The sequence below is a fragment of the Adiantum capillus-veneris genome, chromosome 4 (genome assembly GCF_014529385.1).
Source record: "Adiantum capillus-veneris isolate H3 chromosome 4, ASM1452938v2, whole genome shotgun sequence".
Lineage (NCBI taxonomy): Eukaryota > Viridiplantae > Streptophyta > Polypodiopsida > Polypodiales > Pteridaceae > Adiantum > Adiantum capillus-veneris.
In genome coordinates, this window is record NC_140934.1 from 58,209,725 (window position 1) to 58,281,813 (window position 72,089).

The 72,089-nt window shown below is 41.4% G+C and overlaps 2 protein-coding genes across 2 annotated transcripts; one reads left to right on the forward strand and one right to left on the reverse strand.

Annotated features, from left to right (window-relative positions):
- The first annotated feature begins 5,477 nt into the window (after positions 1-5,477).
- On the forward strand, positions 5,478-18,938 carry LOC147459232 (plant cysteine oxidase 4-like). Its single transcript, XM_086510536.1, has 6 exons — positions 5,478-5,799; positions 17,626-17,744; positions 17,832-18,009; positions 18,166-18,357; positions 18,563-18,645; positions 18,751-18,938. Exons 1-6 carry the CDS (start codon positions 5,694-5,696, stop codon positions 18,913-18,915), a joined length of 843 nt encoding a protein of 280 aa, XP_086366662.1. The 5' UTR covers positions 5,478-5,693; the 3' UTR covers positions 18,916-18,938.
- A 3,301-nt stretch (positions 18,939-22,239) lies between these two features.
- LOC147459233 (pentatricopeptide repeat-containing protein At3g09040, mitochondrial-like) lies at positions 22,240-26,199 on the reverse strand. Its single transcript, XM_086510534.1, has one exon. It carries the CDS (start codon positions 25,985-25,987, stop codon positions 23,444-23,446), a length of 2,544 nt encoding a protein of 847 aa, XP_086366660.1. The 5' UTR covers positions 25,988-26,199; the 3' UTR covers positions 22,240-23,443.
- Between the last annotated feature and the right edge of the window lie 45,890 nt (positions 26,200-72,089).

A 72,089-nucleotide genomic window follows, 5' to 3' on the forward strand; every position in this document is an offset into this window, starting at 1 on the left:
TGTGTAGACTATTCTTGATGCCTTACCAGATTCTTACCGGACTTTTGCTAGTACTTGGAGACTTATGACCCAAGGAAATTTTGAAGTTCTTAAGTTTGATGCATTATGCACATTGCTATTGCAAGAGTCGCTTTCTAAAAAAACAGGTCTGGACAGCGAGCAATTGAACATGCCTTTATTACTGCTCAAAGAAAAGGTGGTAACAGTAATGCAACCACTTCTCATGATTCTTCTTCGAGTGGAAAATCACCTATTCCTAATGCTTCTATTGGTAGCAATTCATCTGGAAATTTTGGTGATTAGGGCAAAAAGAAGATGCATTGACATTATTGTAAAGATAATGATCACTTGATCAAGCAGTGTCCTAAGTTGAAGGCCAAAGAGGTAAAGAAGAAAGAGGGTGGTTCCACTACAAATGCAGCTATTGTTGAGTCTTCTGTGAAAGGAGACTGTGATGCTGATGTTGATGCAAAATGGGCTTTTAGTACAGACTGTACCTATAATCCTGCTGTCCATGATGCATGCATGTCAGTTGCTACAGATTCACATGTGTGGTATTTTGACAGTGGTGCTACAAAGCACATTACCTCACATCGTGATTTGTTCACCTCTCTTGAGTCTGTCCCTCACAGGAATTTAGTTACTTGTGCCAACAATGCCTCTTATCTGGTTCAGGGAGCTGGAAAGATTGTGCTTACTACTGCAAATGGCAGTTCTTTCACACTTGTTGATGCACTTTATGTACTTGGGATCAAGAAGAATCTTTTGTCTGTATGTGCACTTGCTAGACTTGGTCTTGTAGTCAAGTTTGTGGATGACAGATGTACAATACATGATCTCAATTTTGATGATGAAATTGTTGCATCAGGTATTTTATGCCGTGGGTTGTATAAGCTCACTTTATATGACAATTGTGGGCAGAATTTTGCAAATGCAATTGTGGATCTCGAGGCTATTTCAGATGCAAAACTTTGGCATGCACGTTTTGGACATCTGAATTTTGCCAGTTTGTTGCATTTGCAAAACTCTGATATGGTTGCTTCTTTGACACCTCTTGAAGCACCCGTCAAACATGTTTGTGAAGGCTGTATTTTGGGTAAGATGCAGCGCTCGAAGTTTTCAAAGGATGGTTCAGTTAGGGCCACATGCAGGTTGCAGCTTGTGCATAGTGATGTTTGTGGGCCCATGCAAACTCTGTCCTTGTGCAATTACCTTTACTTCATGACTTTCATTGATGATTACTCTAGGCATGCATGGGTATTTCCGCTTAAAGAAAATTCCAAAGTATTTATGTGCTTCAAACAATTTTTGGCTATGGCTGAAAATGTCTCGAAATGTACTATGGGCACCCTCTGTTTCGATCGAGGGGGGGAGTATATGTCTCGTGAATTTAATGCATTTCTGGCTAGTCGTGGGATAAAACACCAATGTACAGTGCCTTATACACCTTATCAAAATGGTGTTGCTGAGAGGAAAAATAGGTCACTTACGAAAATGGCACAACGTATGGTCAAAAGTCAAGCTTTGCTGCATTCTTTTTGGCTTGAGGTCATCATGAGTGCCACTTATGTACTTAACAGGTGTCCTACAAAAGCTTTACATTCTATTACTCCATATGAAGCATGGCATGATAGAAAGCCATCTATTGAGCACATGCATGTTTTTGGTTGTTTGGCATATGCTTTGGTGCCACAAACACAACGTGGAAAATTGGATGATAAGGCTGTCAAATGTATTTTTGTTGGCTAAAGTGCTGAAAGCAAAGGTTACATGCAAACAAAGCTTATTCTGGTTTCATAGGATGTAGCGTTTGTGGAAGATTCTGTTCAGCCCTTACTGTCATGTACTAGAGACAATAATCTAAGCTCACGAGACATCTATGACACTTTGTTGCCTCTCTTTCAGTGGTGGAAGTACGGATGTAAATTCCAATGAGGCAAATGTACAACCTATAAGGTTTCTAAAAATGTTACAGATCAGCCTATCACTAATGTAGATGTACATGATGTACTTGATGAGGAAAGGGTTGAGAATGAGCAAGCTAGAGGTACGCCTAAATGGCTGGTGCATACTTTATGTGACAGTAAATTGGATGCACCTTTGTCTAGCCGTACTTGTTCAGGTTCTCGCCATGCATCTTATGCATCAGATTGTTGTGCTTTGGCTGTGTCTAGCTTACATGATGTTGAGGAACCTCTGTCTTTTGATGAAGCACAAAATTCAAAAAATTGGATGGCTGCCATGCAATCAGAATATGATGCACTTGTAGAAAATGACACATGGACTTTATGTGATTTGCCTCCTGGCAAAATGGCCATTGGTACAAAGTGAGTTTACAAGTTGAAACGCAAGCCAGATGGTGAGATTGATCGTTATAAGGCTCGACTTGTTGCAAAGGGTGTTATGCACAACATAAAGGCATATATTATGAAGAGACTTTTGCTCCCACTTGTCATATGACTACTGTGCATTTTCTATGTGCATTGGCATCTCATTTTGGTTGGGATGTACATCAATCAGACATTGTTACTGCTTTCTTGAATGGTGACATATTTGAGGAAGTTTATGTAACGCAGCCTCGCGGTTTTGTCAAGAAAGGACAAGAGGATAAGGTGTGCAAATGTAACAAAGCTTTGTATGGGTTGAAGCAATCTCCTCATGCTTGGTATGAGAAGGCTGACACTCATTTGGTCAAACAAGGCTTTCGTAATAGTCCAACAAAAAGCACATTGTATGTAAAGCGTGAGGGTGATGTACTTCTCATTGTGGTGCTTTATGTAAATGATTTGCTGATCACTGGACCAAATGAGAGCCATATTGCTGAATTTAAGGCTGATTTGAATGCTACTTTCAAGATGAAAGATTTGGGGCTGTTGCATCATTACTTGGGTATACAGTTTAAGCAGTGTGATGGTGGTATTTCCTTGTGTCAGAAAAGCTACATAGAGACATTGCTATGTAAGCTTGGACATGAGGATTGCAAACCTATTGCCACCCCCAATGGAAATAGGTTTGAAATTGAGTCTTCATGATGCTGGTAATCCTCCAGATGTCACTCTTTACCAAACTGCTATTGGATGCCTCATTTGTGTATGCAACATGAGGCCAGATATTAAATTTGCAGTCTCACACGTCAATAGATTTATGCATAGCCCAGGGTCTAAGCATTGGTAGGATGTCAAGAGGATTTTCTACTACTTGACTAGCACTTTACATCTTGGCTTGTTTTATCCCAAGGGGGGATCATTGCCGCCAGACTTACATACTTTTTTCAGACTCAAATTGGGCTAGTTGTTTTGACACGAGTGTCCATAAGTGGTTTTTGTTTCATGCTTGGCAGTTCATGTATATCATGGTTGAGCAAGAAGCAACCTACTATGGCCACTTCTAGTTGTGAGGCTGAGTACAAGGCAATCTTCACAGCTACTATTGAGTGTGTATGGCTCAAACGTCTTATGGCTGATTTGGGTGTTGGACAGGACACTGCCAACACTATCTACACTAACAGTTAGAGCGCATTGGCAGCTGCGAGGAACCCAGTTTTTCATGCTCGCACAAAGCACATTGAGTTGCATTACCACTATGTCAGGGAGAGGCTCTCAATAGAAGAGATCAGCTTGGCTTATGTGCCAACACATGACAACCTTGCAGATCTTTTCACAAAGGCATTGTCTCGTGAGAAGTTCTAAGCTTTCTGCAAAGCTTTGGGCTTACTCCCCTTTGTGAACTGATCATGTCCTCAGGGCATGGCACTTCCCTTTACTCATGTGCCAGCTCTCGTTCACTGCATCACTCCAAGGGGATTTGTTACCATATACGTGGTAATGATGTGTGTAAACACACTTAGGACCGTCGGGGCATTTTTTCGCTCACTAGGAGGTTTTTTCCCCCGTGCATTCTATATATGCCCATCATTCTAAAGATATCTATCTTTCCATTGCACACTAAGTAATACACTCTCTATTGTGTGCCTTGAGCTTCCTTCATCTTCTCCAACCTGTATGCATTTCCCTGCAACCCTAATTCCAACAGCCCCCAATGCAGGAAATAGGAAACCCTCAAGCATCTCTTTTGGAACTGTGCTCAAGTTAATCAATGGTGGGAAGATGCAATGGCACATTGGAGAAATGCCTAGGATGTCAAGCTTACTAAATTCATACTCACCTTTGGCCATGCCTTCTCCCAGGACACCCATTTTCACTTATGCATACAGTCATTCAGGACATGGCTTCTGTCTTTCATATGGATCACTCAGAATGCTGTAACCATGGATCATGTTAGTGCCTTCCCATATAGATTACCTTGGACCTTGTTGAAAACTAGCATAATTGAGGATGTCATAGCAACTGGCAAACGGGCAGGACCCTACCTACCAACGTATCTTGTAGAGATTATAACATTGTAACATAAAGTAAATATGACATTTTCCGAGAGAGAGAGAGAGAGAGAGAGAGAGAGAGAGAGAGAGAGAGAGAGAGAGAGAGAGAGAGAGAGAGAGAGAGAGAGAGAGAGATGAGAGTAATGCCATCCTGTAAATACTTGTGTAGCATAAAATCTTCATGACAGTTAGTCTCTTTCATTAGTTCATGGTCTTTAGTGTACATGAGATGTACTTTTTAGAAGGAATAGTATTGTGCTCAGAAATTCTTGTTGTTCCTTGTTATTGTTTGATACACTGACATTGGCTATATGAAAGACAATGATTGAAATATTAGTCCACAAAAAGGGTTCTTCGTCCATGTTTTGTATAAAAAGTTTTGCTGGTAATGTAGGGAGGGAGGGGAACCCCAAAAAGAGAGAGATACAAAAATAGACCCCAAAGGGAGAATCTTAATCTTGTGATTTACTCACCATTAACGTGGGGGAAAAAGAGTGTGTGTGTGCGCGCACGTGTGAGAGAGAGTGCAATGGCTCATCTTGCTATTTATCCTCATCGTGCAGATCGCTATTTGTCACTTTACATACTCCCTTGCTTTAAAATTGGGAGCCCCTACTCCCATGCTTTGGAATTGGGAGTTCCTACTCCTGAGAGTGTTGCTATTTGTCACTTTACATACTCCCTTGCTTTAAAATTGGGAGCCCCTACTCCCATGCTTTGGAATTGGGAGTTCCTACTCCTGAGAGTGTTGCTATTTGTCACTTTACATACTTCCATGCTTTAAACTTGGGAGCCCCTACTCCTCCCATGCTTTGGAGTGAGTGCCCCTTTGTCAATTTCAATATCCAATTCAAATGTCTTAGGTCCTCCCCTAGTCTTCTTAACTTTTTGAGGTGGCATTAGGTCATCTAAAGGGGGTTCATGACCTCCCAAGATAATAAGTGGGGAAGTTTACTCAAATGACTGAATTTTTTTTGTCCTCTTCTCTATTCAATTATGGACGCTTTCTTCCTTCATGCCCCAATGTCTTCTTGGTGGGCATAAAGTTACTGCATAACTTGGTCAAGCTGAACCTTACTTTCAAAAGGCTCTAGAAGAATTGATTCTTGCGTCACGTTTCTTCTTCCTCGCGTGAATATGATGCCCAAGTCAATCCACTACCATTCCTTAGTCTGGTAAATGCAAGAACAGTTCAAGTTTGAAGAAGGGAGCATGACCGCCCTTGCCCTGGGGATGGCGACCTCTCAGGTGGTCGCCTATATCTGCATATCCATGCATTGGTTTCCGTGAACGTGCAGAGCCGACAGCGCCCACCATGGTGCATCTTCTGCAGCAGCTCTACGACGCTTGCAAGGAGGCCTTCGCCTTGCCTGGGCTCGCCCCCTCTCCTCAACTCTTGCAGCAGGTGCAATCTCTCATTGGTACGTCTGCGCAGTTGCCTACCCCTTAACATATGCTTATTAACACTATCTCTATGAAATTATTTTGCATGTGTGCATCATTGTTCACATTTCTTCATGACCTTACACATATGTGTCCAGACAGCGAACTCATACAGATGTTTCGTATGTAAAAGTATGCCGTGTATCGTGATATGTCCCTGTACTAAATGGCTATCTATTTCTAGTTTCAGCTGCTGAAGTGGTAATAAAAGTGACGCTTATTCTCAGAAATAAAATTAAAGCCCAAGGATTCGGATTGTAGGGTCTGCTAGAGCAGTGAAGCCTACTTTGGTCTCATAATAGTAGCTTTTTGGGAATGATCAGGAATGTGGCGATCGTATTTGGTGTTAATGCATGCTATGTGTCCATGCGAGCTTGCTCTCCATAGAGGCTTCCTCCAGAGCATGTCTGCCACAATTAACACCGATGAACCCTTTTTGTGTGCGTGTCACGCGCAACAGACAATTAGACAATTAGTACAACACAGAGTGGATTTCACTAACACAAACAGCCCTTCTTCTTTGCATGTATGATGGGCCCTTTGCATTAATGATGATTCCTTCCACGGATACGTTACGTATAAAGTAGTTCCCATATGCATATGACTCCAATCACCAACGCCTCGACTAGAGTTGCGTAAACTTCTAAATTATGAGTTTCAATGTGAGGTGCACCTCACTTTTGACCCAGAAGTGGGCTCGTATCTCTCCCACGCTTGCTCGGTTGGCATGAGATGCGGGATGTGACTTGGTCCTACCCTAATCTACATACTAGTATTATTGAATGCCCACTGGAGTAATAAGGCCTTTACCTTCTTTTATAGATAATTGTCGGCCACACTCGTTTGGACTATGTCTACTCGGACATTCGTCTCAACAATGTCCTAGACTAAGTTCCCTCTTCTCGAGTAGCGAATCTTTTAGGTTGATTATATGTTGTGCGATTATAATGGGTGTAGCCCACCTTAGGTTCATGAGGAGCATACTCAGTTTGGACATCTTCCCAAACCTATTATCCATATTGGTATTAACTTTATTTAATTTCTCTCTAGGCGTTTTAGATGAAAAATTTGATCGTCATTAACGTTCGAAGGAGGATGTAGCTTGAGGCTTGAACTTTGAAGCCTTGAGGGAAAGGGAGAGAGAGCCTTGACGGAGAGGGTGAGGTAGAGAGCTCGAGAGAGAGGGTTTAAAGCCCTTCTTTATATAGAAGAGGATGGAAATAACACCCCCCTAAAAGTTCAAAAGACCTGTCCCAAACAACCATATTTTCAAACTTTGACGTTCCGGTTTTTCCTGGGAAGGGAAAGGAGTTCCGTTCGCATTTCCGTTTCGAGGAGGCACTGGACTTGGGAACGCGTTTTAGGAACGGGAGGGCCTTGTCCGCCCGTTACCTATTACTCTGGAGAGGAGTCGACACGAAGCAGCGGAGTTCCGCTTCAAGACGAACTCGTGTCACGGGGACAGGCACCACGTGCCAACGGGAAAGAACAGACTGAATAACTTTAAGCGCTTCAAATAACAACTGAACAGAAAGAAAGGCACAACATGAGACGGGAGTAGTGGAGTTCCACCCTAAGAGAGCCGTGGTCCCAAACACTAGCGCCCCTTTCGGTATTTCTTTACATTGCTTGAACTTAGTACAGTGTCGGTACTTGCGCTCTGCACCTTCATCATGAAGAGTGCCATAGATTGAGCCCTCTGCACATTTAAAAGCCCTTGGCCTATGAAAAGTAGTTACATAAAAAGCTTCAAACTCAAAAGCATTTGGTCCCAAAAGCTGTTGCCCAAAGCTGCCCACCGTAAATTACGAAAATCCGTACACCTGCCATGTCAGCGTGAATTGCGAAAATCCGTACAGGCTGCCAGGTGGCATTGCCAACGCAAATCATGGGCGTCTGTACAGTTGCCATGTCATCATCTTCTACGCAAAGAGTGTGGTCCTTCTTTATTTTAATCTCTATAGGTCACTTGGGTCCCATAACTTGGTGGGAACTCCTATAAAAATAGGCCACTCGGCAAGACTTTGTAACTTCTTTTGCGGCTTGTTCTTAGGGTTTAAGCCTCTCGGCCGGGATCTGCAAGTCGGCTCCGTTCTTTGGTGGCTTGACAGGTCAGCAGTTTGTGACATCCCCCCTTCTTGAAAGAAAGTAATCGTCCGTGATTATAGCGTATCTGCAAAACAACTCAAGTTAGCTCAAACATTTCCAAGGGACATTCTGAGGGGACAATCAGTGTTCTCATTCCAGATTGGAGCTCTCGATATCCTGGGTCGTTGGCTTTCGAGAAAATCTCATCCAATAAGGAGTCTCATTCCAGATCGGAACTCTTGATATCATGGGTTGTTGACTTTCGAGAAGTATCTCATCCAATAAGGACAATGCAACACAAATACTCACATATGCATGTCAAGACACAACGAACGCCGCCGCTGAGCACTCCCCTGAGACAGACGGTCGGCGGTATGAACATTCCCCGCAAATAACCTAAAAAGGTCTGAGCCATGAGTTCAGAGGACTAGCACAACGAAACGCTCCCCAGCCGTAGCCTGCGTCGCTTGGAGGTTCAAGCATACAACCAAACGCTCCCCAGACATCTCGTCTGCGTCGTTCAAAGGTTTTCTAGCATACAACAAAACGCTCCCCAGACATCCCGTCTGCGTCGTTCCGAGGTTTTGAAACATACAATGAAACGCTCCCCAGACATCCCGTCTGCGTCGTTCTGAGGTTTTCAAGCATACAACGAAACACTCCTAGACATCCTGTCTGCATCGTTCCAAGTTCAAACAATACCAAAACAACATTTCTCACTACTCCACTCGGGAGTAAAATCACCAATAAGAAGCCAGTATTAAAAAACTAGAGTCAAACAATTCAAATCGGCACCAAGGCAGGTTTAAAATAGATACAATCCATTTTAAACAAACTTCAAACAATAGTTTCTCATATAGAGTTCAAAAGTATCTAACTACAAAACAACTAGAGAATTCATTCAGGTTTTTGTTCGAATAGCCCATCTTAGGCTTGCATAGTCTTCTTTGGCCCTTGCAAATTTCGGTTTTCATAAGCTACTACCTGTCCATCTTGCATTAGCACCGTTCTGATGCTACTGCTACACGCGTCACACTGGACCACAAATGACTTCCTGAGATCTGGCAAAACAATAACTAGATCTGAAGTCAACTTTTACTTTAAGAGACTAAAAGCTGAAATCTCTTTTTGGGTCCATCTGAAAGTGACCTCTTTCTTTTGCAAAGCGTGAAGAGGTGATGGTATCTCTGCAGAATTTCTGATAAACCTTCTATAGTCGGAACACAATCCCAAGAAGCTTTTGACGTCGTGCACAGTCTTCAAGTCTGGCCATGTCTTAATAGCTTCGACCTTTGCGGGATCCATTCTGACACCATCCTTTGAGACTATGTGGCCAAGAAAGTGGATCTCTTACAAGAAGAATTCACTTTTCTTAGGATTGACAAGTAGCCTGTGACTGTGCAGCTCTTCGAACACAATGGTCAAGTGACGCCTATGCTCCTCTTCATTCTTCGAATAGACTATCATGTCATCGAAGAACATCCCAACAAACTGCTGATGCGAGCGGAAAATCCGGTCCATCGTTCTGTTGAACGTGCCAGGAGCATTTGTTAGACCAAACGGCATCACTAGAAACTCATAAAGACCAAATGTCGTTCTAAACGCAGTCTTGTCACATCCTCTGGCCTTATACGAATCTGATGGTACCCACTCTTAAGGTCTATCTTGCTGAAAATTGCAGCACCCTCTAAACGATCGAGAATATCATCAATTCTAGGATTAGGGAACCTATTCTTGATGGTATTCTTATTCAACGCATGGTAATCAATACACATGCGCTATGAACCATCCTTCTTTTGCACTAGGAGCACTGGGGAGCAAAAGGGTGAAGAACTAGGCTGAATCAGCCCCTTCTCTAATAACTCCTCAATCTGGCCCATGATCTCTTTCTGCTGCGCCGCACTAACCCTGTATGGAGGTCTATTTGGTGGGCTACACCCTGGCACCAAATCTATCCGATGGTCCTCAGGTCTCTCTGGCGGCAATTGCGACGGTAATGAATGAGAAAAACAGTCACTAAACTTTTGCAAAAATGCTGACCTTTCTTATCTAACACAGATAAATTTGACTGATCATTATCCGAGACATCACGTGCAAAAATCAAGTACACAGAAAGATGATTCTTTATTACAGAAGTGATAGTAGAAGTAGATACAATAGGGACAGACTCCCCTTTGAGCTTTACATCCAACACATGAGTTTTGCCCCTATGCTGAAGGGTGATCGTCTTGCCGAAGAAATCTAGCACGCCATGTACTTTGAACATCCAGGGAATCCCAAGTAGCGCATTGCACCCTTCCAATGGCATGCTATAGAACTCTTCTGTGTCCACATACGACTGAATATGCAGACGCAACTTTCCAATAATGGGAGTAACACACTCTGAGTAGCCAGGACATGCCAACCCTGCCTGTGCTGTGTACCCATCTCTTCAACTTTGATGCCTAGCTTCATAGCTAATTCTGGTGAGATAAAGTTGGCTTTGGCACCTGGATCAAAGAAGATGAGTGCCGTCTGATCCCTAACTTTACCCCATGCCTTGCATAACTCACTGGAATCTGTACTAGGCCTATCACCACCATGTTCGGCACCAAACCTGCCGTGGGTTTACGCATCTTGCCTTTTTGGTCCTCTTTATCATCTGAGTCAGCTGGTCTTTTCCTTTGTGGACAATTGGTAGCAAAGTGACCAAGCTGCTCGCATATAAAGCATTTATTTTCAGCCATTAGGACCTTCTTTTCCTCGAGTGACTTGTGCACAAAAGGCTTCCTTTTCTGTTTCTTTGCCTGTGCTCCAGAAGTCCCTGTTGAATCCTTGTCCTTGGTGGCCTTTTCTGACCCTTGTGACGCTTCAGGAGCCCTTTTCACAAAGGGCTTCTTCGCTGAATTTTTCTTTTGTTGCCCTCCTTTCTCGTTGCTCGGAAACCCACTGTCCTCTCCTTTCAACAAGGCAAGACCAGTGTTAGCAACTTCCATAAGCTGAGTGAGGGTAGCCACTTTGTTCTTGGTACAATAGTCCTGAAGCCCTTTAGGCAGCCCACAACAATACTTCTCTATCTGCTGTGTCAGTGGCACAAATCTGTAGGAGGTCACTAAAAGTAATGCTTCACAAAACCTCCGATTGTACTCCATCAAGCTCTTGCATGTAGCCGAAGTAAGCTGGTGCCAATCTGTCATGACGTTGGCTTCAAATTCATTTGATAGCCAAGCAGATGCAAACGTTTGCTTGAAGTAGACCCAAGTGGCGGGTGCCTGCCCTTGCATTAACAATGTCGTCCACCATGTAAGCGCATTGTCCTTTCAGAAAGTGGTAGCTTTCTTGACCTTAGAGGCCTCTGTAAAATTCCCTCTTGCATAAACTGTATCAAACTGTTGGAGGAAAGTGAGAGCCTTGGCTTTATCCTCAAAGCCACTGAAAGTACTGAACTTTATAGCTGCACCACCTTCTTTATAAGCTTTCGGCTTCTCCAGTGCCCCCAAGTTGTCATAAGGAATGGTCTGCAACATGGGCACTGTAGTAGGCATGATCGGTATATCTTTGCCATTCACATTTTGCGTCAGAGGTGCGATATCTGGCTGCTGTCCAGAAAAACCAACCATGCCAAAATGACCCAGTGGCACCTCAAACTGGCCCTGGTTGCAGTGAAAACCCTGCTGCATGCTGATACTACCATACATGGGGTTTGGCATCATGCCTTGCATTCCTTGAAACACTGTTCTTGGCATGTACGGCTGACTTCCAAGCGCATAACCAGCCGTACTTTGGAACATTGATCCACCCCCGAAATACCCAGGATGTACTGTGGGTGGTGGAAAAACTGGGTGCATAGCCTGGTATCCAGTTCCCTGTCCATTCAAGACAGCATGTGGGCTTTGAAAGGTGGCAGGCTGAACTGGCATAACCTGTGGAATAGGCGTTCTAGCCACTTGTTCAAGCACGGGAGGAACCTGTTTTGGAGCCCCCGACTCCGCAACATGCGATTGTTCCCTATCTTGCTGAGTCGCATGAAGTACCTGGGCTTGAGCCTCAACAAGCTCTGTACGCGGTGTAGGTTGCCTATTTTGCTGCTGCACTGGTGGCGCTTGCAAGAACTCCATAAACCTTGGATTCTGCACTAGTTGCGAAAAGACATTCACCGTGGCAACTAACCGAGTCCTGAACGCATCATCCTCAAGTTGCCCAGTCATAAAGCCCTGTACTACTGGAGGGACATTCACATCGACAGGAGGTAGAGACTGACGTGGCCGTGAGCTCTCGCCAATCTCGAAGGAACCCTCTTCCATAATGCCCTTCCCTTTGTCGGCCATGATGTAATCCTGCGTTCTTGTACTCTGTGTCTTTACCCAAAACAACCGAGGCTCACTTTTTGAGGAAAAAGTGATTGATGTCCCGGCAATGGAACCTTGAAACCGGCCCGTGGGGCGGTAGGCTTTGGCTTTCACCCGAAATTTTTTACTTTAGACACACACAGAGAGAACGTGCAAAGGAAACCTGTGAGACGGGAATCAACACTTAAACACACACACGGCTCGAAAGCTAGAATGCCCCGAGCATACGCCGACAACCTGTAGGTCCCAAAATTGGCGCCCCTTTCGGTATTTCTTTATTCTTTAGGAGGGTAAATTACAAAGAAGAGTCCTGGGAATTCTTTATCTGTATTGAGCTAGATACCACCTGTTTTGGCCAAATTTCGGTAGCATAACAGCCCCAAAACTTGCGCGAAACCAATTCCCCTGTTGGAACTCACTTCCATTGGCATAAACCCTCTAATTCCTGCCCAAAAACAGTAAATTCAGCACGTTGTATTTACTGGGTTTTGCTGTGTTTAGTCCCAAACAGTACCCTAACTGTCCTCTGCCAGTGGGGCACTATTCCCAATGGTTATGGCGTTCGTATGGCTGGAAAACAATCAATTTACAGCGCATACACAATGCTGAAAACGCACCTGTACGGTGAGGTTATGACCCTCACCGGTGCCTTCTTTGGAGTTGTCACAAGGCGGGCACCACGTGCCAATAGAAAAGAACAGACTGAACAGACTTTTAACACTTCAATAACAACTGAACTGAAAGAGAGAGAGAGACAACATGCGACAGAGAGTGGCGGAATTCCACCCCAGAGAGTATTGGCCCCAAACCTTGGCGCCCCTTTCGGTATTTCTTTATATTGCATCAACACAGTACAAGCCGGTACTCCAGACTCTGCACCTTCTCCAGGAAGCATGCCGGAGAATGAGCCCTAGTCTCATATTTAAAGGCCCTTGGCCTAAAAAGCAATTACAGTAAAAAGCCTTCAAAACGCCAAAGCTTCTGGTCCAAAAGCAAAGCCAAAAAGCTGTCAGCGTAAATCACGGAAATCGCAATTTTCGAAAATCTCTCTGCTGCGCTTAGGATTAGGGTTAGGGTTTTTGCAGTTTTAGGCTTTCTGACAGCAGAATGAGGATTTGCAGGTTTTAGGGTTAGGGTTTCCAGAATTAGGGTTTCAACAGTTAGGGTTTTTGGTAGAAATTAGGGTTAGGGTTTCTGCTCTTGGGCAACCACGTCAGCACTTTGTGACAGTTTAGGCCCCTCGGTCACATCTGTAAGTTGGCTCCATTCTTTAGGGTTTTGCCACGTCAGCAGTTTGTTACATCTCCCCTTCTTAAAAGAGAGAACATATCTGCAAAACAACTCAAGTTCGCTCAAGAAAAAAATTCCGAGGGACATTCCGAGGGACAATCAATTTGCTCTTTTTATTAAGGAGTTAGCTTCTCCTTTCTGCTCTTTTGATCAAGGAGTTAGCTTCTCCTTTCGTCCAGATCGGAACTCTTGATATTCCGGCGTAGTAAAATTAGCCATCACACCCAAACCGTACTGATCTTCCACGGGTGTCTTGATGCACTAAAAAATTACATACCCAAGCAATCTCATCCAATTAGGAATATTCAGTAATTAGCACATCACAATGCAACACAAATGCTCACATATGCATGTTACAAGACATTGAAACATAAAGCCGCCGATGAACACCCCCCCCGCAAATAACCATCAAGGTCCGGGCCATGAGCTGTTCAACGACTCCCTCATCACTCCTCCCGCAAATAGCCTAAAAAGGTCCGGGCCATGAGATATAGAGGCCTTTTACAACCAAACGCCCCCTAGACCGAAGCCTGCGTCGTTTGGAGGTGCTGAGAGTAACTACTGCTCAGACTTCTTAATACTCCTCCCGCATAACCATCTAGGTCTGGGTCGGGAGTCACAACAACAATACTCCCCTCGTAAATAACCACAAGGGTACAGGCCATGAGTAAAAAAACAACACTTTTCAATCTTTCAATACTCCCCCAGCAAATAACCACAAGGGTCCGGGCCATGAGTATGAACAAGCATTCTCAAAAATAATTTCTCACTACTCCTGGGAGTAAAATCACCAATCATTGAAACCCGTATCAAAACCAGAATCAAACAATTCAAATCGGCACCAAGACAGGTTCAAAACAGATACCATCCATTTCAAACAGATTCCAAACAAGATCACCAAACAAGATCAAACAAAACTCAAACTTAAAAAGCAATCTCGACATCAATCGAGCTCGAAAAGTCGACTGACTTCCCATCTTGAAACCTGCATCAAAAATTAGGGTTAGGTTCTTTCCATGAGGTCGTAGCCGAGCACAGCATGGTCCATCAGCTCTTGGACAAACAGTGTTTCTTTGGCGGCGATGGTAGTCCCAAGAGATAGCAATCACACTAGACCTCCAAGGTCATCTGCTTGTGAAGAGACATCTACGGAGAGATGTCGAGAAATTTCAAGTTATAATCTGCTAGGGTTTCCATGGCAAGCATCTCAGGATACCCCACTCTGCCAGAAGTTGCACTCCGAAGGAAGATGTCAGAAACCATATAACTTCGGGCAAATTTTTATTTTTATTTTCTTTTCTTGCAAGCTTGCCAACTACTTGGAGTATGCTGCTTGGTAGTTGTAGACATCAACATGTGCATGGCATTGCTTCTGAGAAAAACAATGACTTGAAACAAATCTGGATCCTTCTCTTGCAAGTGATCTTAATTGGCTTATGCCCTGTAAGACATGAGTGCGCCCGATGCGCGATGAAGTAAGGGTGGAAGTGGCTAATAAGCCCGGTTTGGATGGCGAAGATACCTCGAAATAAATCTGTCTGCTGGTATGCTTTCAGTAAAGCACACGACTGATGCTCTGATACCACTGTCACAAGGCGGGCACCACGTGCCAATAGAAAAGAACAGACTGAACAGACCTTTAGCACTTCAATAACAACTGAACTGAAAGAGAGAGAGAGACGACACACGACACGGAGTGGCGGAATTCCACCCTAGAGAGTATTGGCCCCAAACCTTGGCGCCCCTTTCGGTATTTCTTTATATTGCATCAACACAATACAAGTCGGTACTCCAGACTCTGCACCTTCTCCAGGAAGCATGCCAGAGAATGAGCCCTAGCCTCATATTTAAAGGCCCTTGGCCTGAAAAGCAGTTACAGTAAAAAGCCTTTAAAACTCAAAAGCTTTTGGTCTAAAAGCAAAGCCAAAAAGCTGCCAGCGTAAATCACGGAAATCCGTACAGCCTGCCACGTCATCAGCCAACGCAATTTTCGAAAATCTCCTTGCTGCCCTTAGGGTTAGGGTTAGGGTTTTTGCAGTTTTAGGCTTTCTGGCAGCAGAATTAGGGTTTGCAGGTTTTAGGGTTAGGGTTTCCAAAATTAGGGTTTCAGCAGTTAGGGTTTCTGGCAGAAATTAGGGTTAAGGTTTTTGCTCTCGGGCAGCCACGTCATCACTTTGTGACAGTTTAGGCCCCTCGGCCACATTTGTAAGTTGGCTCCATTCTTTAGGGTTTTGCCTCGTCAGCAGTTTTGTTACAGGAGTAGCAGTTAGCTACCCCTGTTCTTGCTCAAGGAGGCTCTTGCCTCAACACAAAAGCATGAACCCACACAGCTATACATCAATCAAATGAGGAACCCTCTTGTGGGGCATCACATAACTGCACGTAGGGGAGAGAGAGAGCAGTGTGTAGTGTGCAGGGCATCACTCCTAGCACCACACTATACATGAGAGGGAAAGAAAGCACGCCATAGCTCTTAACCTGTGACAAAATGCAAAGTGAGACCTCTTCCAGCTTAAATTTCAGCGCCATTTCTTGATGCAAGAGGAAAGTGCACGAAATTTCGCCACTTGGCGCATTTACAAGGATTTGCCCGTTTCGTGGTTGCCGCCTAAAAATCTCCCGACTGCTTGCCCAGTTGACTTCGCGACAGAGTTGTAAAGTGTTCCCCTGGTCATATCGAAGGTAATGACGCGAACACATTTCATGGCCCAAAATAGCACCTCCCTAATTTTTAGGAAATGATTCCGTTGGGCTCCCATTGGTCATATGACCGTTAATCCTCATTGGGACCGCATCCAAAAGTGCAATGTGGCCCAACTGTCAGATACTTTCTGTTGGTGATCCCACCTTGACTTTATGCCTTTATTGAGTTCACTTCCTAGTATCCACCAACTTGCTAAGTGCGACGGGGGGACCTACATGACCTTGCACTGAGCCTAGACATCCTCTTACTATACGAATTCCAGTGCCGACCAACTTCCCGTCTTGCGGGTGAAACTACCGTTCACATTGGCCATACAATGTCCGACCATTTGCAACTTCAAAAAGAGGGTCTCAAAAATAAAACAAAAATCATTGGAAAGAAACCAACAACTAAGGTTAGCAGTTGCCACGTCCTCTTGACATAGTTAACAGCTGCCACGTCCTCGTGACAAGGGCTCATTCTTTGACACAATTCTGGGAGAAGGTGCAGAGCGTGGAGTACCGGCTTGTACTGTGTTGATGCAATATGAAGAAATACCAAAAGGGGCGCCAAGGTTTGGGCCCAATACTCTCTGGGGTGGAATTCCGCCACTCCGTGTTGCGTGTCGTCTCTCTCTCTCTCTCTCTCTCTCTCTCTCTCTCTCTCTCAGTTGAGTTGTTATTGAAGTGCTAAAAGTCTGTTCAGTCTATTCTTTTCTATTGGCACGTGGTGCCCGTCTTGTGGCAGGTGCCCTAACAAGGCACCAAAAGAACAGGCAGAGGACAAGCCAGAGAGTTCTAGAGCAACGGAGGAGTGAGCAAAGAAAGGAAAGACAAAAGCAGGACTGGTACCAGATTTCATGGGGACGGACCCTGAGCAAATGGATGAAAGTACGGAGCTCTGTAGAGCGTGGGGCAAAGTACAAGATCAAGAAGCCCTTATCTTCTTCGACGAAGCAACTTTGACTTCATTAAGGGAGCCAGCAGTGGGTGCAAGGGAAATAGCTACATCGCAAAGCAGCCGCCCATAACCTAGAGCCTCCAACAAGCATTAAACCGCAACCTAGAACCAAAGGGAAAACAAGATGGCGGGAGAAGAGGAAGAGTGTGAAGAGGCCATTGGAGAAAATGAAGAGTTCTGTAGAAGACTTGTTGCAAAGGTGGAGGAAGCACCCCAAAAGAGACCAGTCCACTTGCTCAGGACGGTTAGAAAGAACTGCTAGAGCACAACGGGATAGAAAAGGGAACCGATGAATTATGCGGATGGAGAAAGTGACAGCAAGAAGTTGGTAGAGAGCACACCCTGCCACGCAAGAAAAATACAAAGAATGGAAAAAACACACAAAGACCACTATCCTTTGTCACCATTCTGCACATTGATCTACTTGATGTGATAATGTTCTTTGTCTGTGACAGATGCAATGACGCTGGCTGATCTTGGCCTCGATGAGGAGTTTTTTGTGCAAGTAAATAAGGGGGCGAAGTCTCCACAGACCGTCTTTTATCTGCACATACATATGTGCAGAAGATTTTCGGTAGAACTTCCTATAATGGGCTCATGTGAGGGTTAAGATTGCCAAATTTTTTGTTTCTAACAAGCGATAACTTGGGTCATCTTGCAGATGGGGATTTTTTACCTTCCACAGTCAGCAGTCATACCGCTTCACGATCATCCTGAGATGACTGTCCTTAACAAGCTTCTACATGGCTCCATGCATGTGAAAGCATATGACTGGGTCGACCCTTCAGTGCAAAGATCGGATTTTTCAGGGCAAAGATCAGAGGCCAGTTTTCCGAATGGTAATATTTCTTGCTTCCTGGCTTTGTTGAGAATGTCATGCTGAACAGAGATGCAAGGAATTTAGTTTAATCCCATATACATGCAAAGTCTTTCCTTTTAAAGGGAACCGCCTCATGACCTTTAAGATGTTAACTATTATTTTTTCTTGGTTTCAGCAAGACTTGCAAGGCTGGTTGTAGAAGACATTTTTACAGCGCCATGCAAAGCATCCATGTTCTGTCCAACAGGTGGAGGCAATATCCATGCCTTGACTGGTGTCACTCATTGTGCAGTACTGGATGTTCTTGCTCCTCCATACTCGGCAGCTGAAGAACGACCTTGTACTTATTACTACGACTTCCCGACTGGTATGCGCATGTTTGCTACACATTCTATGCTTGAGCATGTCTACTTTCTCTAGCTATGATGATTACTTGCTTTGCTACACATTCTATGCTGTAGCATGCTTACGTTCTCTTGCATTGCATTCCTTTTAACTCTTTCCAAGCACGTGTTTGTGAGTGAAATTGGAATGTTCATTTCTGTGTTTTGAGAGATCGGTTTTTATTTCAGACTGCTTGTCTGAGGCATCAGCTATTGAGGGAACTGATCAGACTTTGGCATGGCTTGAAGTACGGCAGCTACCCTATGACAATGTAAGATTGTTGCCTTATGAGCCTCCAAGAATCGAGCTATAAGAGCTTGTTATCACCTGCAAAAATAGTCGTAAAGGCCTGTCTGGACTAACTTATTATCTGTAGGACTTCATTGGCCGGAAGATCCTAAGGGACACCAATTTTTGCATATTGCATTCTTCACGCGATTGGAGGAGCTTTTTAGAGTGGCCTATTGAGGGGGTCCCTTACAGAATAAGTTGGGCTCTTCCGCATTGTAAGGTGCTTTTTGGAGGATTGACTCCACATTAATTCATTATGCGCTTGACAGTCTAGCATGACTCATTAATATTGGCATTGCATTCATGTTGCTCTTAAGCTTATGATGACGGTACTTGGTGACATTTCCTTAACATTGTACAGTCTTTCCTCTTATTGGTTGCACATTTACATATCAACCTAACGTATTGTGCCCATCTAACTAGCAAGGATTTAATTTGTAATCATTTATATTCGGCCTCTCTCTCTCTCTCTCTCTCTCTCTCTGTCTCGGGTGGTGAATCACAGGGCATTCCCTTTGTTCTCTCATCTCAACAATTGCATTTGTTGCATAGGGCATTGTTTGATATGATCAACTATGTCAACTAATTCAACCCTTGACATGGCTAGGAAGGTTGGAAAGACACTTGATAAAGCATATACTTGGTTTTTGTCTCATAGATTTGAAGACCTTCATCTATGAAGCTATGTGTTGCCATGTATAATGATCAAATTGTATCATGATCTTCAAGCTCCTATGTTGACAAGCTCGTGGTATTGAAGGCTTTTGCTTTTGCACTTAGTGCAGCTAATGCGTTGGACAATTCCCAGAGCGAACGCATACAAAACTCTTGTATTGGAGACTCCATATCTATCGAAAGATGTGTTGCTTAATTAATCTTTAATGCCCACTTGCACTCTCAAAGAATTACCTGATTGGCCGCACTTTCTCCTGTCAAAAACCAATCGATAGTGTAGCAAAGTAACCATGGCCCAATTGTTACTAGTGTCTTGCTTGAAGGGAGTTTTTGTATTGTTCTTATCCAGTGGTATGGAAGCTTTCCATTGTCCTCATCCACTGTGGAGGAATTTACAAAAACCTCAGCTTGCCACCTCCTCAACGACGCTCCACCCATCCAAGTTGTATTGCACTCTTGGTCTGATACCCACTACTCGTGAAAAACTTTGAATTCATGCCAAGAACCCTTATGAGAGCAACAAAAGCACTTGTAATCTACCTTACCATGTCTGCTACTCTAGCAAGTACATATGCAGTGGTTCGTTAAAGAGTGCCTTGATGATACAAGAGATAAGGCATACTCTTCTGAAGTCCATGAAGTGGGTAGAGAAGGCAAGAAGCCTCACATGTCGTTCTTCAACTCCTGATCAACAACAGCAGGCAAAAAGTATGACCATGTTGCTCTTCAACTCATGACTTGACACTGGAGGTGAGAGGGCATCCACGGCTTTTTTTCCAAAGCTGGTTCAAGTCGATCATGACAATTATAGTTGCATATAAAAATAAAATTTGAGTCCTGTGTACAAAACCATCTGTTTATATTGTGGATGAGGCTGCAGAAGTGGTGATGACTCTGCTTCAGATGTCAGTTGCTTTTTAGTGGATGGGCTTGTTGGTATCTTCGTGATCCTGCACGGTTGAGCAGGTTTTCGCTGTTCATTTTTTCACCATAGCCATTCGACATCATCGAACATGATGATGGAGATCTCTAAAGACATGATCGATATGAAAGATGGTATCAGAGACAAATTGACCATGACAGAGGACCGATATAGAAGTTATTGTATGGTTACAATGCTTGTCACTTGATGCTTTTGTAATCAGTTGCACTGTTAACTCAGGCACTGCCCAGGATATCCAACGACGCTGGATAACGTCTGTAGGTGCATCGTGTCATGCTCCATGCTTTTTTGATCGCCTATGTTGACTGTCAGTGCATCTAGAGCTTTTAAAGATGATGGAGATCTCGGAAGACATGGTCGATATGAGAGAAGGTATGAAAGATGAACAGACTATGACAAAGGACAGATATAGAAGACATCATAACCATAGGGACGGTGAAAGGACTCACAAATAGCACGATGATCGCATGGATGGATACAATGAATATGCTGGCAGTGACGACAATGATGAACGCACCAGACCTGAGCAGGATGGATGGTTGATATAATTCCTAGCTCTTCAAAACGGCATCAACCACAGGAACTTGAGTTGTTCAATGTTTACTGAGGTAATGTTTCACAAGTCACGGATCATGGCTACTTTGTGCAGCTTGTGGGCCTCGTGATCGAAAGGAAGGGGTTGTGGTGTGCCATAAATTGCTACACATGATTGTTGATGCAAATGATGTTGTGAAAAGATACGGGTTAAGATTGTTTCATGACTAAGAATAAAATTAACCTCTCAGAGAGGGATGTGGATCAAAAGACAGGGCAAGACCTTCTATTGAAGTAAAGCAGCTGTTTGGATGAGGAATTTAGTCCCTCTAGTATAAATCATCCTTCATCAAGTCGCAAAGGGATTTTTGGGATTATCATCACAGAGGAGGATGAAAATGGCTGTTCTAGGCCACCACTAAAGAGATGAGTTGACGTGAGGGATGGGAAGCTAAGCAACTAATAGAACCAGGGGTCTTGAATGTGAGGCATTACCCCACTTATTGTGCTGACTCTTGTATCAAGATGAAGGAGCTAAAGAGGAGCTTGGAATTGAGCTCAATGAGGATGAACCAACCTTCCTAAGAGGGCAAAATAATTACTCCATTGATGTGTCACCTGTGAAAATTGTATGAAATCGGGATGGTTCACTTCAGAGAGCTGCAACGACAATCTACTTTAGCCAAAAAGAGGAGAGATCTCCAAGAGCAGCAGAAAATGACTGTGCTTCATTCTATCCCAAAGAATCTGAACCGTCCTTGGGAAGATCCCATGCCAGAAATAGAAGAGTGGCATCTTGCTTAGAAACTTCATGGTGTGTAAGGATTCTTTGTGTATGACAACACACCCACATTTTAGCAGTAGTCAAAGCTATCACTACAAGAGCAGAGACAAAGTCTTCCCGTTTACAGGGTAAAAAATGATATGGCTAGAGCAGTCTTGAGAACCAAGTTTTAGTTGTGACTGGAGATACTGTTTCAGAGAAAACAACATAGGTTAGGGTAAAGAGACTAGTACATGGACATGCTCCAAATCAAGGACAAAAAATAAGGACTAGTGGGGCCCCATACAAGGACAAGAAAGCATGACCGCTTGGATGGCTAGCATGGCATGCCTTAAGCTAATTGGAGGGTTTCTGGGCTCAATTCTAAGCGAGAGCTACACTTTTAATGGTGTGACTGTGTCCCAAGTGGACTCTATTCCGGCTGAGTCAAAACACTTCTCAAAATTTTTATGCTCATTATCGGATCGTATGCCACCATGCCCATTATGTTTTGTACACCTGCAATTGTCTTTTGAATTAAATCCCGCTCAAAACAGAGAACCATAGCTCTTGTTAAGAGCTTTGCCATTTCTTTGTACTTCAGAGGGTTTACCCTACACAATATCTAGCAAAAGCATTGTACACAATACAAGGAAAGATTGGCTGCACACAACCTTGAAGAGTGGCCGTCATGTCTGTAGCCAATAGGGTTGCAACGGAAGGATCTACAAATCAATGGACAAAACTCTATGTTATCAAGTCGTAAACGTTCGTTATCTGCATCCAAATCTTCATATCTGTGTTTGCTTGGACCACGCAACTAGACTACGAGGCAGGGCATAGCTTCTATTTCTTATAATTTTTTGGGGAGACAATGGTGACTCTCCACCATACTTTTGACACTCCACCATACTTCTGTATGGCACTCTTTTATCTCACACACTACATATGGTTTGTAGTTTGTGTCCTTTCCTCATTGCATGAAAAAAAGTCCATAATTTTTCTTGTAGCTTATGTTCTTTGCCTTGCGCACTCGGAGGCACGCCTACTCAATGAGGTCAGTAGTCCAAGTTAATTTTTGCATTTCTCTATGCTATCATTACTATATGCAAACAAACTGTTTTTGATTCACAACTTGGTTGGCCTAAAACAATTCAAACAATTCTCCAAAATGAAGCACTAGCTTGCTCCACGTGGCATGCTCCACAATCATTAATTTAAAGCAACATCATCGTATGCTGTTCAAGGCTCCCATGTTGCAGACAGCGTCATCCTTTTATTAATCATACTACCTTTGTCCTTGTCATTATCAAGAATCATGACAGGCTAACCAAGAAAGACTAGTAGTCTAAAGCAAGCACATTATTCAAATGGCTTAGATGGCTGCATTGATGCAAGCTGGAAGAGTTCATAAGAAGGCACAACAGGTAAACTTGCTGCCATGCCTGTGAAACCCCTCTGTGGTCAAATGGTTGGAGTCTTGAGCATGTGGTCTATGCAAATCAAACATGGATGCCCGTGCCCATGGACCTACTGCCAACATCAACACGATTATACTCATGCCTGGCTTGCCCAATCACATTGATACACTGAAGCAACGGAGAAGCACTTCTATATATGCATGAGAGAGAGAGAGAGACTCAATGAGTCTAGAGAAACAGATAAGGCATATGTGTTGTGCAAGAGATATGCAAGCTACCTTCTCTGTGTTTCTTTTTTCTCCACAAGCAACCCTCTCTTGTCATCTCAAAACATTCCAAAGCTCTATTTTTTGCATTGCTAGCACTATAAGCAACTCCTCATTAAGAATTTCATTGTGATTTTTTTGGCACATGTCAGCGTCGTGCGTAATGCCAAATGCCTTCAAGATGTAAGCATAGCCTTCAAGACCAAAGCATAGGTGCGCTCATCTGGAGAGACGGCCTCACTTCGCATCCGCTGAAAACAGCCCAGCGCTTCCTGGCCCTGCCCTCGTTCGGCATATCCTGCAATCAATGCATTCCAAGAGTTGACATTGCGGACAGGAAGCTCCAACATAACTTTTTGTGCTTTCTGAAGTACTCCAGATTTGGCATACATGTCAATTAAGGCATTGCCAAGCACGATGTTTTTTTGCAACAGCCCCTGACTAACAATATCATTGTGAATTCTTTTGCCCATATCAGAGTCTCGCATAGTTCCACATGCCTTCAAGATGCAAGCATAGGTGATTGCATTTGGAGAGATGCCCTCTCTTTGCATCCGCTGAAAACAGCCCAGAGCATTCTGGCCGTGCCCCTGTTGGGTATATCCTGCAATCAATGCACTCCAAGAGACGACATTCCGGAAAGGCAGCTCCTCAAGCACTTTTTGTGCCTTCTGAAGTGCACCACATTTGGCATACATGTCGACCAGAGCAGAGCCAAGCACAACCTCTTTTTTCAGTAACCCCTCACTGATAATATCATCATGAATTCTTTTGCCCATGTCAGCGTCTTGCATAGTGCCACATACCCTCAAGATGAAAGCATATGTGATTGCATCTGGGGAGATGCCAGTGCTTTGCATTCGTTGAAAACAGCCCAGAGCTTCCTGGCCCTGCCCCTGCTGGGCATAGCCCACAATCAGTGCATTCCAAGAGACGACATCCTGGACGGGAAGCTCCTCAAGCAGTTTTTGTGCTTTCTGAAATACACCACATCTGGCATACATGTCGATCAAGGCATTGCCAAGATTGATGTTTTGTTTCAACAGCCCCTGACTAACAATATCATCATGAATTCTGCTTCCCATATCAGCATTTTGTGTAGTGCCACATGCCTTCAAGATGTAAGTGTAGGTGATTGCATCTGGAGAGATGCCTTCACTTTGCATTTGCCGAAAGCAGTCCAGAGCTTCCTGGCCCTGCCCCTGTTGGGCATATCCTACAATCAGTGAATTCCAAGAGACGACATCCCGGACAGGAAGCTCCTCAAGCACTTTTTGTGCTTTCTGAAGTGCATCACATTTGGCATACATGTCGATCAAGGCATTGCCGAGTAGGATGTTTTTTTTCAACAGCCCTTGACTAACAATATCATCGTGAATTCTTTTTCCCATTTCAGCGTCTTGCATAATGCCACATGCCTTCAAGATGCAAACGTAGGTGATTGCATTTGGAGAGATGCCCTCGCTTCGCATTAGCTGAAAACAGCCTATGGCTTCCTGACCTTGCCCCTGTTGGGCATATCCCGTAATCAATGCACTCCAAGAGGCGACATTCCGAACAGGAAGTTCCTCAAGCACTTTTTGTGCTCTCTGAAGTAGACCACATTTGGCATACATGCTGACCAAGGCAGTGCCAAGCACGATGTCTTTTTGCAACAGCTTCTGACTAACAATATCATCGTGAATTTTTTTGCCCATTTCAGCATCTTGCGTAGTGCCACATGCCATCAAGATGCAAGAATAGGTGATTGCATTTGGAGAAATGCCCTCTCTTTGCATCCGCTGAAAACAGCCTATGGCTTCCTGACCTTGCCCCTGTTGGGCATATCCCATAATCAATGCACTCCAAGATATGACATTTCGGACAGGAAGCTCCTCAAGCACTTTTTGTGCCTTCTGCAGTACACCACATTTCACATACATGTTGACCAAGGCAGTGCCAAGCACAACGCCTTTTTGCAACAGCCCCTGACTAACAATATCATCATGAATTCTTTTTCCCATATCAGCGTCTTGCATAATGCCACATACCTTCAAGATGGAAACATAGGTAAATGCACTTGGAGAGATGCCCTCTCTTTGCATCCGCTGAAAACAGCCCAGAGCTTCCCGGCCCCGCCCCTGTTCCGCATATCCTGCAATCAATGCAGTCCAGGAAAAAACATTCCGGACATGCAGCTCCTCAAGCACTTTTTGTGCTTTCTGGAGTAGACCACATTTGGCATACATGTCGACCAAGGCAGTGCCAAGCACGACGTCTTTTTTCAACAGCCCATGACTAACAATATCATCGTGAAATTTTTTACCCATAACAGCGTCCTGAGTAGTGCCACATGCTTTCAAGATGCAAGCGTACGTGAATGCATCTGGAGAGATGCCCTCGTGCTGCATCTGCTGAACAAAGTCCAGAGCTTCCTGGCCCTGCCCCTGTTGGACATATCCCGCAATCAATGAATTCCAACAGACAACATTCCGCACGGGTAGCTCCTTAAGCACTTTTTGTGCTTTCTGAAGTACGCCGCACTTGACATACATACTGACTAACATGCTGCCTAAGTATGTGTTGTTTTCTAGTAACCCACAATCGCAAACATGAGCATGTATCCTAGTGCCTTGGGACAAATCCTTCTTTTTAGCACAGTCTTTAAGTGAGCTCACGAAAGAAAGACTCATTCTCTTCTTCTCCATGTTTACTTCTGTAACTGATAATGCTGTTTTCATGGCGCTTCTCTATGAACACGAAACCAGTAGTGCTTGGAGAGAAAACGAATCGAGTGTGTGCGCGCCCGCGCGCGTGGTTCTTACCTTCACCAAATAGTGGCACATCGTCCCGTCGCCCCACTCTTCTGCTATTGCCACGGGATCAAATTGTCTCCCAACAAATGGGCTAGGCGTGCTATGATTACTCTGCATGTCAGTTTTTTTTTTTGTTGAGAAAAGTGTATTAAATTAACAGAACAAAACAGAAGGAAAAATACAAGTCCCAACAGTAGGGTTTATGGACAATAAACTTTATAAACTTGTTTACGTGGCTTTGACTTTGTGAGTCTATTTTGCTCTTGATCTCCGTTAGATTTACTCATATACCTGTTTTTAAAACGTTGGCATGAGCAACAAAGCATTAGGCTCAACACCCAACAATAGTTGATCTAGCCCCTCAAAAGCCCATAGAATTGCCTGGCAGGTTTTTGACCGTGCCTCGTGTGCTCTCACACAACTAATGGTTGACCACTCTACTTAACCAGTCACCACTCAAATTGATAAGTCTTTGCACATGCCGAGCAACTCTGTCAGTGGACCTCCACCTGTTGTAGATGTGCTTCAAATTGCTTTCCTACTTGCTTGTTCTTCATCAAATAATTTTCAGGTGGTGCTTGCAAGGTACTTAAAGGGCAATCACACCGCTTGATTCACTTTTGGTGCTCCCTAACACAAGCCATTGTGGCCAATGCTTTGACATAATACAAGATTGCTACAAAAAATGAAAGGACCAAGGATGAAACAGACAATGAGGAGGATAATTCTAGAACTACGAGGTGATGTGAAAGTTACTACCAACTGAGTATTTGTGGCTATGTGGATGTATTTAATGAGCAAATCCTTAAGAGAATGATACAAGGATTCCCTTAGATAGGCACATTGAGAATAGGAGAGTAAACCATGACATCGCATCCACAATAACATGAGAAGCTCTTGAGTCTATATAAACTTTAAGGTAATGAATTCATTGTTATGCCTTAGTCTTAAACAAAGAAAGACACCTTGCCGGAGTTAGGGTTGTAGGAATGCACACACAACTTGGAGATGGAGAAGAAACTCAAGTCACACAACAAATGATACATTACTATGTGTGTGTGTGTGTGTGTGTGTGTGTGTGTGTGTGTGTGATAAGTTAGCCCTAAATTGATGGACGTGTATGCAAAGCGTGAAAAAAACACCTCCTAACGAAAGAAAAATAAATGTATCGACAGTCCTAAGTGTGTTCACGCACATCACTACCATATACATGGCAACAAATTTCCCTTGGAATTGATACTATGAACGAGGGCTAGTACATAGAGTATAGGAAAATGCCATGCCCTGTGGACATTATCAATTCACAAAGGAAGCAAGCCCAAAGCTTTGTGAAAAGATTTGAACTTCTCATGGGGCAATGCCTTTGTGAATAGATTTGCAAGGTTGGGGCACATAAACCAAGCTGATCTCTCCAATTAAGCGTTTCTCATGTACATAGTGATAACGCAACTCAATGTGCTTATCATGAAAGACTGGGTTCCTTGCAACTGTCCATGCGCTCTAGCTGTCAGTGTAGTTGAGAGTGCTAAACTCATGTCCCCAACTCCCTAATCAACTATAAGGTGTCTGAGCCACACGCACTCAACCGTAGCTGTGAAAGCTACCCCATACTTAGCCTCATAGCTAGATGTGGGGTCCACAGTAGGTTTCTTCTTACTCAACCAAGGTATACATGAATTGTCAAGCATGAAACAAAAACCATGCTTGGACACTCGTGTATCATAGCAACCATCCCAATTCGGGTCAAAAAAAGAATGTAAATCTAACAATAATGATCTCCCCTTGGGATATAACAACCCAAGGTGTATAGTGCCACTCAGGTAGCGAAAGATCCTCTTAATTGCCTACTAATGCTTAGACCCTCAGCTATGTATAAATCTGCTCACTTGTACTACAAATAGAATATCTGGCCTTGTAATGCATACATAAATGAGGCAATCAGTTGTCTGGTAGAGGGTAATATTCTCTAGCATCATGTAGGCTTAACTTCAAGCGTGTTTTCATAGGAGTGGTGATTGGCTTGCAATCAAGTCCAAATCTGCTTAGAAAATTTTGCACATACTTTGTCTAACATAATGTAATACCTTTATCACAATACATAAATTGACTGCCCAAATAACAAAGCAAAAGTGCCAAGTTTTATGTCTCAAATGTAGCATTCAAATTAGCCCTAAATCTAACAATATGTGGCTCATTCGGACTAGTGATCAAGTGAGAAGTAGACCATTTATACACACAACAACGATAAGATACACATCATCTACACATTTTACATACAAAGTTCTCTCAGGTGGACTATTTTGAATGTTGAGGTAAAGGCGGTGTGCCTCTTACCTGGGTCGAACAAGCAAGAGGCGTCCAATCGCCCATCACTTGAACACATCTTATTCTTTATTAAATAGAAGAATAAGGGGTTCTCTCTCTCTCTCTCTCTCTCTCTCTCTCTCTCTCTCTCTCTCACACACACACACACACACACACACACACACACACACACACACACACACACACATTGTGGCCAGTTGCTCCACCACATCTTGTGTTCTCTCTCTCTCTCTCTCTCTCTCTCTCTCGGGGGTGTGTGTGTACGTGCTAATAAAAAGAGGAAAATGGTATAACCTTTGTATCACACAAGTGTGATAGATTGGTTATGCCATTTCCCTCTCGAATAACAGGGCTTGAGTTCAACTCTCCTCGTTGGATAAACCTTTACGGTCTCTTGGGATAGTTGCCTACGAGGTTAAATTTCTCTTCTTCTTCTTCTTCCTCTTCTGTGTGTGTGTGTGTGTGTGTGTGTGTGTGTGTGTGCACATGCACTGCATTCATGCACGCACAATTGGTATCAGAGCGACGACTTGGCGATGACGGGGAGCACTACAACATTGAGAGCTTTGAGGCGATAGCTTGCTCGCTCTCGGCAATTAAGAGATCAAGAAAGCTTGCAAGCTTTGTAAGAATTCAATGTGAGCTTGTGAGATCAGCTGAGAGTGATTTATACTCTCGTGGAAGTTCAGAAAAGAGTGTGAAAGATAGTGCAGGTGAAGGTGCTACCCTAAAAACTTTATGAGTAGTAGCATTGTTTTCAAGTTTATTTTTCTCCTTGTAGGTTGTAGATTTAAATATTCTGCTCACTAAGTCCCTCCATTTTGATGTGAAAGAGTGTCTGTTGAGCCAAATTCTGCTAGCTTGCAAGCAATTGTGCATGAATGAATGACCATAAAGCCAAAGTCTGCTAGCTCGCAAGCAATTGGGCATGAGCCAATGACCATAGAACCTCTTGTTAAATAGCAAAAAATATTTGAGATGAATTTGGCACACCTTACCAAGGCTATTCAAGAAACTCTTAAAGATAATCGTGCTCCACAAAACAATCATATGTATTCGAGAAGGGAGCAACAATGGTGCAGTGTGAATGCCCTACGTTTAGAGTAAAATTTAATAGGATTTGCAATGCATGTGGGAGGTATGATCATCAAGCCAAGGATTGCATAGTGTTTAAACGTGTGTTGGAAAATAGACCACCTTTGGATTGGAAAGACTCACCTCAAGTTCTTGCATTGATGCCTGCCCCTCATCTTGAGCCATCCCAACACATAGTCCCTAGAACCCAAAATGTTGCATCTCCACTGTTAGGACCACATCCATTGCATCCAAGAGTCACCCTTGTGAACCAAGTGGGTTGCAAGTCATCTAGTGCTTGTGTGGATTGTGAGGATGATATAGACCCTAGTATTGCCTTTGGAGTCGATGCGCTTGAGGAGTGTCCACAATCCTACATGGAGGACTATTAGGATAATTCAAGCCTATTTATTAAGTATTTCCTCTTGCATCAAGAGGCCAAAAAATCAATCCCAGTGCCAAGAGACCACCTCCTCAATGATATGAGTGTGAGGGACCGCATCGTGTAGTTGAGTGTCCTATTAGACTACAAAAAATGCCACACTAGTGCAGACAAGCCAAAGGAGCACATTACTATGCCAATACTCACATGTAATCAATGTGGCATAGTTTATTTGATATCCCAATGTCCTAATAGTCCAAATGCACCAAAGATCACATCGTTACTTAGGTGACATCACAAACTACACATGTGGTATTAGTAAATGTACTCACACGATCAATGCTCCAAAATCAAAATTATATCCTTGAAGAAAGAGACAGGGATTGGTGACGACCTTGTGTATATGAACGACCTTGAAGATGATTTAGATTTAGATGAGACCATGGGGACTAAGATGGCCACTATGAAGGAAAAAAACAATTACTAATAATAGGGCATTAATTTGCAAGCTTGATAAATTTTGTGGATATAGAGTTTTGGAGAGACCTTTGTACATCTCCATAGAGCTTACTTTACAATGCCTCACTTAATGTTGTATCGGGAACTGGCCAGTCTACAGAGTTCTAGTTGGTTAGTAGAGAAACCTTTACCAATGTTTCTTTTTAATTCCTTTGGTTGAGTTGGTATAAGTGGTCATAATATAATATGCCTTTATATGCAAGGCTCTTTCTAGTTCTTCCTACATATTCTAAGACATCGATGTGATCATGGGTTACAGAGATGAGGCCTATAATGCACTCCATGGGCTCTCGTTCCTCGTATAAAGAAGAATAAACATTTGTAAATGTAACAGCTAGATGCAAGAGAACTAAAGAAGGATAACATCTATAAATATGAGAGCTGAATATAATAGTTAAATCTGAGAGGAGCCATTGCAATACAATCCACTTATAGTTGCATCGTGGATGATGTACCATTCAAACATTCCCACCATGAGAAATTACATGAGAGTGAGCGAAAACGTGTTGAATTAAAAGCTCTTTTATAGTCTTCTTACCAACATCCACTTTAAAATCAAGCACCCTTACTTTCCATGTGGAACAAAAAAGATTTTTATAGAGGATTTTTTCTCCTTCTTAGCTACATGAGAACCTAAGAACCTTTGTGTATACTGTGATCTTGCCATTTATTATCTACACCAAGGGAGTTTGAAATGGAAAGAGATTATGCTAGTGCATGGCCTTCTTAGTAGACATGGTAAGATTAGTTGGGGAAAGAGTAGAGCAACCTGTAGAGCTTTTTGGACAGGAAGAAGAAGAAGCCATAGTTCTAAGAGTAACACGAAAGATAGCCTTTTAATAAAACGAAGAATAAGTTTTGAAAGCTTTCTTTATGGAGGGAGAATCATGGTGCTTTTAGGAGTATAGCAAAGTCACTATCACTTAGTACTTGATGGCTATCAAAGTCTCTTGGTAGCGGGTCCAAATATTGAACTACCAACTACATACAAACAAGAAGTTACATTCCAAAGAATGGAAGATTGTCCCAACTTAGAATTTTTTTTCTTATTTCACAATTTATTTTGTGTATTTTCTATGTTATGTAGCAAAGTTTCTCTTTGGATGCACTTTTTCTCTCTCTTCAATATGCCCCTCTAAAGTACTTTCCAAATCTCCTACTGACTGGGATAGTAGAGATGCGTAGGTGCATACATTGATCGTGTTGTTTTTCAAGTGCACCATTACTCTCCATATTTGTTTAGCCAAAGTAGCAAAATAGGCTTAGGACATTCTAGTTGGCTTGTATACAAGTATAAACACATATGAGTCACAATGAGACAAAAAAATCACTTTTGGCAAACAACTAGAATCAAAGGTCATGCATGAGGCATATGAATGGACAATTTCTTTGCTCATATCAAAGATATCGATTAGAAACTCATTACTATAGGTGAAGTCATTTTCAGCCATTCATTGGTGCAAACCATCCTAGATACATTACCAGATTTGTATCACACCTTCGCTTCTATTTGGAGACTTGTTGCATATGGCACAAGAAAAAATAGGGCTAAGCAACGTGCTATTGATGAGGCTTTTGTTGTTGCACAAAGAAGAGGTACCAATAACAATGATGTTACTTCCAATGTTCCTTCTTTAGGTTGAAAACCATAACAACATTGCGTTTGGTGGATCTATTAAAATAGGAAATAAAAATACACATTGTAGTTATTGCACAGTTGCCAATCATTTGATAAAGCAATGTCCTAAGCTAAATACTAAAGAGTCACGTAAGAAAAAAAGTGCATCTTTTCCAAATGCAGCCATTGTAGATTGTTGATGCTAGGATTTTAGTGCACAGTGTCAGTATGACCCTTCTGTCCATGATGCATGTTGAAATGAGGTTGCAAATTTACATGTGTGGTGCTTTGAAAGCGGTTCTACAAAGCATATTAGAGCTCCTCGTGGCTTATTTACTTCTCTTGATGTTATCCCTAATGGAAATACTATCACTTGTGCCAACTATGCCTCTTATCTAGTTCGGAGAGTTAGAAAGATTGTGCTAACTACAGCTAATGGTATTTCCTTCACACTTGCTAATGTACTTTCTTTGCATGGGATCAAGAAGAATCTATTGTTTGGTTTTGCATTAGCAAGACTTGAACTCATTGTAAATTTTGTGAATCATAGATGCAATGTACTTGATCTTAGTTTAAGTGATACTATGGTGGCATCAAGTACATTGTCTTATGGGCTATACAAGCTTATTTCTTATGAAAAGTATGTGGAAAACATTGCAAACGCATTTACGGATTCTAAAGATGTTTCAAATGCTAAAATATGGCATGTACATCTTTTATATCTAAATTTTTCTAGTTTGATGTATTTGTAAAAATATGATATGGTTGCCTCATTGTCCCCTTTGGAGGCACCCTCTAAGCATGTTTTTGAAGGGTTGTATTTTGGGAAAAGTTAAGTGTTCTAGGTTTTTAAAAGATAGTTTAGTGCGGGCTACTTGCAAGCTGCAACTTGTTCATATTGATGTTTGCAGTTTGATGCACACTTCTTCTTTTGGTAATCATTCATCGTTCATGGCTTTCATTGATGATTACTCAGAGCATGTATGGGTATATCCATATAAGGCTAAGTCCAAAGTGTTTATGTGCTTCAAATATTTTCTGTTATTGATTGAAAATGTATCTATCTGTATTGTGAACACCCTCCATTTTGATCAAGGGAAGGAGTATATGTCAAAAGAATTTTGAAACATTTTTGGCTAGTCGTGGAATAAAACACCCATGTATAGTGCCTTATACACCTCAACAAAATGGTGTTCTTGAGAGTAAAAATAGGTGACTTATGGAGATGGCATAATGTATGGTCAAAAGCCAAGCTTCACCACATGCTTTCTAGCTAGAGGTTGCTATGAGTGCTTTGCAATTTAAGACTCTATATGAGGCATGGAATGATAAGAACCCATCTATTCATCACTTGCGCGTTGTTAGTTTCTCGGCCTATGCTCTACTGCTGCAATTAAGAATGCAGGTAATTGGATGATAAGGCTTCCAAATGCATCTTTGTTGGTTACATCACTAAGAGCAAGGGTTACAGGTTATATCAACAACAATCAAAATATATCTTTTCTCAAGATCTTGATTTTGTGGAAGATAGGATTCAATCCTTGTTGTCATGTACTAAAGAGACATGTGTAGCTCACATGACAGTTTTAATACTTTGTTGTCTCTTTTCAACGACAAAAATACAAATAAGCCCAAATGACAAAAATATTTGGCCTACGTAAGTTTCGAGTGATGTCGCATGTCAGTTTTCTTTATATGCAAATGTTACTGATGCAATTAATAAGGGTATGAATGAAAAGAAGGAAGCTAGAGGTATATGCCAAAATGGCTAGTGTAGATTTTGTGGTGATAGTGAAGTGAATGCACCTTTGTTTATTCGTGCTCGTTCAGGTTCTTTCCATGCTTCTTGTGCATCAGATTGTTATTCTTTGGTTGTTTTAAATATTTGTGACAAGGAGGAGCCTCTACTTTGATGATACACAAAATTCAAGAAATTGGATGGTTGTTATGCAAGATGAATATAATCCACTTGTGAAGAACATAACTTGTTCTTTATGTAACTGGATTTTGGCAACAAGACCATTGGTACAATGTGGGTTTGTAAGCTAAAACGTAATCCAGATGATGGTAGTATAAGGTAATGCTTATCCCAAAAATGTATACTCAACAAGAGAACATTGATTATGAAGAAAATTTTTCTCCCACTTGTAGTATGACTAATGTTCATTTCATTTGTGCATTGGCAACTTATTTTGAATGGAGTGTATATCAATCCAAACATTAAAATGACTTTCTTGAATGATGACTTGTACAAGGAATTGTATATAATGCAGCCTCATGGTTTTGTAAAAAAAAGACAAAAAAAGAAAGGTGTAACAAAGTATTATGTGGTTTAAATCAATCTTTGCGTGCTTGGTTTGAGAAGATGCATAATCATTTGACTACATGTAGCTTTCAAAATAGTCCACTTGAGAGCACTTTGTATGTAAAATGTATGGATGATGTGTAGCTTATCATTTTTGTGTGTATGGATGATTTATTGCTCACTTGCTCAATATTCCGAATGAGCCACATATTTTTACATATAGGGCCAATTTGAATGCAACATTTGAGACATCAATATGGACTTTTGCTTTGTTATTTCGGCATTCAATTTATGTAGTGTGATAACGGTAGTGCATTATGTTAGACAAAGTGCAAATTTTGCTAAGCAGATTTGGGCTTGATTGCAAGCCAATCACCACTCTTATGAAAACCCGCTTGAAGTTAAGTCTACATGATGCTAGATAATGTGACCCTCTATTAATTTCCTCATTTATGTATGCATTACAAGGACAGATAATCGGTTTGAAATCTCAAAAGTGAGCAGATTTATGCATAGTTTAGGTCTAATCATTGGTAGGCAATTAAGAGGATCTTTCTCTAATTGAGTAGCACTATACACCTTGGGTTGTTCTATCCCAAGGGTAGATCATTGTTGTTAGATTTACATGCTTTTTTTTGACCCGGATTGGGATGGTTGCTATGATACATGAGCGTCCAAGATGATGGTTTTTGTTTCATGCTCTACAATTGATGTATACCTTGGTTGAGTAAGTGGCAACCTATTATGAAAGTCTTGCAATTATGTAGTTGATTGTGCTCTTTCACAGGGAATCACATACGTGTTCAAATACCTCAATATGCTACAATCGAAAGGCATAAAATGCAATACCATGATGCAGACATGGAGGAGTTTGAGGAAGAGGCAACCACGAAAGCACAACAACAAAATAATAATCAAAGTAAAAATATAGGCGGTCGAGGAATCTTTTGAGGTAGGGGGAGTCCAAGAGGTTATGGAAATGTACATCGTAACAATACTAGTAAACACGGGAATGTAGTATGATGGGGCTATGGAAGACATGGTCACTTCGAGCGTGTTTGTCCAGACATGAGAACAAAATTATTATGCAACCACTAGCAAGAATGTAGATGAGCCAGATTGGCTATTTGTGGTGCAACATATACTAAATACTATGTCTACAAATGTAGCAAAATCTAGTGAAAATATTTGGTATGTGGATTTTGGTGCATCAAATCACATAAACAGTCATGGTGAGTGGTTTAAGAGAATGAAAAATTTGCAAAGTCCTGGTTATGTAGAGAATGGGAATGATATTTCTGAAGATCCATACTATTGTAGTACATGATATGATACCAAAAGAGACGTTTTGTGGATAAAAATTGGACGTATGAGACTTTAAAGTGTTTGGATGCATTGCTTATGTGCATGTGTCAATTAAACTAAGAAGTAAGCTTGAACCAAAAGGAAAAAAATGTGTGTTCATTGGTTATTCCCTTCAGCAATAAGGATACAAATGTTACAATCCTATCACAGTTAAAGTGAGGGTGAGCAAAGATGTTGTTTTTGATGAAATGGCAAGTTAGTATGCTATTGTGAAAGATGGCTTAGGGGCTAATGTAAGACAGAATGTGTATACAAAAATGTAAGTGCACAATCGTAGGTTTTGAGAGGGCCGCAATGGTCACCTAGTGCAGGTCATGGTGAGAATCCATTGAGTGCTAGGTTGCGTGAACGAGTGAGTCATACTAAATCTTCAAATATATCAAGAAAAGGGAAATAAAAGGTTCCCCTAAGCTGCTAAATTTGAGTGTTGGTCATGATGATTGCAATCGCAGTGGTTTTGAGCAAAGTTTAGATGAGGAGTTTGGCATACCCTCTGTGAAAAAATTGGGTGTAAGAAGGATGCATGCAGGGAACAAGGCACCTAGAAGTGATTCTAGACCGGTCACCACACAAGTCTGAAAGAGTAAGAAATCCTATGTAAAGATTAACTTATGAGAGTTATGTGGCTCATCATTGTCCATATATGGTGAAGATTAAATCGGAGGTAGAACCCGCGTGTTTTGAGGATGTTAAAGATAAAAATGGTGACACGCTATGGATGAAGAGATGGCTGCCCTTGATGCAAATGGAACATGGGAGTTGGTTCCATTACTAAAGGGAAAGAATGCAATTAGATGCAAGTGTAAATACGAAATAAAGCATAATGTTGATGATAATGTGATTAGGTACAAGGCTAGGCATGTGGCCAAAGGTTATGCACAAACTTATCAAATTGACTATGTAGAGACATTCAACCCCGTAGCCAAGATGGATACCATTCATGTTGCAGTGGCTGCGGCTTTAAAACGGGCGTTGAAACAAATGGATGTAAAGAATGCCTTTTTGAATGGAGACGTGGAGGAAGTTGTGTATATGGAGTAACCACAAGGTTATGAAAATATGACTTTATGAGACCTTGTATGTAAGTTAAAAAAAGAATTGTATGGGGTTAAGCAAGCACTTAGAGCCTGGGATGAGAGGATTGTGGCATTCCTCATTCTCATTGGGCTTTGAGATGTCTAATGTAGATCATTCCCAGAATGAGACAGGAATTGTGGTGATATGCATCTATGCAAATGATTTGATTGTTGTAGGTGATAATATGGTTGAGAAGGTGTACAGGCTCTACTTATGCAGGAGTTTGAGATGAAAGACTTGGGAGACTTGTGGTATTTCTTGGGCATTAAAATTATTTGCACCAAAGAGGGTGTGTGGTTGTCACAAAGATAATATGCTTTGGACATGTTAAAAAAGTATGGTATGGCTGATTGTAAACCGATTGCGATGCCCTTAAATCAAAATTTGAAGCTATGAAATGATGTAGATCAAGTCGCGTTTTGTACAACATTTGGCCTTTATGAATATCTAGTCATGCCTTTTGGCTTGACTAATGCACCAGCCACATTCAATCGTTTAATGGAGAAAACCTTTAGACCCTACCGCAAATTCACTGGGGTTTTCTTTGATGATATTATCATCTACTCCAAGTCCTTGGAGGAACACAAGCAACATCTTCAAGTGATCTTTCAAGCATTGCGGGAGAACAAGCTTTTTCTCAATCAAAAGAAAAGTGAATTTTTCCTTCAAGAGATTCAATACTTAGGTCATTTTATCTCTCAAGATGGTATCCATATGGATCCATCAAAGTTGGAGGTAATAAAAGCATGGCCTAATCTAAGGAATCTACATGAGCTAAGAAGCTTTACTGGTATGTGTGCATACTATAGATGCTTCATACAAAAAATCTCTCAAAAAGCAGGACCATTACATGAATTAACAAAGAAGAACGTTAAGTATTCATGGACTGCTAAGGAGCAAAATGCTTTTGATAAGCTCAAAGAGAATCTTACCTCCCAACTAGTCCTAATGCTTCCGGATCTCTCAAAGCCATTTGACGTCCAATGTGATGCTTGTGGTGATTGCCTTGGAGCAGTCTTGCTTCAAGAAGGGCATGACATAGCATATGAGAGCCAAAGGCTCAATACAGATGAACGGACCTTGGGCATTTATGAGAAAGAGAATTTAGTTTTTCTACATGCCCTAGACACATGGAAGCACTATCTATTGGGGACTCCATTTATTTTGCAAACTAACTACGAAAGTGTCAAGTACTTCATGACGCAAACCAAGCTTTCCAATAAACAAATGAGTTGGGAAAATTTTCTTTTGCAATTTTACTTTCATATTGCTCACATTGTTGGTAAGCACAATCAAGTGGTCGATGCACTTTCACGACGGCCAAAAGTTGATGTTGTGTCTATAGCAACTCACAATAATCTATCTTCTATGATAGATGAGTATGTCACTGACCCAAACTTTAAAGACATAATGTCAGCCCTTGCTTTGCAAAAAAACAGAAGAACCATTCACCTTGCAGGATGGTTATCTTCTCCATGGAAATAGGCTATGTATTACTCACTCCCTTCATGAGAAAGTCAAGTCTATCCATGGGAATACGAGGATATGGACAATAGTTGACATGTTAAGCAAGCAAGCACATTTTATTCCTGTCAAAAAGACTATTAAGGCACACCAAATGGCAACTCTCTTCATATCCCAGATTTTCAAACACCATGGATTGCCAACATCCATCGTGTCAGATAGAGATCCTAGAATGACTAGTAATTTTTGGAAAGGTCTCTTTGAAAATCTAGGTACAAGATTGAATTTCTCTTTGGCCTATCACCCACAAACAGATGACCAAAGTGAGATAGCCAATCTTACAATTCTTGATCTACTAAAGACCTATGTTAGAGAAGTAGATCAACGCTCACAATGGGAAAAGTACTTACCTCTTGTACAGTATGTGCACAATGGGAAAAGTACTTACCTATTGTACAGTATGTGTACAATAATACTATCCATACTTCTACGGGAAAAGCACGTTTTAAAATCATACAGGGAAGACCTAAAAGTCCCTTGCTACTTAAAGTACATGGGAAGATCTTCGCTTGCTGATGAGTATAGGTGTGACCTGCAAAATCCTTTTCAAAATTTTAAGGAGGCTATATTTATCTCTCAACAAAGTCAAAAAGCTATTGTTGATAAGCACAAAAGGGTCTTAACATTCAAAGAAAATGATTGGGTCTTACTTAAGTTTCCCAAGGCTCGATTGAGGCAAACGACATACAAAAATTCTACGGGCCATCAAAAAGTATTATGCTAAACTAGCAAAAAGATACTATGGTCCTTTTCAAATTTTGAAGACAATCAACGAATCAACTCAAGTTTCCCAACCATTGGCTCATACACAATGCTTTTCATGTGAGCCTACTTAAGCCTTACAAAGGGGAGCCACCATGTGAAACAATTATTGAAGACCCTCCCAAAATCGAAGACCAAGAAGAGGTGCTACAACCTGAAGTTATTCTTCGGCATGAAGACAAGGTACTACAACATGGTAAGATTATCCGATGGTATCTTATTAAGTTCAAAAATTATCCTTTTGAAGATGCTAGATGGATGCAAGCAATACAACTTAAGGATAGTATGAACCTTGTCAATGCTTACAATGCTACATTAGAGTAAGCAAATGTACATGTTTCTTTTAAATGATCAATGTTTTTGTCTTATAAGACTCATTCTCTTTTATTGTGTACAAATTTAAGTTGTATGCATACTTAGAATCATGTTTGTGATGACGACGTCTCTCAAACACCAAATAGAATTTGTCACTCTATTTGGGAGAATGAAATGGACTAAAGAGTAGACATGCTTGCGGCAACTATGTCTCCCAAGCACCAAATGGATTAGTCATCCATCTTGGAATGATGTCGTAGGGTTAAAAGGGATACTCTACCTGCTAAGAAAAAATGACTAATGACTAAGGCTTTATCTCTTCTACCTCATAATTGAGGACGACTATGATTTCAAGAGAGAGGTAATGTCATAAAATCTAATATCTAACCAACCCAAATGATTTTTTTGTATTACACTGATAATTTAATGTGGGATAATAAATGGGAACAAGGGTAGAATATAGACATGTGCTTATTGATCTATCTCAACACGAGGCCAATGGTAAAGGGGTCCAAATGAGAGATTGTATGTCAAAGAGCAAGGCTAGCTAATGGAGCTTAAAAGACCTTAGGGTTAGCTTCATTAAAGACCTACAATGGTTAGTGTTAAAAGTCCTTTGACCTTAGGCAACCTTAGGCAAGCTAGGTATGAGCTTGAGGTGGGAACCCGACCTAAGCTTGAGGTGCTTGTCGTGCTTGCTGACTAAGGTTCTTGAGGTGCTTGTCGTGCTTGCTGACTAAGGTGCTTGAGGTGCTTGTCGTGTTTGATGACTAAGGTGCTTGTCATGCTTGATGATGAAGGTGCTTGAGTTGTTTTCCGTGCATGGAAGGTAAGGTGCTTGAGTCAAAAAGAGACCCTACAAAAAGGAGGGGGAAAGTCCCAAAGTTACGGGAATTGTTTACTTAACCTCCCACTCACCCGAAGGGCACCCCCTTTCTCAAGGGACACATGGACACATATTAGACTCTCCCTACGCTTAGCCACATGATGTGCTTGAATCCTATTGGCTGGGTTAAAGAGGGGTTCGATGAGCTTCTAGTTCAATTTAACAAATATCTAGACATTTTCAAGCTCTCTCTCTCAAAGGGATAAGGAGGACACTTGTCCGAAGACTACTAATGTGCTTGAAATGCATTGTGCATGTGATTGACTAGGGGGAGAGGGGTTCAATGAGCTTTAGGCTTGAGCAAAAAGGAGGACTCTCCAAAAGCAAGCAAGGGGTATGCTTGGGGGGGTATACACCTCTCACACACTCATTTTGTAAAACATTCTCACTTGGTGAAACTAGAGGAACTCCATCTCCTCATTAGGAAAAATATGAACCCTTTAGGGGCCCTTTGGGATTAAGGTTAATTAGAGGCCATCCAATAGGAAGAGGGTGGTGGACACACTCTATACCCTCAAAAAAGTATTGGGACAAGGTAGCCTTACACCTCTTAATGGCCTCTTACCTAGTGAGAAGGTAAGGGAGGTGGCTAGGGGAAAGGGAGGGGGGGGGGGGGGGGGGGGGGGGGTCATTTTTTCCCCCACTTTTTGGCCCGGATTTAAAAATACACTAAAAATTTCAAAATTTCAAAAAATTTCAAATTTCAAGTTTTCCTCCTTAAAAGGTCCCCTAACCTATTTCATGGTCAAAAAAGTATTTTTGACCTCCAAAAGTCAAAAACGTGCACTAAAAAATTCCAAAAAATTAAATTTTTTCAAAAAATTTCAAAACATCATTTTCCACCCTCCAAAGTCTTTCCAAACCTATTCTATAGCTAAAAGTGATTTTCTCTCTCTACAAACCCTTTTCCAAGCTCTCCATGGCTGCAAAAACAACATGCACCCCCTATAGTCCAACATTATCTCTCTACTAGCTTTCTCCCATCTCCATTGTAGCACCAAACAAGCTTCTTCCCCATCTCTTCCCCTTGCCCACCAGATAGTTCCACACCAAGCTAGCTCCTCTCCCTTCTCTCACCTCCATTACAACATGAAACAAGATTCTCCTCCTTCTACTTTCATTCACTCGCACTACATGAAAACCTCTACTCCCGAAGGTGGAAAAAGCATCAACTCACATGACTTGCATACCACAAGAACAGGAGGTGTGAATAGTGCATGGGCATTGCAAGGATTCATCTCCAACATAAAGATAGAATGGTGAGAAAACTACCCTTGTAGCTTACATTCAGAGCTTAAGATCATCTCCATCTTTAAGTTTATCATGCTGGAGGGAATTAACCTCTTTATGGCTTTCAATGTTTAGGCTTCACACCTCATAACATTGGGTGGTGCTATTTTGTTGATGGCTTTGGTGCGCCATCTATAGTTTTGTAGAATGTGATTGAGTCTCACAATGTAAGTAAGTTGTGTTATCTATGGAGAGTCATCAAAGATTTTTTTAATAATTTATTCTTTGTATAGTTGTCATTAGATTATTAGAATGATATCATTTTGTACTTTATAACTTTGTGCTCACATAATCTGTTGTTTACTTACAGAGTCAACTTGTTTTGAGAGGACATGAGCAAGCAACCATGTGCAGAGATGAAAATCACCCTATTTTTGTTCCGTGAGGAACCTTTCACTACCGTGTTAAAAGATTTTGATAAGAATAGTAGGATTTTTGTAGAATCTTGAACCAATAGGTACTCTCTAGGAGCTCTTAGAAAAGCCATCCCTATAGTACTACTATCTTCCCTAGTGTCATAGACACACAAATACTCGTGTATATGAATCTCTAGATGAGAAAGACAAATACTCGTAAGAGAAGCCTAACAGCAACAACATTGTCTTCATTTGTAATTATTTTTATGAGGTTGGATTCCTCTATAAATGCAATATATATATTTCTTTTTGTTAAATGGTGTCGCACTGAGTGAGTATTTTATTTAGATTACTGGAGTTTCATACAGATTTGAGAAATATTGTTGATTTTTTTGGATATTCTGATTTGTCAGTAAGATGTTTGAAGTTTCAAGTCTTAATCATTCCACCATGAAGAAATTCATGCAATATTTTGATTTCAGTTTAATCACTAATGGTTATTCTTATTAAGTGGATCATAACCTTTGTCAAGATGTCCTCATTTGGGGATGTTGAATATATATCAATAGCAACATTTCAAAAGTTGAGAAAGCTAAATTCTTGCTTTCCAAAATGTTATTGTTTCCATACTATTCCTATGCCAAGCTTGACTTAGAGAAATGACAACTTGAGATGGAGGTGTAGATATATAGGGGTGAATTATTATTGATTCTTGTTTCATCATATATATTATAAAGCCTTTGAGTTTCCACCTTTTTGAGTAGTGTTGACAAGTTTTTGGTATCAAACCTTCTTAAATATCCCTATTCATTTGCTATTGGTAGCTATTTATTTGGTATTGTTAAAGATCATACCAATAGCTATCACCTTGTGAACTTAATTGTTGAATTGCGGATTTGATTTTTACTATGTAGCTCATTTGGATAGAGAAAGTGTAAACATAAATTATAGATACATGCATTGTTAACATAGAAGATATGTATCACTCGAACCTATATAACTGCTAATCAAGAAACCTTTGGTCGGATACTATAACAATAGGGGTCACATGTGGTTTTAAATACCGAAGAAATGGCTTAACCAAAACATTTCCAAGAACACGAGGTGAATACAAGGAAGTAAAAATTGGCTCCTTGTTTGGTTGATTTCTAGTGCTAAATGTTCTGAGTGCACAAAATTTGTGAGGCCTTTGACCTTGCGAGTTCACTAAAGTATATGTAACATAGCACATGTGTTCAACAGAAGGGAATTTATATTCTTGTAAAGTTACAGAAACATGTATAGGTAAGGCCTATAAGGGCTACTTTCAATCCATTGTGGTGAACGGACATGATATAGGAAAATTTGACATAGTGAATACTCCGGACATCAAACACTACAACTCTATCTCATGGCCATACATTAAAACAAAGCCCCTATTTGTCATTTTGAAGCCCCAGAGACCCTCAACAAGAGGGACCACAATGGCGCGTAGAATGCCCATCCAGGCACAAATAGGGACCAAGATATTTCCAAGAACAGGGGATGGACACAAGGAAGTAAAAAATGGTTGATAAGCATGATACAAGGTTTAGGTATCTGCCATTTGGGGGGGGGGAGGGGTTGCTATGAACACATTAAACTGCCCAGTTCTATCTCATGGCCATGCATTAAAAAAAGCTTGTACTTGTCATTTTAGGGGCCCAGGGACCCTCAACAAGAGGGGCCACAAGGGCGCGCAAACTGGCCATCCAAAAATTTTTGGATGGCCAGTTTGCGCGCCCTTGTGGCCCCTCTTGTTGAGGGTCCCTGGGCCCCTAAAATGACAAGTACAAGATTTTTGGATGGCCAGTTTGCGCGCCCTTGTGGCCCCTCTTGTTGAGGGTCCCTGGGCCCCTAAAATGACAAGTACAAGCTTTTTTTAATGCATGGCATGATACAATGTTTAGCTATTTGCCATTGTGGGGGGGGAGTTTGCTATGAATACATCAATTTACCCAACTCTATCTCATGGCTATGCATCAAAATTTTTGGATGGCTGATTTGCGCGCCCTTGTGGCCAAATTTTGGATGGCTAATTTGTGCGCAATTGTGGCCCCTCATGTTGAGGGTCCCTGGGGCCCTAAAATGACAAGTACAAGATTTATTTTTATGCATGGCATGATACAATGTTTAGCTATTTGCCATTGTGGGGGGGGGGGGAGTTTGCTATGAATACATCAATTTGCCCAATTCTATCTCATCGCTATGCATCAAAAAAAGCCTGTACTTGTCATTTTAGGGCCCCAGGGACCCTCAACATGAGGGGCCACAAGGGCGCGCAAATCAGCCATCCAAAAATTTACGCGCCCTTGTGGCCCCTCATGTTGAGGGTCCTTGGGGCCCTAAAATGACAAGTACAAGATTTATTTTTATGCATGGCATGATACAATGTTTAGCTATTTGCCATTGTGGGGGGGGGGGGGGGGGAGTTTGCTATGAATACATCAATTTGCCCAATTCTATCTCATGGCTATGCATCAAAAAAAGCATGTACTTGTCATTTTAGGGCCCCAGGGGCCCTCAACATGAGGGGCCACAAGGGCGCGCAAATCAGCCATCCGAAAATTTTGGATGGCTGATTTGCGCGCCCTTGTGGCCCCTCATGTTGAGGGTCCCTGGGGCCCTAAAATGACAAGTACAAGATTTATTTTTATGCATGGCATGATACAATGTTTAGCTATTTGCCATTGTGGGGGGGGGGGGGGAGTTTGCTATGAATACATCAATTTGCCCAATTCTATCTCATGGCTATGCATCAAAAAAAGCCTGTACTTGTCATTTTAGGGCCCCAGGGACCCTCAACATGAGGGGCCACAAGGGCGCGCAAATCAGCCATCCAAAAATTTTGGATGGCTGATTTGCGCGCCCTTGTGGCCCCTCATGTTGAGGGTCCCTGGGGCCCTAAAATGACAAGTACAGGATTTATTTTTATGCATGGTCATAATTCAAGTAGTAAGTTTTTTATTTTTATTTTTAAGTGTTGGACTTTTAGGCTATTTTCAAGAGCTTCTAGTGATCAATTGGCTCTGAATCTGTCTGGGCTTGTCTCACATAAATTTGTTCATCTCGTCGCGCTCTTCGACTATCGTGTGATGCAAAAAAATCATATCCTACTCGGATTTTCCAAAAATCAACGTGCAAGTTGGCAATTTCTTTAAAAATGATGTAAAACAGACATTTCTTACTTTTTCCTTAATCTACGGGCTCGAACGGGCATTAAAACCATGGAATCTGAAAAATACTCAGAGAACCAATGTTTTTTATTGTGTTAAGGACTGCATTTTCTACTTACAAAACTTTCTCAAAATCTCACCCTAACACCTTCAAAAGTGGCTTCCAAGGAGTGCCCTCGATCAAAAATTGAAACTGAAGGGAAACAATCAGAATGAACTCCTAGACTGTGTACAAACTTTAAAATAACCAAAATTTCCTTTAAAAAAAAGTTATTGCTAAAAATTTGAAAATAGACCACCCTTAGACTTCCCACAATGATAGAAATCAAAAGGTTCAAGGAGAGGTCTGGTGTCACAAGTGCATGGTAGGAATCTAATCAAGGCTTATTCTGTCAAGATCTCTTATACTTTATTATGTCTTCTCATGTACAATCTTACCAAACAAAAACAAACTTACACTTTAAATGACTACAAATTTTATTTAACTTATCAAAAAATCTAAAATATGGTAGACCTAGAGTGCTCTTACACATCAACAAACAAAAAAGTCCAAATTTCTTCTCATTAACTTTGATAAACATACATCTGTGAACACTTTACAAGGAGTAGTGTGGTCATAGTTCTTACATCCATTCCATGACATGGTATGCTCCTGGGGTGACCTATCACATAAAAATATCTTTGGTAGGAGTGTCCTCATGTTAGGAAAGAGTGTGTTGCTGCTGATGAAAAGTTTTTGCATTGTCCTACTAGGGATCTCTTCATGTCAGCATAATGATTTTTGGTGTAGTGGGAGCCACATTGCCGCTGAGGAGAGCTTTGTGCCACCGTAAAAGCTTCATGTTATGCCAGTTCCTTGAGCCGTTCTTGCAAACAACGCCACTCAACTAGCATAGCAAGAGGTCACCTTGTAACAAAAACATGTATGAATTCAACATTTGCAAGCTATATAATGAAGACACTTGTTAAGTATATGTTGTAAAAATTTGCAAGTATTTCTATCTACCTGGGAATAAACAATATAAAAATATACATTAGGATGAGACTACCACCCCTAATAAGCATGGATTTGAAGCACCTACCTGCAAGATGTAACAAAGAAGACTGTTTTAGAGGAAAAGTGGTGACACTTGGCCTCTCTAACCTGCAGCCTTTCACTATTTGTGCATAAAAGCAACCTTTGTGCCAAGCACTACAAAACAAGTAGAGGCAACACCTTAGACTTCAAAGTTTATGATAAGAAGAACACAATCAAAAGTAAGAAGTATATTGTTACCTTGCATAAAGGGGTGTTTTATTCAAATATGTGATGGTATTGGCAAGATATTGAAGAATCGTCAACATTCATCTCACCGATGCTACGACGTTCCTGGGATGACCTCTGCCTACCCTCACGTGCGGCCTTCGATGCAAACGTTGCGAACAAGCAAATATGTATGCATACGATTTGTGATGTCCTTGAGCACCATGGTAGTTGTTGCATGAGGAAGCAAAGGATGAAAAGAGAGAGGGAGGAGGGAGAGAGAGGAACATGGGAGAAGACAAGGGGGTAGTGGGGGAGAGAGAGAGAGAGTGGAGAAGGAGGAGAGAAGGGGGCAAGGAGGGAGAGGGAGGAACATGGGAGGAGAGAAGGGGACAGTGGGAGAGAGGGAGAGAGGGGAGGAGGAGGAGAGAAGGGGCAGGGAGGGAGAGGAGAGGGAGAAAGGAGGGAGGAGGAAGAGAGAAGAAAGGTTTTTTTTTTTTGGGGAGTTTTTTTTTTGAAAAATTGGACTTTTAGTGCTTGTAAGTTTAAAAAAATGTCAAAAAATACTTTTTTGATATGAATATATGTTGGGGGGGAGTTTTAAGTCAAAAATAAGTAAAAATAACTTTTTTTTAAAAAAAGTCAAATTTTGGCTCTTAGTGATCCACGTTTTTGATGATGTGGCCACACCTCTTTACTCCCTTCACTTTCAAAAAGCTAGAGAGAGAAGGTGACCTCTTAGGTCCACATCCTACATGTGTCTAAAAAAAAGGCTAGAAAAGCCTACTCAAAACTAGCTTCTTGAATGCCCTTGTCCCCTTAACCCTACACACCATTAGCCTTAATCCCTAAAAATTAGGATTCCTTACAAGGCCCATGCAAGGTTCATATTTCTCCTAATGCTTCTCCAAGCTTGTTGAGAAGTTGAGATCCTACACAAACACTCTTGGCTATGGAATCCAAATCCAACCAAGAGCCATGCTTCAATGCTTAAGGTTTCCATCTTACCATCTTCATATATGTATGCTATCAAGAAGAGTGATGATAAGTGAGGAACTACTTCTTTCTCCTATGAATGTTTCTTCTTCCTCTTCCCTACCCTCATCCCCCGGTCTCTCCGCCTTTGAAGGTGTTTGAGGCCTTGGGACTGAGGCCGAGGATGGTAAAAACTTTCTACAAGTCTATGTTATGCTCATGATGCATGAAGCTTTCCATCTTCATTGCATCACCTATGTCAGAAGGAACACAAAGATTGTATTATACTAAGTCTCTCTTGATGGTAGAATCTATAATACAAAAGCCTATTGGAGGGGGGACCAGATCCACATAAATCCAGTCCTCAACTGTTGTTAGGTTCTCTAAACTCTCTCTCTTGCAAAAGTATTGTTCACGCCAAGTTAATTAAGTACTATGATTATGTTGCTACCATCAATTAAGTTCACCCTCTATGCTCTCAAAGAAGTCTCACAAAAATGATTTCTTTAATTCTCCTAATCCCGCTATTCTCAAAGTTCATAGGCCATTTCCATTACACCTTCCTATGGTAACGGTGATGCTATCTCATGATCTTCATCAATGTACTACCCAATATCCTTTACCCATAATGAAATTGGTCATTCTAAACTTCCAAGCATGGAAGGTTTTCTTGTCCAGCTTCTCATTGACGATCTAGTTAAATCCCTCATTGTTGGATGAAATGTTTCCAACCCTTTACCAAGTCTCTAAGCATTCTGCTAAAAATAGTCAGTTACCACCTGTAACCACAATATGCACATATACACTTGTTTCACAATACCAAAGTATCTGTGAACATGCAACCAAATTGAAGCTTTCTTCACCTCTTAAATGTAGATCTGTGGAATCTTGAATCTTGGCTTTTTCGCATGCGAACACACTCTAGCTCCAAAAACGGGGTCGAAAACTTGGTTTATTAAATAATTGAAGTTAAGTTCTTATTGGCTCTCTAGGTCATCTGGGAAATAGAAATTAAGCTTGCACATGGGTTGCTCAATTCTCATTGGACCTCTTGGTAGACTGTCCAATAGGAATTAAAGGGAGTTGTATTCTTATTGGTCCTCAATTTTATGGGCTTTTACATAAAGTTTAAGCTTAATTTAATTAAGCTTAATTCTCATTGGTCCTTTCCATAAGCCATCCAATAGGATTTAAGCTTAATTGGAGGCGACCTGGCTAGGGACATGACACGTGTCCTTTATGCGTCATGTGGAAGGGTGAATCTTGGGGTATGTGTGTGTGTGTGTGTGTGAGTGTGTGTGTTCCTCGGGGGGTTCACTTAATAATTATGTGACTATCACGTAGTGTAGCAGAAGGGATTATTAAATTTCATGTTTTCTCACATTTTCACAGACAGAATGGTGTTGTAAAATGGAATTGGAAAAAAAAAATACAGATTGAATACGAAAAGAGTGTATTTTATTTGTAAAAAATTCATAGATAAGGAGTTTAAAAAATAGTCCTTGAATGCAAGTGATATACGCAATTTATACATAGTGATCCCCATGAGGTGTGTTCTCTCTCATGCTCCTACATGTAGGGCTCTCCCCCTCCTTTGTAGGACTAGTTGTTGACTTTTGGGCTCAAGCACCTAAGTTAACAAGAGTCTTACCTAAAGGTTCTAGGCCTAAGGACTTTTTATCACTCACCTTTGGAGGCTTTAATGAAGCTTAACCTAAGGTCTTTTAAAGCTCGATTAGGTGCACATTTCTTCTCGGAAGACCTCTCTCCATTTAGACCCTTATTGAGATGAGCTTATCTCTCCTCTTGGTCCCTTGCTGAAAATGGGTCTAACAACACATATCTGTACCCTAACTCTTGTTCCCATTTATCTCCCCATATTATATGATCAATTCAATATTATTAGAAAATATGATACAATTAAGTAGATAACTGAGTAGTGTACTTAATGAAGAGAGATTATTTTTCACACAAGAGAGATTATAGAGTAGAGAGAGAGAGAGAGAGAGAGAGAGAGAGAGAGAGAGAGAGAGAGAGAGAGAGAGAGAGAGAGAGAAAGAGCACACACGATATACGTTGTTCACCCAATGTGGGCTACGTCCCACAGGAAAGAAGCCACTCAATGGTTTTAATATTTCAAAAACAAGAAGTAGATTACAAAGGGATTATACCCTTTTGGAGCTCTCGCCTGGCTTCACTCTCACCACCTCACCTCCACCTTATTGTATCAATGCATCACAATGCTTCACCTCTTCCATCCATTTTTGTGTGTAGAAAAGGCCTCATTTTATAGGCCAAAAGGGTTGCCCACTTTCATGAGAGGTAGTCATGTGTAGCCGCCCTTGTGTAGACAAGTCCGAGTTGAATTCTCCCATGCGCCCATGTGTGGCCGTGTTACCATATACATGTGGTAATGATGTGTGTGAACCCACTAGGACCGCCGGGGCATTTTTTCCCTCTTTAGGAGGTTTTTTCCCCCGTGCATTGTATATACGCCCATCACTTAGGGCTATCTATCTTTTCATTGCACACTAAGTAATACACTCTCTATTGTGTGCCTTGAGCTTCCTTCGTCTTCTCCAAGCTGTGTGTGTTTCTCTGCAACCCTAATTCCAACAATTGGTATCAGAGCAGGTCACGTCCTCCCGGGCTTAGTCGCCAGCTGCTCCAACACACGCCTGCTCACTTTCTTCGATTTCAGTGAGCTTTGGCAAGCGTTCGCAGGTCGATAATATTTGGGCTCATTTCGGCCTTCGTTTCCACTACAGGCAGTACTACACAGGCTATTTCGTCATTTTGTGCAGAATTTCTGTCAGTGCCATTTTCTGCATAACAGGTGCCTTATAGTCTTCTACGGTTTGTGCTATATAGCACAGGTTATTCCCGCTCCATTTCTCCTATTTTCGGGCAGTTTTCACATCAGGTGCAGCATTTTCCATGGCTGACAACAACAACACAGATGTGTTCAAGATGTTTGCTGCTGAGGACATGTTGGATGGGGACAACTACCCTATGTGGGCTTATATGATGCAACATGTTCTTGTGTCAAAGGGTGTCTAGAACATTGTGCAGGGAATTGATGTACGTCCTGGCTCTGAGGATGTAGGCGATGTTGAGGATGTTGCAGGTCTTGCTGCAAGGATTGCAGCTGCTAGAGTTGTTTTGCCTACGGCAGAACAAGCTCTTTGGGATGTTAAGGATGCGCACGCTCATGCATTGATTGCGTTGTCTGTGAAGCGCACCATTGTTCCTCACATTCGTTCAGCAAAATCTGTAAAACAGGCTTGGGATATTTTAGCAGGTCTTTATGCAAGCCGCAATGAGGCTCAAAATTTCTTTGCTGCGTAACGAGCTGGAGTCGAAGATTATGCATGAGGAAGATGATATGGACACTTTCCTTGCTAGTGTCAAGGATATCAATGAGCAGCTTATTTCTGCAGGTGAAGTCATTTCAGACAGTTCCCTTGTGCAGACTGTTCTTGATGCCTTACCAGATTCCTACCAGACTTTCGCTAGTACTTGGAGACTGATGACCCAAGGAAATCCTGAAGTTGTGAAGTTTGATGCATTGTGCACATTGCTGTTGCAAGAGTCACTTTCTAGAAAAAACAGGGCTAGGCAGCGTACAGTTGAACAAGCTTTTATTGCTTCTCAAAGAAAGGGTGGTAACAGTAATGCAGCCACTTCTTATGGTTTTGCTACGAGTGGCAAAAATTCTGTTCCTAATGCTTCTGCTGGCAGTACTTCGTCTGGCAATTCTGGTGATAAGGGCAAAAAGAAGATGCGTTGCCATTATTATAAAGCCAATGATCACTTGATCGAGTCGTGTCCTAAGTTGAAGGCCAAAGAGGCTAAGAAGAAAGAGGGTGGTTCCACTGCAAATGCTGGTTCCACTACAAATGCAGCCATTGTTGAGTCTTTTGTGAAAGGAGATTGTGTTGCTGATGTTGATGCAGAATGGGCTTTTAGCGCGGAGTGCACTTACAATCCTGCTGTCCATGATGCATGCTTGTCAGTTGTTGCAGATTCACATGTGTGGTATTTTGACAGTGGTGCTACAAAGCACATTACCTCACATCGTGAATTGTTTACCTCTCTCGAGTCTGTCCCTCATGGGAATTCAGTCACTTGTGCCAACAACGCCTCTTATCTAGTTCAGGGAGTTGGAAAGATTGTGCTCAGTGCTGCTAATGGAAGTTCCTTCACACTTGTTGATGCACTTTATGTACCTAGGATCAAGAAGAATCTCTTGTCTGTATCCGCACTTGCTAGACTTGGACTTGTAGTCAAATTTGTGGATGACAGATGTACAGTTCATGATCTCAGTTTTGGTGATAAAATTGTTGCATCTGGGCTTTTGTGCCGTGGGCTGTATAAGCTCACTTTGTATGACAAATGTGGACAAAATTTTGCAAATGTTGTTGCAAATTCAAGGGCTATTTCAGATGCAAAACTTTGGCATGCACGTTTTGGTCATCTGAATTTTGTCAGTTTACTGCGTTTGCAGAAATCTGATATGGTTGCTTCTTTGCCGCCTCTTGAAGCACTTGTCAAACATGTTTGTGAAGGCTATATTTTGGGTAAGATGCAGCGCTCTAAATTTCCAAAGGATGGTTCAGTTCGGGCCACATGCAGGTTGCAGCTTGTGCATAGTGATGTTTGTGGGCCCATGCAAACTCCGTCCTTGGGCAATTACCTGTACTTCGTGACTTTCATTGATGATTACTCCAGGCATGCATGGGTATTTCCGCTTAAAGCGAAGTCCGAATTTTTTATGTGCTTCAAACAATTTCTCGCTATGGCTGAAAATGTCTCGAAATGTACTATGGGCACCCTCCGTTCCGATCGAGGGGGGGAGTATATGTCTCATGAATTTAATGCATTTCTGGCTAGTCGTGGGATAAAACACCAATGTACAGTGCCTTATACACCTCAACAAAATGGTGTTGCTGAGAGGAAAAACAGGTCACTGACGGAAATGGCACAATGTATGGTCAAAAGTTAAGCCTTGCCGCATTCTTTTTGTCTTGAGGCCATTATGTGTGCCACTTATATACCTAACAGGTGTCCTACGAAAGCTTTGCAGTCTATTACTCCGTATGAAGCATGGCATGATAGAAAACCTTTTATTGAGCACATGTGTGTTTTTGGCTGTTTGACATATGCTTTGATGCCACAAGTGCAGCGCAAAAAATTGGATGATAAGGCTATCAAATGTATTTTTGTTGGTTATAGTGCTGAAAGCAAAGGTTACAGGTTGTATCATCCCCAAAAAAAAACTATTCTGGTTTCTCGGGATGTAGTGTTTGTGGAAGATTCTGTTCAGCCCTTGCTGTCATGTACTAGAGACAATAATGTAAGCTCATAGGACATTTATGACACTTTGTTGCCTCTTTTTAGTGGTGGAAATACGAATGTAAGTTCCAATGAGGCAAATGTACAGCCTATGGGTGGTTTCTGAAAATGTTTTAGATCAGCCTATTATTGATGCAGATGTACATGATGTACTTGATGAGGGAAGGGCTGAAAATGAGCAGCCTAGAGGTATGCCAAAATGGCTGGTGCACACTTTGCGTGATAGTAAATTGGATGCACCTTTGTCTAGTCGTACTTGTTCAGGCTCTCGCCATGCATCTCATGCATCAGAATGTTATGCTTTGCTTGTGTCTAGTTTACATGATGTTGAGGAGCCCCTGTCTTTTGATGAAGCACAGAATTCAAAAAATTGGATGGCTGCCATGCAATCAGAATATGATGAACGTATAGAAAATGACACATGGACTTTATGTGATTTGCCTCCTGGCAAAAAGGCCATTGGTACGAAGTGGGTTTACAAGTTGAAACACAAGCCGGATGGTGAGATCGATCGCTATAAGGCTCGACTTGTTGCAAAGGGTTATGCACAGCAAAAAGGCATAGATTATGAAGAGACTTTTGCTCCCACTTGTCGTATGAATAATGTAAGTTTTCTATGTGCATTTGCAGCTCATTTTGGTTGGGATGTACATCAATCAGACATTGTTACCGCTTTCTTGAATGGTCACATATTTGAGGAAGTTTATGTAACGCAGCCTCGCGGTTTTTTCATAAAAAGACAAGAGGACAAAGTGTGAAAATGTAACAAGGCTTTGTATGGGTTGAAGCAATCTCCTCATGCTTGGTATGAGAAAGCTGACACTCATTTGGTCAAACAAGGCTTTCGTAACAGTCCAACAGAAAGCACATTGTATGTAAAGCGTGAGGGTGATGTACTTCTCATTGTGGTTCTTTATGTTGATGATTTGCTGATCACTGGACCAAATGAGAGACATATTGCTGAATTTAAGGCTGATTTGAATGCTACTTTCAAGATGAAAGATTTGGGGCTGCTGCATCATTACTTGGGTATACAGTTTAAGGAGTGTGATGGTGGTATTGCCTTGTGTCAGAATAGTTACATAGAGACATTGCTATGTAAGTTTGGACTTGAGGATTGAAAACCTATTGCCACTCCCATGGAAACAGGTTTGAAGTGGAGTCTACATGATGCTGACGATCCTGCTGATGTCACTCTTTACCAAACTACTGTTGGCTGCCTCATTTATGTATGCGACACGAGGCCGGATATTCAGTTTGCAGTCTCACAGGTTAGCAGATTTATGGATAGCCCATGGTCTAAGCATTGGCAGGCTGTTAAGAGGATTTTCCGCTACCTTAGTGGCACTTTACATCTTGGCTTGTTTTATCCCAAGGGGGGATCATTTCCGCCAGACTTACATGCGTTTTTGGACTTAGATTGGGCTGGTTGTTTTTATACGCGAGTGTCAACAAGTGGTTTTTGTTTCATGCTTGGCAGTTCTTGTATATCATGGTTGAGCAAGAAGAAACCTACTTTGGCCACTTCGAGTTGTGAGGCTGAGTACAGGGCAATCTTCACAGCTACGGTTGAGTGTGTATGGCTTTGATGCCGTATGGCTGATTTGGGTGTTGGACAGGACACTGCCAACACTATCTACACTGACAGTTAGAGCGCAGTGGCAGTTGCGAGGAACCTAGTTTTTCATGCTCGCACAAAGGACATTGAGGTGCATTACCACTATGTCAGGGAGAGGCTCTCAGCAAGAGAGATCAGCTTGGCTTATGTGCCAACACAGGACAACCTTGCAGATCTTTTCACAAAGGCATTGTCTTGTGAGAAGCTTGAAGCTTTTAGAAAAGCTTTGGGCTTACTCCCCTTTGTGGACTGATCCTTTCCTCAGGGCATGGCACTTCCCTTTACTCATGTGCCAGCTCTCGTTCACCGCATCACTCCAGGGGGGATTTGTTACCATATACATATGGTAGTGATGTGTGTGAACACACTAGGACCACCGGGGCATTTTTTCCCTCTTTAGGAGTTTTTTCCCCCCGGGCATTGTATATACGCCCATCACTCTAGGGCTATCTATATTTTCATTGCACACTAAGTAATACACTCTCTATTGTGTGCCTTGAGCTTGCTTCGTCTTCTCCAAGCTGTGTGTGTTTCTCTACAACCCTAATTCCAATAAGCCGCCCTTGAGAAGACAAGTCTGAGTTGAAATCAACCACCGGCCATTGGCTACCGGCCAACCACTTGCCAACCGACTAATCGACATCTCGTTTTTTTATCACTTTTTGGCCACCGTCCGGCCATGATATTCCGACTAAAAAGGAATATTCGGTGAAAACTTTGGTCTTTGATGATTGATTTTTCTTCAAGTACGATGGCTTCTCCTCATAACGGGGGCTTTACAAATGTGCATTTTCAACACAGAAAATTACAAGGGATAAATCAGTCTCCATACTTAACAATCTCCCACTTGGAGACTGATCTCCAAACCAAACCTGTGACTACTTTCCATCTTGGCTTCTTATCCTTGAATGCCGATTGAAGATGAGAAAAAGCACAAATTCTTCTTGTTGACCACCTTTGTAAACATGTCTGCAGGATTTTCACTTATATGCACCTTTCTTAGCTTTAGTTGTCCCTCTTCCAAAAGAGTGTGTATAAAGTGATATCTCACCTCAATGTGCCTTGTCTTTGAATGAAAGACTGAGTTCTTTGCAAGATGGATAGCGCTTTGTCTATCACTGCACAAGACACAATTGTCTTGCTTGTATCCAAGCTCCTCTAAGAATTTGTGAAGCCACATAATTTCTTTGCTTGCCTCCATCATTGCTACATACTCCGCTTTTGTAGTAGAAAGTGAGACCACTTTTTGCAGCTTTGAAGTCCAGCTTATTGTTGTGTCTCCAACCATGAAGACATAGCCAGTAGTGCTCCTTCGAGTATCTTTGTCACTACCATTTCTGCATCAGCATACCCTTGCAAAAAAATATCAATTCCTCCAAAATACAAAGCATTTGTTGTTGTCCCTTTCAGATACCTAAGTGTCCACTTCACAGCTTGTCAACGTATACATAAGAGAACCTGCCGCTGCATCATATGGAACTTTAGACATATATGCTATCTCCTCTTGTGTCTTTGGACACATATCTTTGGTTAGTTTAAAGTGACTAGCCAAAGGTGTAGAAAAAAATTTTGCATCTTTCATTGCAAACCTTTCTAGGACTTTCTTGATGTAATCCTCTTGAGATAGATTTAGTGTATCTTCATACGAAGTATCTGCTTTGCAACACCTAAATCTTTCATTGAAAAAGATTTAGACAACTCCTCTTTTAGGTCTTTGATGCCCTGCATGTTAGCACTTGGAATCAACATGTCATCAACATACAACATTAGGATGATAAGTTTCCCATCTTCCAAATTCTTTGTGTAGATGCAGTGATTTGAGTTGCATCTTCTGAATCCATGATACAACATCCATCGATTGAATGTCAAGTACCATTGTTTTGATGCTTTCTTTAAACCATATAAACTCTTCTTTAATCTACAAACCATTTTCTCCTTACCCTTTACTTCATACCCCTTTGGTTGAAGCATGTAAATTTCCTCTTCTAAGTCACCATGAGAGAATGCCGTATTTACATCCATTTGCTTAAGATTTAAATCGTGAGCACCTACAAGGCTTAAGACAAGCCTAATTGAGTTAATTTTTACAACATGAGAAAATATATCATTGAATTCAATACCTTTCTTTTGAGAAAATCCTTTTACCACAAGTCTGGACTTGTACCTTTTCTTCCCACCTTCTTCTCCCTTCAACTTATACACCCATTTGCTTTGTTGTGCCCACTTACCTTTAGGCAACTCAACCAATTCCCATGTTTGGTTTTTTGATGTAATGATTCCATCTCCACTTGCATGCTTGTCATCCATTCTTCTTTGGATTCGTGATGCATAGCTTCTTTGTATGATTCCGGCTCTCCAAAAATTGAGATCAAGAGATGGTTGAAGGAAGGAAGAAACCTTTCTAAAGGTCTACTTGATCTTGTAGATCTTCAGGGAATAAATTGAGGCTCCTCATTTGGCTGACGTTGTCGCACGTTGTCACCATTTGCACTCCTTGAGTCTTCACCATCATGATGTATATTTTGTTTTTTTTCTTTCCAAGTAATCTTTTGTGCATATTTTGTTTGTCGAAAATTACATCCCTACTCCTAAATATTTTACTATCTTCAGGATTCCATAGGTGATACCCAAAGTCAGCTTCTCCATAGCCAATGAAGAGACACTTTTTGGACTTTGCATCTAGCTTTGACCTTAGGCTTCTATCTATGTGCATGAAAGCCTCACACCCAAAAACTTTGAGAAATGCATTATTCACTGGTTTACCTGTCCATGCCTCTTTTGGAACTTCCCCATCCAATGCCGTTGAGGATGACTGGTTGATCAAGTACACAGAAGTACTTACTGCTTTTGCCCAAAGCTCAAGCGGTAAGCCTGCATGTAGGCGCATGCTTTGTGCTTGCTCCATGATTGTTTTGTTCATCCTTTTGGAAATCCTATTTTGTTGAGGTGTCCTTGGGGTTGTCTTTTGTCTCCGAATTCCTGAAGGTTTTGTGCTGACAATACACAAGTAAAGTGTACCAATATTTCCTCCTTTGGAAACCACCAAAGATCCCTTTGAGATCTTCCAACGTTTATTTCCAAATGCAATGTTGTGACCTTCATCGTCCAATTGTTCTGTATAAATCAAACTTATGCGAAGAGAAGGAACATGCCTAACATCTTTAAGCTTCCATTCATTTTTGTTAGCAATTTTGACACAAACTGTACCTTTGCCGACAATTTCATAAGCTTCATCATATCCCAAGTATACATACCCAAAATTACCTTTGGTGTAATCTTGGAAATACTGCTTGTGCAATGTCTCCTAGAATGAAGCCCCAGAATCTACTATCTAGGAATTAGACACATTGTCTAATGAGAGAATTAGAGCATCTTACTCTACTTTACCTACCACATTGGCCTCCGATGTTGGCTTGTTGTCTTGAGACTCCGATTCCTTCTTATTATTGGACCAACAATCTTTCTTGATGTGACCCTTCTTGTCGCAGTTCCAACATTCAATAAATGACTTTGTATGTGATTTGCTTCACCTTGAGTGATCATGACCCTTTTGGTTTTTGAACCTCTCTTTAGGTCTTCCTCTTGTTTCCACTGATAGTGCAACACTTGATGATTCGCCTGTGCTTCTCCATCATATTTCTCGCTTAGGAGAACACCCACAACATCATCAAACTTAAGAGTATTTGTGCCAGAGATAGAGTTACTTACAACCATCACAAGGCTGTCCGAATGATTCGGTAGAGACGATAGTATAAGGAAAATAATGCTAGTGAGTTTGATGGCAATAAGAAGCCTCCTCAAGATTCCAAAATAGAGAGATGACTATGTTATGGGTTTAGGAGAAAAACCAATGAAGAGAAATCAAAGAGAAAGCCAAGAATTTGCTCGGAGAAAGAACAAATTCAATGCTGACGCAGTTACAAGAAACCAAATATGAAATTGGGAGGCTCAGTCTTACAAGGATGGCCTATCCAAGAGTTTGATTAAAAGAAAACAGCTACAATTAAATTGCCATCTTGGTTGAACAAAGACACTCCTATATGGATGTGTGGGGCTTCATAGAATGGCAGTTTATGATGAGAGTATTGCATCTTGGATTGAGAAGTAAACGATGTTGACTATATACATGAACCTTCTCCTGATTTGATCCATTTGAGTGGACTCAAATTTTGGCTACGATGGACATTTGCGTCAATAAGTCCACATCAACCTTATCGTGTGATGAAGAAGGCTACACCATTGTTTCAATCCAAATGGCAACCATTGTGACATTTCTTTGATCACTACTATGATGCTATAAATGAGCTATAGGAGAAGACTCTGACCACAAAGGAGTACGTCTCAAAAAAAGAACACAATAGAGAAAAACTATTATTGCAAGGAGGAGAGGAAAAGTTCTTTGAATTTTTCAATCAGAATCAAAGACAACAACAAAGATACAGGAAAAAATGAGAGAACAGATAGAAAAAATACCAAATTGTACCAAAAATTGAGGGCAATGATTGATGTGGAGGATTGCATCAAAGGCAAAATTAGTGGCAGATACCCCATCTCTTAAAAAGAAAAGAACGCAAAACAATAGATTGAAATAAGACAAAAACAAAAAAAAACTGACAAATCAAAAGGAAAAAAATCACTCAATGACTAAAACAAAAAGAAAACATAAATATCAAGAAAACCTTGAAAGAGGTATGGACCACTGATATGGAATCTAACAATGACAAACAAGGGGATATCAATGCTCCATTGCACTATAAAATGTACACTCTACAAGACCAAAGGATCATTTATAGTGCGGCCCATGGAGTCTTACCATAACCCGAGCAAGATTTGTCGAGCAATGAGAAACCCGAGCGAGTAGCAAAGTTATTATACAAGTATGAAAACCATGTCATGATCCACAACAACAATCAACACTACAATTTTAACGCACAATTTGTCGAGCAATGAGAAACCTGAGCGAGTAGCAAAGTTAGTTTACAAGTATGCAAACCATGTCATGATCCACAACAACAATCAACACTATAATTTTAACTTTAAATTTTAATGATCAATCTTATGCAATTCAACAATGCTCATACACCTACAAAGTTTCTAAGTTCTATATCAAGAGACAATTGCCATATCCTATATCCAACAAAGAGAATTTTTTTAACAAATTGTAAGATAAAAAGTGGAATAATGATGCAAAATAGAGAGTAGCATGTTGTGCATTTTCAACAACAACAACAAAAAATGTTATAATTTTCTCTAGTGACTATGAAGAGCCACACTCATCATCAATAAAGACATTGCACCTCTAACACTTCTCGTGGATGTCAAAATTGTATCGTACATTAGTCACGATGGTTTTTGTAATCCCCTCGGCATAAACCGGCAACACACTTTTGATCTTTCTCTAGAAGCCTCGTCACTGCACAAATGTGGGAGTAGTTGACAGTCTCATCCCTAAGATGAGTGACAACTAGGGCATGTGTGTTCATGCTATTCCAAGTTTATATAGAGCTCACACCAAGTCAGAAAAACATAAAAGACATTGTGTTCTTGAATATATAGAAAGTCATGAAACTCACAAATTCATTCTTTACAAGCTACTAAGTAGAGCTACCTATGGCAGTTGTGTAGGATCAATAATTGTACAAAGCACAATCTCTCGGAGAATCTCTCTTTAATAGTAGCCGTCCAAGCGACTGTTCTGTGGTTGCCCTCCCACACATTTTATCAAAGAGAACTTGAAGATTAGGTCTTTTAGAAAGCTCAATCTCAAACTCTTTGTGTATATCAACCCATATTCGATCCCATGATGAAAGAAGGTCCTCTACAAAATACATAAGCACACATAAAAAAGAACACTTAGCAACTATCTATGACAACAAGAAAGAGCATTTAGCAACCAAAGAAGGAGCGAAGTAGAAAAATGAAATACATGTCACATAAGCTCCTCATTACAATTCCAAATTGAAACAATGAAAGATCCTTTTTCTTGCATATAGCGCTCCTTTGTAAAAGCAGCTTTCAATCCACTAACATCATCCCTTAAACCTCTCACCCTTGCATAGGGAATCAATAGACATAAAGGAATTGGTGGACAATCAAAACAATTGAAAATGTGCATAGATTGAAGAATATCCTATCCTCGATGCATATAGAGCTTTTGCTCATCTCCCGACTCTGTGTCTACTGCTACTTCATCTCTTACGACATACGGGGGACATACGGCACTATTTGTAAGAACGCCTCTTGTGGAGCAAGAGACTCATCAACTTCATGTATGGAGCCAAGCCCCAAGTCTTGACTTTGCATCTCCTGCTCTTGTGTCTCCAAGCCTTCAGTCATATCAGTGATAGAGACCGCACTTATTTGATCACTACTTTCTAAAATACCTGAAGCTTGATTTGAAGAAGGTGGTCTTCCTCTCGACCTCATCCACAAGTAGAAGGACTAGTATAACACAACAAAAACCAATTTTCTTACTTCACTGCAATACCAAATCAGCTTCACTGCAATTAAATAAAAATAAAAAAACTAACTCAGAAACTCGTTCTAGCCTACCATGTTGACAATATCTATGCTTCCTTGGATGGCTTGAAGAAGCTAACAAATTCAAGCAAGTGATGACCAAGTTTAAAAACAATCTTGTGTGTTATCAGAGTGGTCTGTTTTGATTTTCAGCAATGATTCAAAAACCTTTGAGAATCATGGCCCATCAATAGCTTTAATTTTAGTGATTTTATCGTTCTTAAAAACTCAGGCGAAAAAAACCTCATGTAGCCATCCACGCCGGCGTGGATGGCTATAGATAGTTGCAAAGGTAACCTAATGATTTAGCAGGAATACCACTCTCATGATAACGGTGCCTCTTCTCATGTTTCGACCAAGAAACCATCTCTGCATTATCATACTCAGCTTAATACGAAAGCAACAGTAGTAGCTCGGCCATCCCTGATCAGTCACAACCCGCCATGTACTATTGCAAAACTATCATGAGATCGACCCCATTTGCAGTAGCTGTGCGAACTAGAGCACTATTAGCAGCAAAGATTAGCACTATCAAGGTGAATATCACTCAATTTTAGCACTTCAAACTCTTGTAAACATGTGAAAGGAAGCCACTAAAGCTGTTTCTAGCTTGACTTGCAAAGGGTGCCATTGAGGAGTTCAAAATACCTCCAAGAGATGATTAGACTCATCTAGAATCCCAGCTGGCTTGGCATTTTCCAAATGGGATGTTTGGTCTAGTTCTTTCGTTTGGACTTCTCCTCACAGGATTAAGGAGCAGACAAGCTTGCACGTGGTGCTACGGAGTAGGCATGCATATGTACTATTTGTGTTTTGGCTTCCTTCATGTAAATTGAAAGATGGCTATTTGTCATGAAAACTGCAAGCTTATACTAAGGGGCAAAGGGATTTTGTAAATGATAAGCTTGGTTGGCTAAGACACTAATAGCAAATTATGGTATGCCAATCATGGTACTTGTCTGGACTGGAATATCATATGCACCCATAGAGCATGTGCCTACTGGCTCTACTGTTTCTCTACTGGCTCATTTCTCATTTTATTGGGTGGAATCTTTGGAGATTCCTCCTTTAGTCAATTGTGCACCAACAAAACTGCAGGCTGTACTGTCTAAGAATTGAACTCGTAGCCTTCCAAGGACTAGCTCTGCGCGCTAACCAACCAAGCACGACTGCCTTGCTATTGTGATCACTAAAGTTAAGTTTAAACAAAAACAATCTCAGCCTCTCTCCCCAACCCACGAGATCTATGACCTCGTGTATGCATCCTTTTGCTCTCTCGCTTGCGCGATACTGCTTTGAGCCCATCTCCACCATTACAAGATTTGACCCGCACCTCCTCTCCTGCGCCCTCGTCCAAGCCTGGCAAGCTCATTGCCGCATGCATGCACTATGCCCTTGCTACTCCTTGCTCAACGATGTCTGCCCCTGACGCTTCACCATCTGGCAATTTCTTGCTTACATTTAGAATCGCATCTAGCTTTATTCTCCCAAATTTCCTCCAGCTGGGGAGCCCTACTAGCATCCCTCAACGCCTTTTCAGCCCAAACCCATGGTCCCCTGGTGCAGCCTGAAACTGGATGGTAATCAAGGTAGAAGTGTATATGGAGGCGCGTAGTGTATCTATATATACCATTAGGTTAAAAGGTATTCCTAATGGCTTAAAAAAAAAAAAAAAAAAACTTGAAGATTCCTTCATGCACGTCCCTTCGGAGCCGACATTGCTTGCTCTGCATAGCTTTGCAGGTGTGCATGGCCTACATCCTTGTAACAAGAATGTAGCTTAGTTCGCATGTGCACCTACAGGTCATGCCATTCCTTACACACCAAGCTCATCATCGCAGAGCGACTTAGCCAATCGGAGGCTATGCTTGAATCGGTCCCTTGCAACAAAAGCAACAATGTTTTTATGTCTAAGCCTCTTTACGCGGCTGTCCGGCAATTGTCCAAGCAACATTATGTTGCATCTTCATCTCACAACAAGCGATAGCTCCTCTAAGGGCCCTCCTCTACCTTGTTGCGCATCAGCGGGCCACTTCTGCCTGTATTTTTCTTTCCCTTCGGTGGCTCAGTTTGGTGCGACAACCCATCGTGAGACTCTCTCAAATTAATCAAGCGTCACACTTGTGAAACAAGCACTCCTTGCAAATCCTCTCTGTCAAGGGAAGCTTATAAACACTGCTGGATGCTTTGCCTTGTCATAGGCTCTCGATTCTCCCATGATCAACATCAACCAGTGCAGCTATATGCCACCACAAACGATGTTCGGCCTTCCGTATGCTTCATGACCTTCTAAATTCATGACCTTTATAATTTTTCACCACCATCCAAATTGCTATATATATATATATATATATATATATATATATATATATATATATATATATATATATATATATATATATATATATATATATATATATATATATATATATATATATATATATATATATATATATATATAGCAAAGATCAACATGCGCTGCCGTTACTTGTCCCATCGCTGATTATTATGGGATGCTTCATGACCTTCTAAATTCATGACCTTTATAATTTTTCACCACCATCCAAATTGCTATATATATATATATATATATATATATATATATATATATATATATATATATATAGCAAAGATCAACATGCGCTGCCGTTACTTGTCCCATCGCTGATTATTATGGGATGCCCCTATCCAAGAGACGTCTGAGCTCTCGAATGCATGGACTCAATGCGGAGGACAATGACAATTCTGTACCAATAAGGGGAAAGCTTCAGGGCCACACTCCACGACCATCTTCATTGTCTCTCATAATTAGTTGCATGCCATATACTGTACAGATGCTTGCCAAAACACCTCGTCCATATCTGCGAAGGATCTCTTCTCTTCCATCGCAAAGATCAACATGCGTTGCCGTTACTTGTCCATCACTGCTTATTATGGGATACCCCTATCCAAGAGACGTCTGAGCTCTCGAATGCATGGACTCAATGCCGAGGACAATAACAATTCTGTACCAACCAGAGGAAAGCTTCAGGGCCACACTCCACGACCATCTTCATTGTCTCGCTAATAGTTGCATGCCATATACTATACAGATGCTTGCCAAAACACCTCGTCCATATCTGCAAAGGATCTGTTCTCCAAGCAAAATTTGTTACCATATACATGTGGTAGTGATGTGTGTGAACACACTAGGACCGCCGGGGCATTTTTTCCCTCTTTAGGAGGTTTTTTCCCCCGTGCATTACATATACGCCCATCACTCTAGGGCTATCCATCTTTCCATTGCACACTAAGTAACACACTCTCTATTGTGTGCCTTGAGCTTCCTTCGTCTTCTCCAAGCTGTGTGTGTTTCTCTGCAACCCTAATTCCAACAATTGGTATCAGAGCACGTCACGTCCTCCCGGGCTTAGTCGCCAGCTACTCTAGCACACGCCTGCTCACTTTTTCTCCGATTTCAGTGAGCTTTGGTGAGCGTTCGCAGGTCGACCAAAATTTTGGGCAAGCTCAAAGAGCTTGGTCTGCTCAGAATTTTGATTTGGGCTCATTTCGGCCTCCGTTTCCACTACAGGCAGTACTGCACAGGCTATTTTGTCATTTTGTGCAGAATTTTTGTCAGTGCCGTTTTCTGCATAATAAGTGCCTTGTAGTCTTCTACGGTTTGTGCTATATAGCACAAGTTGTTCCCGCTCCATTTCTCCTATTTTCGGGCAGTTTTCACATCAGGTGCAGCATTTACCATGGCTGACAACAACAACACAGATGTGTTCAAGATGTTTGCTGCTGAGGACAGGTTGGATGGGGACAACTACCCTATGTGGGCTTATATGATGCACATTTTCTTGTGTCAAAGGGTGTCTGGAACATTGTGCAGGGCATTGATGTACGTCCTGGTTCTGAGGATGTAGGCGATGTTGAGGATGTTGCAGGTCTTGCTGCAAGGATTGCAGCTGTTAGAGTTGTTTTGCCTACTGCAGAACAAGCTCGTTGGGATGTTAAGGATGCGTAGGCTCATGCATTGATTGCGTTGTCTGTGAAGCGCACCATTGTTCCTCACATCCGTTCAGCAAAATCTGCAAAACAGGCTTGGGATATTCTAGCAGGTCTTTATGCAAGCCACAATGCGGCTAAAATTGCTTTGCTGCGTAAAGAGCTGGAGTCGAAGATTATGCATGAGGAAGATGATATGGACACTTTCCTTGCTAGTGTCAAGGATATCAATGAGCAACTTATTTCTGCAGGTGAAGTTATTTAAAACAGTTCCCTTGTGGAGACTGTTCTTGATGCCTTACCAGATTCCTACCAGACTTTCGCTAGTACTTGGAGACTGATGACCCAAGGAAATCCTGAAGTTGTGAAGTTTGATGCATTATGCACATTGCTGTTGCAAGAGTCACTGTCCAGAAAAACAGGACTAGACAGCGTGCAGTTGAACATGCTTTTATTTCTTCTCAAAGAAAGGGTGGTAACAGCAATGCAGCCACTTCTTATGGTTCTGCTGCGAGTGGCAAAAGTTCTGTTCATAATGCTTCTGCTGGTAGCACTTCGTCTGGCAATTCTGGTGATAAGGGCAAAAAGAAGATGCGTTGCCATTATTATAAAGCCAATGATCACTTGATCGAGTCGTGTCCTAAGTTGAAGGCCAAAGAGGCTAAGAAGAAAGAGGGTGGTTCCACTGCAAATGCTGGTTCCACTACAAATGCAGCCATTGCTGAGTCTTTTGTGAAAGGAGATTGTGTTGCTGATGTAGATGCAGAATGGGCTTTTAGCGCGGAGTGCACTTACAATCCTGCTGTCCATGATGCATGCTTGTGAGTTGCTGCAGATTCACATGTGTGGTATTTCGACAGTGGTGCTACAAAGCACATTACCTCACATCGTGAATTGTTTACCTCTCTCGAGTCTGTCCCTCATGGGAATTCAGTCACTTGTGCCAACAACGCCTCTTATCTAGTTCAGGGAGTTGGAAAGATTGTGCTCAGTGCTGCTAATGGCAGTTCCTTCACACTTGTTGATGCACTTTATGTACCTGGGATCAAGAAGAGTCTCTTGTCTGTATCCGCACTTGCTAGACTTGGACTTGTAGTCAAATTTGTGGATGACAGATGTACAGTTCATGATCTCAGTTTTGGTGATAAAATTGTTGCATCTGGGCTTTTGTGCCGTGGGCTGTATAAGCTCACTTTGTATGACAAATGTGGAAAAAATTTTGCAAATGCTGTTGCAAATTCAAGGGCTATTTCAGATGCAAAACTTTGGCATGCACGTTTTGGTCATCTGAATTTTGTCAGTTTGCTGCGTTTGCAGAAATCTGATATGGTTGCTTCTTTGCCGCCTCTTGAAGCACCTGTCAAACATGTTTGTGAAGGCTATATTTTGGGTAAGATGCAGCGCTCTAAATTTCCAAAGGATGGTTCAGTTCGGGCCACATGCAGGTTGCAGCTTGTGCATAGTGATGTTTGTGGGCCCATGCAAACTCCGTCCTTGGGCACCGTCCTTGGGCAATTACCTGTACTTCGTGACTTTCATTGATGATTACTCCAGGCATGCATGGGTATTTCCGCTTAAAGCGAAGTCCGAAGTTTTTATGTGCTTCAAACAATTTTTGGCTATGGCTGAAAATGTCTCGAAATGTACTATGGGCACCCTCCGTTCCGATCGAGGGGGGGAGAATATGTCTCATGAATTTAATGCATTTTTGGCTAGTCGTGGGATAAAACACCAATGTACAGTGCCTTATACGCCTCAGAAAAATGGTGTTGCTAAGAGGAAAAACAGGTCATTGACGGAAATGGCACGATGTATGGTCAAAAGTCAAGCTTTACCGCATTCTTTTTGCCTTGAGGCCATCATGTGTGCCACTTATGTACTTAACAGGTGTCCTACGAAAGCTTGTTTGGCTGTGTCTAGCTTACATGATGTTGAGGAGCCTCTGACTTTTGATGAAGCACAAAATTTAGAAAATTGGATGGCTGCCATGCAATCAGAATATGATGCACTTATAGAAAATGACACATGGACTTTATGTGATTTGCCTCCTGGCAAAAAGGCCATTGGTACGAAGTGGGTTTACAAGTTGAAACGCAAGCCGGATGGTGAGATCGATCGCCATAAGGCTCGACTTGTTGCAAAGGGTTATGCACAACAAAAAGGCATAGATTATGAAGAGACTTTTGCTCCCACTTGTCGTATGACTACTATGCGTTTTCTATGTGCATTGGCAGCTCATTTTGGTTGGGATGTACATCAATCAGACATTGTTACCGCTTTCTTGAATGGTGACATATTTGAGGAAGTTTATGTAACGCAGCCTCGTGGTTTTGTCATAAAAGGACAAGAGGACAAAGTGTGCAAATGTAACAAGGCTTTGTATGGGTTGAAGCAATCTCCTCGTGCTTGGTATGAGAAAGCTGACACTCATTTGGTCAAACAAGGCTTTCGTAACAGTCCAACAGAAAGCACATTGTATGTAAAGCGTGAGGGTGATGTACTTCTCATTGTGGTTCTTTATGTTGATGATTTGCTGATCACTAGACCAAATGAGAGACATATTGCTGAATTTAAGGCTGATTTGAATGCTACTTTCAAGATGAAAGATTTGGGGCTGTTGCATCATTATTTGGGTATACAGTTTAAGCAGTGTGATGGTGGTATTGCCTTGTGTTAGAAAAGTTACATAGAGACATTGCTACGTAAGTTTGGACTTGAGGATTGCAAACCTATTGCCACTCCCATGGAAACAATTTTGAAGTTGAGTCTACGTGATGCTGGCGATCTTGCTGATGTCACTCTTTACCAAACTGTTGTTGGCTGCCTCATTTATGTATGCAACATGAGGCTAGATACTCAGTTTGTAGTCTCACAAGTCAACAGATTTATGTATAGCCCAGGGTCTAAGCATTGGCAGGCTGTCAAGAGGATTTTCCGCTACCTTAGTGGCACTTTACATCTTGGCTTGTTTTCTCCCAAGGGGGGATCATTGCTGCCAGACTTACATGCTTTTTGCGGACTCAGATTGGGTTGGTTGTTTTGACACGCGAGTGTCCACATCAGGGTTTTGTTTCATGCTTGGAAGTTCATGTATATCATGGTTGAGCAAGAAGCAACCTACTGTGGCCACTTCGAGTTGTGAGGCTGGGTACATGGCAGTCTTCACAGCTACGATTGAGTGTGTATGGCTTAGACGCCTTATGGCTGATTTGGGTGTTGGATAGGACACTGCCAACACTATCTACACTGACAGTCAGAGCGCATTGGCAGTTGCGAGGAACCCAGTTTTTCATGCTCGCACAAAGCACATTGAGGTGCATTACCACTATGTCAGGGAGAGGCTCTCAACAAGAGAGATCAACTTGGCTTATGTGCCAACATTGGACAACCTTGCAGATCTTTTCACAAAGGAATTGTCTCGTGAGAAGCTTGAAGCTTTCCGCAAAGCTTTGGGCTTACTCCCCTTTGTGGACTGATCCTGTCCTCAGGGTATGGAACTTCCCTTCACTCATGTGACAGCTCTCGTTCACCGCATCACTCCAGGAGGGATTTGTTATCATATACATGTGGTAGTGATGTGTGTGAACACACTAGGATCGCCGGGACATTTTTTCCGTCTTTAGGAGGTTTTTTCCCCCGTGCATTATATTTACACCCATCACTCTAGGGCTATCCATCTTTCCATTGCACACTAAGTAACACACTCTCTATTGTGTGCCATGATCTTCCTTCGTCTTCTCCAAGATGTGTGTGTTTCTCTGCAACCCTAATTCCAACAAAAGTCATATGGAGACATTGTCTGAGTTGGCAGCAGCGGTCGCACCTTTCACCTCATGCTGGACACAGGCTCCGGCCTCACGTGGATGCAATGCCATCCCTAAGCTGTCTCGCAACGTGTGCTCTGCCACATCATCACCGATAAACTCCCTCTTCCTTGCTGTCTTTGTCACCTGGCTGGTGTTATGAGGAGGCTTGCACGCTTTCGGAAAATAACTTCCAGTAGCCATCCACGCTGTCGTGCTGTAACACGTACATAGTGGAAACGCATGCTACAAGATCTATCTTGTAGCTTTTTAGATACATAATTATCTTTCCTATAATGTACATATGCATATTTAAGTATAATAATAAGCCTTCTATCTCATCCTATTATTTTTCTCAAGGGTAACCTATCTTTACTTTACCATCAGAAAATACTATGGGAAAAGCTCAATAGCTCCGTCTCTTTAACTTGGGGCAAAAATCATTGATTCTTTATTTCTACTATCTCATTATCATCTCACACCCTAGCTAGATCCTATATCTAGGGTAAACTCCAATATATATATATTCTATGTATTTTTTATACTTTTCTTATATTTATTTTTAAATAGCTACTAGGAGGGAATCAAATCCTAGTGGGACACTAGGTGGCATGATTTCAAAGATACACTTATTTTAATGCATTATTGCAAGCATGATTACAAAACTTTGCCAAGGAGCAATGTCATGCTTTCATATGGCATGAGGTGTCCTTTGGAATTAAATGAAAATCTAGGCTAAGGGGACCACGGGAAGACTTTTGCTTCCAGAAATGGATCCTATTTTGATGAATTTTTTACGCAAGATTCCAATCCGAATTGGAAAATGATTTCAAAATGAAAATCGTAGCTAATGAGCTGAAGTTTCTGCCCATATTTTTACTTTTTTATTTGAAGCCACGGTTGAGGAGATATGATCAAAATACTGGACCCCAGTCTACCCACATCATGCAGGGACAGCTCATTTCCAACTTTTCCAATTCCTATTTACACTGGCTCCTCTCTTCTTGTGTAAACCCTTGGGGGTTCCCTTCACCTATAAAAGGGGACCTCTTCTTCCTTGAAAAAAGAACTCAAGCATTCAAGCCATTGATGAGAGGAATTCTTGAGGGAGTGAGTAGTAATGCCTAATTGTACTTAGCCCCATTAACATAAGCCCAAGCCTACACCCTCTCCTAGAGGAGGACTAGCCATTCTGGTACGCTATCCTTGGAAGATTAACTCTAATCAAAGAAGGTGTTGTACTTGGCGTATCAATCAACGTTGAATTGTCCCCTCTTCTTCTCTCTCCCATCAATAATGGTGCCGAAGGGTTTCAAGTAAGATGTGTTCTACATTGATGTTTTCTTGATTTCTTGTTGTTTTCATTTTCATCTCTAATCCAATATATATATATATATATATATATATATATATATATATATATATATATATATATATATATATATATATATATCTATATGTATCTAATCTCATCTCCTTAACCAAACCTATCTCTCTCATTCTTAGTAATTCATCCTCTCTAGGTTCTCTTTGCTACAGGTACATCTCTCCCCGCAGTATCCTTATTGCCTACGGGCAAGAATAAGGCTTGGGAGGGAAACTTCTCATCTCTTCACTTCTCTCATATCTACATTTTTCACATACTATCCTAGATGAATAACCCACATGATGATTATTTCTATCGCTTTCACTTTATACGATCTATTAAAATTAATGTATGGATTAGCCGAAAAATACACTTTCAACAACGTATAGTGTTTCTCTTTGTCCCAGAAAGGCTTAATGAAATACTTCTATCACCGGATCCCATCATACTACCTCTCATAGACTATAACTTTTTTTTTGACATAAGCGTAGTTATCTTGCTATGAACCAAGAGGATTTGTACACACAATTAATCCCAATCACTAGACAAAATATATATATTATGGTAAGCACAAAACTACAATTCCAAAGAACAATTCGTAGCCTATTTGGTAAGCCAAGATTGAATGCCATTAACTCATCTTTTAACCATTTCATATTACCCATGATACGATATGACCATAGCCTTGATGTTTTCATTTTCGTATTGTTTTGACATTCTCTTTTGTGTTCTTTCTTTGTGTGTGTGAGTGCAAGAGAGAAAGAGTGAGTCTTCTTTGATTGCACTTCTTTCCAAACCCTAGTCTTCATGGCATCTATGGTTTAACTCCTTCATATAGTTTTTGTTGAGTTCTCTCACAAACTCTCACAGCCATAAGCCCGGTGCTTTCCTGGCAAGACCGCAAAATTCTCGACATTTTTTTGGTGAACCCGACGCGAAACTGCCAGGGTGAGATTTTGTGGATAGCCATGGGTGATCATGTTGAGCAACAGGGTATGCATTTTGACCCAGCAACAATGCAAATGTTTCAAGCATTTGCAATGTTCATGCAACAACAACATGCCATTGAAAGAAGGGAGATTTTAGCAGCGAAGGCCATACAAGCAGTCGTCAATAGAATGGATCAGTTCAATGGCAAAGATGTAACCAAGTACTTACGCGAGTATGTGAAGGAATGGAGCTGCATCGCGTGTCAGAAGGTGAGATGATTCAAAGCTTTGAGCTAGTTGTTGCTCCAGAAATTAGAGAGCATGTTAGGGTAATTAACGATGGGTATGGGAGAAATTGGGAAGAACTCAAAGTAGCTTTAAAGGAGGAATATTTCATGGAGGACTCTGAGAGAGTGACCAAAAGGACATTCTTAGAATGGGTAGTCAAGCCAAAGCAAGGACTATCAATAACAGAGCTACTTAGGGAATTTGAGCGGCGCTATGCACAACTCACCAGGACAGAAAGGGCCACACTAGATGTAGAGAAGACAGATCTTTTCTTACAAGCTGCAGGTAAAGAGTTTCAAGAAAATTTGGAGCTTCTTCTTGAAGATAAAGATGCTGAGCAAGGACTAAAGACCGACTGGAATGAGGTTGAAGATGTTGTCTCACTGCTTGCCAAACGACAAAGAAGAAGGGACAAGATGGTAGTAAACACTACAAGTCCTTCCAGCTCAACTTCTGACAAAATGGTAAAGCCTACTTTTATCGCTCCTAAGTCATGCTAGATGAGCTTGTGAAGGAAATGCGTGACTTGAAGGTGAAGTTTGCAAAGCTTGAAGAAAAAGGCCAACCATCAGGGCCACTTCCTAGGCAAATACAACAGCCCAAAGAAGGGTTTGTTAATAGATGTATTTGGTGTGATAGTACAGACCATGTAAGAAGAGATTGTGATGATTTTAGTGATGCTTTGTCAAAAGATGTTTTATTTTTTAAGAATGGTAAAATCCACTTAAGAGAGACAGGTCTACCCTTGAGAACTAACTTTGGGAAGGGGGGAATGCAAACCTTAGTTGAAGATATGGCAACTAAGCATGCCACCTCTTCAGTTGATGTAGCTACTTATGGAGTAAAAATTGAACATTTTTGTGATGAAGAGGTGAGTGACCATCATGGTCAAATTTGGCCAAATGTCATGCAATTAGCTAAAAAGGGAAAGCTTACAAAAGAGATTCTA

Excerpts from the sequence above, each read along its gene's own strand:
- LOC147459232 (XM_086510536.1), top strand. The coding sequence starts at position 5,694 with ATGGTGCATCTTCTGCAGCAGCTCTACGACGCTTGCAAGGAGGCCTTC. Across the intron at positions 5,800-17,625 it reads GCAGGTGCAATCTCTCATTG|ATGCAATGACGCTGGCTGAT; the intron begins GTACGTCTGCGC and ends TGTCTGTGACAG. Across the intron at positions 17,745-17,831 it reads ATATGTGCAGAAGATTTTCG|ATGGGGATTTTTTACCTTCC; the intron begins GTAGAACTTCCT and ends GTCATCTTGCAG.
- LOC147459233 (XM_086510534.1), bottom strand. The coding sequence starts at position 25,987 with ATGAAAACAGCATTATCAGTTACAGAAGTAAACATGGAGAAGAAGAGA.